Source organism: Oncorhynchus masou, chromosome 21, assembly GCF_036934945.1.
Source record: "Oncorhynchus masou masou isolate Uvic2021 chromosome 21, UVic_Omas_1.1, whole genome shotgun sequence".
Lineage (NCBI taxonomy): Eukaryota > Metazoa > Chordata > Actinopteri > Salmoniformes > Salmonidae > Oncorhynchus > Oncorhynchus masou.
In genome coordinates this window covers 6389821-6461909 of record NC_088232.1, presented here as the reverse complement: position 1 = coordinate 6461909, position 72089 = coordinate 6389821, and the positions used below count along the sequence as shown (strand labels likewise).

The 72089-nt window shown below is 41.8% G+C and overlaps 4 protein-coding genes and 1 long non-coding RNA gene across 7 annotated transcripts in view; 1 reads left to right on the top strand and 4 right to left on the bottom strand.

The window, feature by feature from the left end:
• LOC135507639 (uncharacterized) overlaps positions 1-11004 on the top strand; it is a 17694-nt gene extending 6690 nt beyond the window's left edge. Inside the window, exons 4-7 of one of the 2 annotated variants that reach the window (XR_010450687.1) lie at positions 6307-6459; positions 6843-6954; positions 7182-7831; positions 9748-9834. Coding sequence is in view for 1 of the 2 variants with exons in the window: in XM_064927216.1 (XP_064783288.1) it covers positions 6307-6459; positions 6843-6954; positions 7182-7309; positions 9748-10686 (1332 nt within the window). In the remaining variant the exon portion in view is untranslated. Of the gene's footprint in view, positions 1-6306; positions 6460-6842; positions 6955-7181; positions 7832-9747 lie in introns of both variants that reach the window. The other variant, XM_064927216.1, reaches the window with a different exon arrangement.
• On the bottom strand, positions 1890-6316 carry LOC135507707 (uncharacterized). The gene is made up of 3 exons (XR_010450696.1): positions 2691-6316; positions 2167-2306; positions 1890-2056 (listed from the first exon to the last, which is right to left on the bottom strand). It is a non-coding gene; the product is annotated as an uncharacterized LOC135507707 (long non-coding RNA).
• A 6692-nt stretch (positions 11005-17696) lies between the features above and the next one.
• On the bottom strand, positions 17697-28740 carry LOC135507690 (B-cell lymphoma/leukemia 11A-like). Its single transcript, XM_064927291.1, has 5 exons — positions 28270-28740; positions 27771-27901; positions 27502-27594; positions 23655-23766; positions 17697-23447 (listed from the first exon to the last, which is right to left on the bottom strand). The coding sequence occupies exons 1-5, from the start codon at positions 28544-28546 to the stop codon at positions 22480-22482; spliced, it is 1581 nt and encodes a 526-aa protein (XP_064783363.1). The 5' UTR covers positions 28547-28740; the 3' UTR covers positions 17697-22479.
• A 6156-nt stretch (positions 28741-34896) lies between these two features.
• On the bottom strand, positions 34897-48274 carry LOC135507674 (uncharacterized). Its single transcript, XM_064927270.1, has 6 exons — positions 47813-48274; positions 43886-44016; positions 43518-43685; positions 37273-37428; positions 36969-37080; positions 34897-36656 (listed from the first exon to the last, which is right to left on the bottom strand). Exons 1-6 carry the CDS (start codon positions 48093-48095, stop codon positions 35785-35787), a joined length of 1722 nt encoding a protein of 573 aa, XP_064783342.1. The 5' UTR covers positions 48096-48274; the 3' UTR covers positions 34897-35784.
• A 3562-nt stretch (positions 48275-51836) lies between these two features.
• Positions 51837-70669, bottom strand: LOC135507644 (zinc finger protein 181-like). Of its 2 annotated transcripts, XM_064927222.1 has the most exons (7): positions 70199-70669; positions 69588-69718; positions 69113-69181; positions 68700-68873; positions 61164-61325; positions 60700-60811; positions 51837-54710 (listed from the first exon to the last, which is right to left on the bottom strand). In XM_064927222.1, exons 1-7 carry the CDS (start codon positions 70473-70475, stop codon positions 53749-53751), a joined length of 1887 nt encoding a protein of 628 aa, XP_064783294.1. In that variant the 5' UTR covers positions 70476-70669; the 3' UTR covers positions 51837-53748. The 2 variants fall into 2 exon arrangements, with proteins under 2 accessions (XP_064783294.1, XP_064783295.1); XM_064927223.1 differs by lacking the exon at positions 69113-69181.
• Between the last annotated feature and the right edge of the window lie 1420 nt (positions 70670-72089).

Sequence of the window (72089 nt, the reverse complement as noted above, 5' to 3'; positions counted from 1 at the left end):
AGAGACAAATCAAATATTCGCCTCCAACTCCCCTTTACATGCTTTCAGGGATCGCGACCCAGTGTCCACATCAATGGCACCTTCCGATTCACATGGCTGTGTCCTTTTCGATCAGGTATTGAACTCAGAGGACCAAAGGGCCAAGGCGTGGGGAGGGGGACCAACTTCAGTCAATAGTAAAGATAAACGGTTCCTCTGCATGTTCTGCAACAAAGGCTTCAGCTGCCCCCAGAAGGTGGAGATCCACCAGAGGGTCCACACAGGGGTGAAACCCTTCAGCTGCCCCCAGTGTGAGAAGAGGTTTTCCCAGTCTGGTGACCTGAAGAGACACCAGAGAGTCCACACGGGGGAGAAACCCTTCAGCTGCCCCCAGTGTGAGAAGAGGTTCTCTCTGGCTGGCAACCTGAAGATGCACCTGAAGGTCCACAAGGGAGAGAGACCGTTTGCCTGTACACACTGCGGGAAGAGGTTCTCAGAGAGGAGCTACCTCAGGCTACACCAGCAGAAAAAACATTCTACTCTATAACATAGAAAGTAACCATTCCACTCGATAGCTTCTGACATTTAGATCAAACCCTGCATAAAGACAAAGATATTTGTTTTTAAAGATCCACAGATGCATTTGGAATAACAAGAGTAACAGATTTCAGTGTTTACTATTCCTGGGTAGAATATTGCATACAGATGTTGTGTGATGTATAAGGCATACACTGAGTGTACAAAAAATTAGGAATAGCCTCAATTCATCTTTCCCATTGACCCTCAATGGCACATATAAACAATCCATGTCTCAAGGCTTAAAAATCCTTCTTTGACCTGTCTCCTCCCCTTCATCTACACTGATTGATGTGTATTTAACAAGTAAGGAGTCATAGCTTTCACCTGGTCAGTCTGTCAAGGAAAGAATGAGTATTCCTAATGTTTTGTACATAGTATATAAGCTTAAAAAGACTGTTGCATATTTGTACTCTGTGTTTGTACTCTGCTATATGATGTTCACAAATGCCTCTTTCATTACTACTGTTCAACTACTTAATCCCCCCCCCCAGATACTTTTAATGACAAAATGAGTGGAGTGTATCAAGTTAGCTGAGACATTACATTTACGTAATTTAGCATATGCTCTTATCCAGAGCGACTTAGAATTAGTTAATTCATCTTAAGATGGCTGGGTGAGAACCACATATCAAAGTCGTAGTAAATCAGAGCTCGACATTAAGGGGGAATTGCACCCGCAGATTTCGCCTCGCTCTTTGGCTTGCTCCCCAAGAAATGCTGGCGGCCATGACAGAAGCCGAATGTAAGTTGGCTTGGGGGTGTATTTTTATGTGGGTGTTTCTTGGGTGTGTCCTTGCTACAACCACGACACATCAATCTGTCAGAACCTTGCCTGCAGGTCCCCTCCCTCTCAGTCACAACAAACAAACCAATCTCCTGCTTGTTGAGTTCAATAACTACAGGCAGATGGCAGGTGTATAGTGGGATGCCGACGGAAGCTTTGAATAGGTCAGTAGCCTACAGTGTAAAAAAAATAATAACAACACGACAATAATGTGATTGCTAAACTTATGCAAATAGTCTAAACTAAGTATCTTGATAACTTTCAAATGTAGTAACGGGTCCATGTTGAATAACCAACCCTTTACATAATACCGTAGAAGCAGTGTTCTGCTAATATAACAGTGTGAACCTTTGACCTTTTCATTGTCATTCCCAGCCAATACTGATACTCTGCCTATCTGCATTTTGTCTGGTGGTAATGGGGCTGCCTTGGAAAACATATCAGTGGTCATACCTTTCTGCGTGGTGTCCCGTATACAACAGGATTTCCCTGATCCTTGTGCAGAATACAGAGGCTCTCTCCCTCCCCATATTGACTCATACCATTTAATTCAATAATAAAAAAAGACGATACAAGTAAAAGTTGTCTAGTAACATTTTTATGCCGAGTGCCATGTTTCTCTCCATTCAGAGATGTCAGTATCAAGCCTGTCTGTAGGTCAGGACTCCAGCACATCATCTTGCAAGTCTCCAAGTGCTGGCTCCATAGATGCATCTGTGAACATATACACAGTCACTGTTCTATTACCAATGACCGTTAGGATAGGTGATATCTGACACACACAGGTACTACGTCGAAGTTTGAACAGGTCAGACTAAACATACCTAATTCTTGGCTACCCGTCAACAATCGTTGAGCAAACGAGGTGAGGCTGGAGGTGTGGTCTTTGCCAGCGTAGATCAGCTCCTGGACCCTCATCAAAATACTGGTCGGTCACATGCAAACCACAGGAGGTTGGTGGCACCTTAATTGGAGAGGACGTGTTCATGGTAACAGCTGGAGCGGAATCAGTGGAATAGTATCAAATACATCCATGCGTTTGATGCAATTCCATTTGCGCCGTTCCAGCCATTATTTTGAGTCATCCTCCACTCAACAGCCTCCACTGACACAAACACACGCAGAGCACTGATTGCATTATCAATGGAGGTTATGATTAGCGCGGTGGAACCAACCTGATCGCTGTGTTCACCTTTCTATTTCACTTCAGATATCATATGTGAAGTAAGATAGAAAGGTAAACACAGCGATCAGGCTGGTTCCACCATGATAGGTTGTGATGGTGAATTGGGGGGGGGGGGGGATCTCAAAACTGTTGACCTTTTTGACCAGGTTAAATTTGACCAACCTGACTCAAGTGTCCTCCCTGTTCCGTTTTATAGGAATGCTCACAGCGAGGGAATGTCTGCGTGATGCTGAGGGTCCCCTTGCTGGTCTTCTCTGTGTTGGATGTTCGGCTGCAAACTGGACATTTCTCAAACAACTGCAGCGGGCGATCCTTATAAACAGTTTACTTCCTCATGTTATGAGGTGGTGTTGACCGGGAGGGCCTGTGACAGGGTGATACAATAGACAGCCAAGGGGTTAATTGCATTTTGTTATAAAGAAATGAGAACGCTTTTGATAATTCACTTCACAACCAAAATTATCTACTACTTGGATCTGCTTGGCTGGGTAATTACTAGTTTATCAAACCGGGTATTTTTGGTTTACAACTTTTTATATAACACACATTACCATTTGTTGATGAAGCCATCTGTGTCACAAGGGTAGTTAACTTGGGTCAAGCTAATTCTAGGTCGTTGCCACAGTCAGAAACCCAGCCTATTTCTACAATTTATCTTATTAGAATTTTATTTTAAACCTAGCCTTTACCACAATGCTAAACTTTTGCCTAACCATAATCTTAAATTAAGAACAAACAGTGAAAAGATTTAACATTTTAAATTAATTTTTAAGATGAGGTTCCAAACTCCGTTTTAGACGAGACTGACTTTATGATCAAAATGATCCTACTTACACTGTAGTCAATTTTGACACAATAATAAATGTTTCTGACTCATATCAATACCACATAGGCTGTTTTCAAAGGGATTAGTTGCTTTTTATGGGAAGTTGCTCTTTAACGCTTGTTCTCATCTGGGAAAAGTAAAAGAAACAGTCAAAAAAACTGGGACAAGTAGAATATTGATTTAAGATGTCCAAATGGACAAGTAAAAATCACACACAAATCAAAGAATCAAACTACTCCGATCAGACTTGGATCAGTGCTGAATGTCTTGAGCAAATAAGTATTTAATTCCTTTGTTATGGCAAGCCTAAATAAGTTCATGAGTACATAATAAAGTCACATAATAAATTGCATAGACTCACTCTGTGTACAATGATAGTGTTTAACATGACTACCTCATCGCTGTACCCCACAGATAGAATTATCATCAAGGTCCCTCAGTTGAGCAGTGAATTTCAAACACCGACTCAACCACAAAGACCAGGTATGTTTACCAATACCTCGCAAAGAAGGGCATCTATTGGTAGATGGGTAAAAAATAAAAAGCAGACATTGAATATCGCTTTGAGCATGGTGAAGTTATTAATTACATTTTGGATGGTGTACACCCAGTACACCCAGTTACTACAAGGATACAGGCATCCTTCCGAACTAAGTTGCCAGAGAGGAAGGAAAACACTCAGGGATTTCACCATCAGGCCAATTACAGAGTTTAATGGCTGTGATCGATGGAAAACTGGGGATGGATCAACACCATTGTAGTTACTCCACAATACTAACCTAATTGACAGAGTGAAAAGAAGGAAGCCTGTACAGACTAAAAATATTCCAAATCTTGCATCTTGTTTGCAACAAGGCACTAAAGTAACCCTGCAAAAAAATTGCTAAAGCAATTAACTTTTTGTCCTGAATACAAAGTGTTGTGTTTGAGAAAAATCAACACATTACTGAGTATCACTGTTATGGGTATGCTTGTAATCGTGAAGGACTGGGGAGTTTCGGAATAAAAAGAAACGGAATGGAGCTAACCACAGGCACAATCCTAGAGTAAAACTTGGTTCAGTCTGCTTTCCACCAGCCCCTGGGAGAAGAATTCACCTTTCAGCAGGACAATAACCTGAAACACAAGGCCAAATCTACACTGGGGTTGCTTACCAAGAAGACTGTGAATGTTTCTCATTGGCCGAGTTACTGTAGTTTTGATTTAACAATAGGGCAAGACCTGAAAATGGTTGTCTTGCAGTGATCAACAATCAATTTGACGGAGCTTAAAGAATTTTGAAAATAATAATGGGCAAATGTTGCAAAATCCAGATGTGGAAAGCTCTTAGAGACTTACCCATAAAGACTCAGCTGTAATCGCTGCCAAAGGTGCTTCTAACATTTATTGACTCAGGGGTGTGAATAGCTATGTAAATGAGATTTCATTTTCAATAAATTTGCAAAAATGTCTAAAAACATGTTTTCACTTTTCTCTTTCGCACTCATTATGGGGTATGATGTGCGAGACAATCTATTTAATCCGTTGTAACACAACAAAATGTGGAATAAGTCAAGAGGTATGAATATTTTCTGAAAGCACTGTATCTCTTGATCTGTTTGACATACACCCAGCAGTCATACGAGACAGAACTTACTCACCAAGAAGTCACCAAGCGCTCACTCTCTCTCTCAAGACTGATTGGCGAGGTCGTGTGGAGAGCTCTGTCCTTTTTCTTTCACTTATTTCTTGTTTATATTTTAACGGTGGAGGGCTAAAACATTGTGGATCAGTGCCAGGGGATTCACTTAACATATTCTTTGAAGAGGAAGGGTTTTAGACGTTTTCGAAAGAGGAGCATGTCCTCTTCTGTCCTAGCTTCAGGGGGAAGCTTATTCCACCATTAGGGTGCCAGGACAGAGAAGAGTTTTGACTGGGCTGAATGGGACCCCCCCATCGGGGTGGGATGGCCAAGAGACCAGAGGTGGTGGAGTGCTCAGGTCGGGGTGTAGGGTTTGAGCATAGCCTGAAGGTAGGGAGGGGCAATTTGCCTTGCTGCTCCGTAGGCAAGTATCTTGGTATTTTAGTGGATGCGAGCTTCGACTGAAAGCCAGTGGAGTGTGCGGAGGAGCGGGGTGACATGGGAGAACTTGGGAAGTTGCAGCGTTCTAGATAAGTTGCAGGGGTTTGATGGCACAGGAGGGGAGCCCATCCAACAGAGATTTGCAGTCGTGTAAACAAGAGGTGGCCACAGCCTGGATTAGGACCTGCGCCGCTTCCTGTGTGAGGAAGGGTCGTACTTTACAGATGTTGTAGAGCATGAACCTGCAGGAGCGAGTCATTGCTTTGATATTCTTTGCACTCTGAGAGGGGGACACCGTGGAGTTGTCAACCGTGATACAGAGGTATTGGAGCTGGCAGGCCTTCCCCTGGAGTATAAGCAGCTCCGTCTTGTCAAGGTTGAACTTGAGGGGGTGGGCCGATATCCGAGATAAGATGTCTGCCAGGCACGCAGAGAAACGTGTATGTGGTTTTCATATGGTGTATTTAGAACTTGTTTCTGTTTAATAAACACAAAATGGGACTGTTCATTCTGACTTTCATTGAGACTCTCTTCAGTATACATCACCTCTGATCTCACCCGATTCTGCATAAACCTGACAGCGCTTTATAACCATCATACACTTACTAAATATACCCACACACTAACAAACACCTACTGTACACATCAAAATAGTTTAGTCAGGTTTGTCTGATGACTTTTGACTTAGCTGATCATAGCTGACTTGTTTTTACCCACAACATATTTATGTCCACCATAATGGGTTTAAAAAGTCATTCTCTAACTACAGTATAGGACTCAAACATAGTGGGGATGGGTAAAGACTCCATGTTGAAAATGTGTTAATTATCTGTGTGTATATACCTGAGGGAGTGTATGTCTGTGTAATCTGTATCACCTCTCTCTTCCAGGAGGAGGAGGGTCCAGAGGTGCTGCTGGTGAAGGAGGAGGGTCTGAGGAACCCTGAGGGGAACATGGTCATGGAGGACAACCAGACTACACCTCCTCCTGAACCCACAGAGGAACCAGCTGAGCAGCACAGGACCACACACAGTCTCACTGAGGTGAGCCCACTGAACTACTGTCTGAATGGTATTAGGTCAGGTCCCGTATCCACAAAGCCTCTCAGAGTAGGAGTGCTGATCTAGGATCAGTTTAAACCCTTTAGATAATAATGAGTAAGACTATAGACAGGTGGGGACCTGATCCTTGATAGGTACTCTTTCTTTGAGGCTCTTAATTTTGTATTAAGTGTGGGACCATGCCTTTGAATGACCAAACCATTAAGTGTTAAATAATCAAGTTATTAGCACATAGTATCAAATCAACTAACAAGTTTGCATAGTATTCATAGCAATACTTCAATGCCCAATCAGAAGATGCTCATAGCAGGGTGCTCATATCAGATTTCTGGATCCAACATCCTCTCACTCTGTATCTCTTATAGTCAGTAGACATGGAGGATGGGAAGCCTGATCTGCTGCTGGTCAAAGAGGAGACAATAGAAGACGAACCAGAGAGCATTGATCTGCTGAGTGGGCTAAAGATGGGGGAGCAAGGTAAGGGAGAAATACATATAGCCTCCATACAGTAATAGATCTTCAATGGAAATAGTGATGCACCTGGCTATTATTCTTGTCTTCATTCATAAAATGAAATCAATACAATTTATGTTAACATAGAAAAACACACATTATAATGTATGAACTTGACCAGGTAATTGACAGACAATTTATGTAGAGTTATTTTCCATGTTTTTAGTCTATTTTCTAACCTCTTCCTCTAGATGGTTGGCCAGAGGCTAACAGAGGGGACTGGGCAGTCATCTTGAATTCCCAGACCCAGACAGGTGCAGCCAAGGGCCCGGGGGATGACATCACTGAGCAGGGCAGAACCAGAGGTGATACAGTGGAGGTCAGTGGATGGGACAGCATCCTCAACTCTGGGCTGGGGAACAACACTGTTAACCAGAAACAGACAGTCGAACACAAAACACCAACCGAATTTAGTCTCCATGACAACAGACTGGCTGAGACCAGAGGGAGGCATAGATTTGGCCTGCAGGGGACAAGGAGGTGTTGGTACGCGGCGGGAGAGAACAGACACAGACTCAGCTAGAGATTCTCCGTCCTGCTCTTATAGTTGTGATTGAGAGACTGATGGCACGTCAGGTTAACCCCCTAACAGGTGCTGCCTTAAGTCTGCCTTCTATAGGATCTATCAACTGGAACATGGACCCTGCAACAACACAGACACTCCCTGGTTAGGCTGCCAACTATGCCAGGCCAGTTTTTCACACTCGTCCAACCTGAAGAGGCACCTGGAAGTCCACACAAGAGAAACCCTTAGGCTGCCCCAGTGTGAGGAATGGTTTTCCCATCAGCACGACCAGCTGAAAATGCACCTGAAGGTCCACACAAGAGAGGCCGTTCGCTTGTAGGTACTGCACGTTTTCAGAGGAGCCTCACTATATATACAAAAGTATGTGGACACCTATTCAAATTAGTGGATTAGGCAATTTCAGCCACATCCGTTATGACAGGTGTATAAAATCGAGCACACAGCCATGCACCCTCCATAGACAAACATTGGCAGTAGAATGGCCTTACGTAAGAGCTCAGTGACTTTCAACGTGGCACTGTCATAAGATGCCACCTTTCCAAAATGTCAATTTGTCAAATGTCTGCCCTGCTAGAGCTGCCCCAGTAAACTGTAAGCACTGTTATTGTGAAGTGTAAACGTCTAGGCTCAGCAGCGAAGTAGTAGTAGTAGGCCAAACAAGTTCACAGAACGGGGCCACCGAGTGCTGAAGCGCATAAAAATCATCTGTCCTCAGTTGCAACACTCACTACCGAGTTCCAAACTGCCTCTGGAAGCAACGTCAGCACAAGAACTGTTCCATCGAGGGCTTATTGAAATGGGTTTCCATGGCCGAGCAGCCGCACACAATTCTAAGATCACCATGCACAATGCCAAACGTCTGCTGGAGTCGTGTAAAGCTCGCCGCCATTGGACTCTGGAGCAGTGGAAACGCGTTCTCTGGAGTGATGAATCACACTTTACCATCTGGCAGTCCGATGGACGAATCTGGGTTTGGTGGATGCCAGGAGAAAGCTTCCTGTACCAATGCATAGTGGCAACAGTAAAGTTTGGTGGAGGAGGAATAATGGTCTGGAGCTGTTTTTCATGGTTCGGGCTAGGCCCCTTAGTTCCAGTGAAGGGAAATCTTAACGCTACAGCATACAATGATGATATTCTAGACTTTGCGGCAACAGTTTGGGGCCCTTTCCTGTCCCAGCAGGACAGTGCCCCCGTGCACAAAGCGAGGTCCATACAGAAATGGTTGTCGATCGGTATGGAAGAACTTGACTGGCCTGCACAGAGCCATGACCTCAACCCCAGCGAACACCTTTGGGATGAATTGGAACGGCGACTGCGAGCTAGGCCTAATCGCCCAACATCAGTGCCTGACCTCACTAATGCTCTTGTGGTTGAATGGTAGCAAGTCCTTGTAGCAATGTTCCACATCTAGTGGAAAGCCTTCCCAGAAGAGTGGAGGCTGTTATAGCAGCAAAGGGGGACCAACTCCATATTAGTGCCCTTGATTTCGGAATGAGATGTACCTCTGGATACACCAGCAAAAATGCACATGGCCCATGTATAGAGTATAGTGATATGTAAAGTAGGTGAATTGAGGAAAGAATGAGTATGATGAAGCAGAGTAGATGATGTAGTGATGGTTGGTGTGATGCTGTCTGTAAAAATTCTACACTATTGAAAAGTGACAACGCTGACCTATTGTTTGATGCTAGTGTTTTATAATGAGGGAATAATAGTGCCTTAATTTGTGTTTACTTGACATGAAGATGTGTGTAATGTTGAACCTTTCCCAAAGTATTCTAAAATTTATTTGATCAAAGTGAGGGTACCAGATTTACAGAAAAAGTCAAGCGTTACCATAGTGAGAAAAGTTATTATTTTTGTCACGTATCGTTTTTTGTGCCATAATAGTACTGTACTTCACGTTATGTGAGTGTATGACCATTTTGTTGAAATTAAATACAAAGTTGACTCTGTGCTGACTGACTTGGTTATTTTTGTATTATTACAGGGACTGAGGTTCTCTTATCAGTCAAGCCAAAACGTTAAACTTAATTATTGAATAAATGCATATAGCCAGTTTTTTTAATAAACTCCAATGGCTCCATACTGTTAGGTGCTTGTATCAGTGTCAGAGACGGATTTGACTGTGGTTAACGTTTGATAATTATCATGTCATCTTTCTGTGTGTACAGCAAAGAGTTTATTTAATAAACATTTTATATGCACTTCTGTACAATTTGTATTCACAGTCTGCAGTCCATGAAGACCTGAGGATATCTGGTGTTGCTGGCAGGAGAGACTGGGCCTCTGAGGTGGCTGGTCACAAACCTTGGCTCCTGATCAGGACCCTGAATCAGGAGCCATCGCTCTTCCTTCCCGAGTCGGAACGGGGACCGAATCGCGAGGGACTGAGACTCCACCAATACACAGAACACAATCAGTGGACAGGTGGACTGAACAACAGTCCTGGTGGTCATCAGAGAGACAGAGGCTCCAGTCAGGGATCCAGTCTGCAGCCCAGGCCCTTCTCTTCACAGTCTCAGTGCAGGGATGAAGCAGGGCCTGGGGCTGACATAGATAAACCCTCCTGTTCCTATGATACAAACACCACAGTATCCATGATGAACAGAGCAGGTCACCCTGAGCTTCATCCTTTACAGAGAGTGGTGGGAGACCCCCCTGGTGATAGTCTAGCAGCAAGTCTGTCTTCTCCTTCAGGGTCTCGTCTAATGCCTGTTGACTGGGTTCATAGAAGTCCTGGACCTGGGTCTAGCCTTCCTCAGCTACCTCATGGTTACCCCACCAATACAGACAGGGTCAGGATGGGCTTTCACCACAAGAGGTACCTAGCCTATAACACAGCACACAATCCAAACAACACCCAAACAATGGCTAGAGGTCAAGGAGGGAGCTCAAACACTAACCACCTGAGGGTGGTGGCTTCTGCTTCTACCTCCTCTGGTGTCATTGGATCACAACGTGGGAGGCCTAGCGTTAGCACGGACGAAGAAAAGCCATACACCTGCCCCACATGTGGGAAACGCTTTGCTAAGGCGACCTATGTGAAGAAGCACCAGACCATTCACATCAAGGAGAAGCCCTTCAAGTGCAAATTATGTCACAAGAGCTTCTCATTCCTGAGTTACCTTATCAGACATAGGAGTGTCCACAACAGGGAGAAATCATAGCTTTGTGTCCTGAGATGTACACAGGGGATATCTGGAAACAATTATTTAGCTGAAATATTATATTTCACAGGGGATATCTGGAAACAATTATTTAGCTGAAATATTATATTTCACATGTGAAATGTCCTGGAGTTTTAGGGGGATTACCAAGTCTCTCAGTTGAGCATCTGGGTAAACTCACATTCTCACATGATACAGACATATTGTTTGGTGTGCTGGCATAGCCAAAACACTGCCATGTTACTGAAGTGTAACACTATATTCCCCATCTGAATTTGGTTTTGCTTATGTTCTATTCATAATAAATATGTCCCTCATACACACAATCAGGTTGTACCTGTTCCTTTATTTACTAAAAATAGGTGATCAAAATACACCCTCTTTTTATAACACCTTTATAACAAGCCAGGTCTGTTGAGATGAAGAGGTCCAAAAACAACCTCTACTGTGTCCCTTTCCCCTATAGCCCTCCCATGGCACTGGGTAGTAGGTTGGACTTCTCCCTAATCAGATATTTGTCATCCTCCCCTCTATCAACTTTCATCTCCCATGTCTTTTATGTGTATTATTGTTATGCATCTTCCATGGTTGTAGCAAACATTGCCGCTCAATAATTGACTTCCTCAGCCACACAAGTCATTGCCTGACGAATCAAACTGAATTGTTCCGATGCTCTATCGTTTGCTACATGCTTCAGTCTGAGACTGCCATCATTGGAGTCGTTTGTGGTGACGTCAAAATGAGGGGTGTTTTACAAAACAAAGTGATCAGCGATTGGATCATTTCTAACCAGTCAGTGTCAAAGACAATGATGAATTTTCAAAACGCAGCCTTACCCAAAGTGTGTTCTGGCTTTGGCCCAACCCATCAGTTTCTGGGGCCAATCAGAACAATGTGTTTGCGTTTTAGGAATTGTCAAGAGGGTACTCCGATCCAGACTCATTGCGGAGCGTTTGGCATAGCGTTTTGGTAGCCAGGCAAAACAAGTCACACTCAAAGTTAGCTATATTTATACTGACGTACATCACCATGTCAATAGCCTGAAGGCTTCAGGTCTTGTGATGACTGGAGTCAAATATTAAACATGAACGAATGTGCAACTGTACTTGAGATTGCAGAGTGACTGGATGGCTCTTCAAACTGTTTAGGATGGTAATTAACCACATGCCCCTCATTAACCCTTTGTTATGTTGTAATTTGAAATGGGTTTGCGTAAACTGTTTTCAGAGACAGGAATCCCAGGCTCGAAGAAGGACAGTTGAATAGTTACCTTGCTGAGGTGATGTAGATGGAATAAAGTAATACATTTTTTGTTCTACTATGTTCTTGCTAACACACTGTTCTTTCTAAACAATTCTGCTCTGAGCTTGAAAGATACTGTGGTTATCATGAGGAGGATTTTTTAAATTGATTATTAGGTCCCCCATTAGCCAACACCAATGGCGAAAGCTAGTCTTACCGGGGTCCAACACAATGAAAAATACATTAAAGACAAAATACTTTGTGTGTGTGTGTGTGTGAGTGTGTGAATCAGTTACACACGTCAATACATCCACACAACAGGTAGGTGACATGGGGGGGAGGCGTTGTGTCGCGGTTTATTTGTTTTTTGCTAACCAGGTTTGCTGTTCACTTGGCTGTATGAAATTGAATGGAGTTCCATGCAATCCCGGCTCTGTATAATACTGTACGTTTCCTTGAATTTGTTCTGGACCTGGGGACAGTGAAAAGAACCATGGTGGTATGTCTGGTGTGGTAAGTGTGCGTGTGTCAGTACTGTGTGTAAGTTCACCATGCAAACAATGTGGAATTTTGTTACACATTGTTTGTTATAAAAACTAGAAGTGATGCAGTCATTTCTCAACTCTTAGACAAGAGAGACTGGCATACAGAGTATTGATATTAGCCCTCCAATTACAATGAAGAGCAAAAAGTGCCACTCTGTTCATGGCCAGCCGCAGCTTAACTAGGTCCTTCTTTGCAGCACTTGACCACATAACGGGACAATAATCAAGATAAGATCAAACTAGAGCCTGCAGGACTTGAACATACTTTTATTTTATTTAACCTTTATTTAACTGGGCAAGTCAGTTAAGAACAAATTCTTATTTACAATGACGGCCTACCAAAAGGCAAAAGGCCCCCTGCGGGGACGGGCTGGGATTAAAAATATATTCAATCAAATTATAGGACAAAACACATCACGGCAAGAGACAACACAACACCACCTAAGGCGACAACAAAGCATAGCAGCAAGACAACATGACAACAACATGGTAGCAACATAACATGGCAGCAGCACAACACGGTAGCAGCAAAAAACATGGTAGAAACATTATTGGGCACAGACAACAGCACAAAGGGCAAGAAGGTAGAGACAACGTTACATCACCCAAAGCAGCCACAACTGTCAGTAAGAGTGTCCAGGATTGAGTCTTTGAATGAAGAACGACTGAACAATAATCAAGATAAGATAAAACTACAGCCTGCAGGACTTGTTTTGTGGAGTGTGGTGTCAAAAAAGCAGATTATCTCTTCATCACTCACCATCTTTACAACCATTGAATCTCTATTTTTGGACCATGACAGTTTACAATCTAAGGTAACACCAAATATACTGAACAACAATATAAACGCTACATGCAACAATTAAAAATATTTTTACTGAGTTACAGTTCATGTAAGGATATCAGTCCAAAAAATAGTATAAAAGTGGATTTAACATGACTGGGAATACAGATATACATATGTGGGTCACAGATACCTTTTTAAAAAGTAAGGGAGTGGATCAGAAAACCAGTCAGTATCTGGTGTGACCACCATTTTCCTCATACAGCACAACATCTCCTTCGCATAGAGTTGATCAGGCTGTTGATTGCGGCCTGTGGAATGTTGTCCCGTTCCTCGTCAATAGTTGTGCGAAATTGCTGGATATTGGCAGGAACTGGAACACGCTGTCGTACACGTCGATCCAGAGCATCCCAAAAATGCTTAATGGGTGACATATCTGGTGAGTATGCAGGCCATGGAAGAACTGTGGAATTGTGTACAGATCCTTGCGACACAGGGCTGTGCATTATCATGCTTGAACATGAGGTGATGGCGGCGGATGAATGGCACGACAATGGGCCTCAGGATCTCGTTACAGATCCTTGTGCATTTAAATTGCCATCGATAAAATGCAATTGTGTTTGTTGTCAGTAGCTTATGCCTGCCCATTCCATAACTCCACCGCCACCACGGGGCACTCAGTTCACAACATTGACATCAGCAAACCGCTCGCCCACACAATGCCATACACACTGTCTGAATTCTGCCCGGTACAGTTGAAACCGGGATTAATCCGTGAAGAGCACACTTCTCCAGCATGCCAGTGGCCATCGAAGGTGAGCATTATCCCACTGAAGTTGGTTACGAAGCCGAACTGCAGTAAGGTCAAGACCCTGGTAAGGACGATGAGCACGCAGATGAGCTTCCATGAGATGGTTTCTGACAGTTTTTGCAAACCCACAGTTTCAGCTCTCCGGGTGGCTGGTTTTAGACAATCCCACAGGTGAAGAAGCCAGATGGAGAGGTGCTAGGCTGGCGTGGTTACACATGGTCTGCGTTTGTAAGGCCTGTTAGACGTACTGCCAAATTTTCAAAAACAACATTGAACATTCAATTCTCTGACAACAGGTCTGGTCAACATTCCTGCAGTCAGCCAGCTAATTGCACGCTCCTTCAAAACTTGAGACATTTGTGGCATTGTGTTCTGTGACAAAACTGCACATTGACAAGTGTGGCCTTTTATTGTCCCAAGCACAAGGTGCACCTGTGTAATATACAAGCTGTTTAATCAGCTTCTTCATATGCCACACTTGTCAGATGGTGGATTATCTTGGCAAAGGAGAAAAGCTCACTGACAGGGGTGTAAACAAATTTTGGCACAACATTTGAGAGAAATAATATTTTTGTGCATATGGAACATTTCTGGGATCTTTTATTGCAGCTCATGAAACATGGGACCAACACTTTATATGTTGCGTTTATATTTTTGTTCAGTATTTTTACCCCCCCAACGGTTCTGTTTTTTTTTATCCTGTTTCTATCCAACATAGTAGGTGGCTCACTAAATTATGCGCTGGTATTGCATACAGATTTTTAGCATGTGAAACATGCGCACAAGATGAAAATATGTGCACGATGCTTACATGGTTCTGCATTACTAGCACTTTGTAAATTTGATGTAATTATACTTTTAGGTGGATATATTGTTTCCAGTGGAGATTTTAGCATGTAAAACTTGGTGGGGCAAAAAAAGAGAATATAAGCTGACAATGAAAGCTTTTACAATATTTGATGATGACATTTCTCTAAAACAGGCTATAGGCTACATGTGCACCACCAAGTCAGAACAGTAGGATAAGTTATGAGGGGAAAAGGGACCAAATTATTAGGTTGAGGCACATGGGATACTAACAGCTTACTGAGCAACATAAGAAAGTAATACTCAGCCTAGGTACAGTAGGTACAGTATACATATCTCCCTGGCATATTACATAATGTATGCATCAGCATACACTACATTTTTGGACTTGTGCTGTTCTCACTTGAACAGGAAGGTGGCACAGCGGTATTTCATGGGAAACTTTTGTCATCAAACTTTGTCATTAAAGTCTGGCATTCTCTGGATTTATGGTGCTTTCAAGACAACTGGGAACTTGGAAAAAAACTATGTCGAATTATGATGAAATCAGTGATATTCGGGTTGGTGCTCTAGAAAGATGCCCGAGTTCCCGACTTGCAATTCTGAGTGAGATGACCATTCAAAATGTATTTTCCCAGTCGGAGCTCATTTTTTCCCCGAGTTCCCAGTTATCTTGAACTCTCTGAAGTCTGAGATTTCCCTGTTCTGAGTCTCCAGCAGGGCAGAAGTCATGCTGGATTGACAGAATGGCCAATGTTGAATATTTATAATTTTAAGCTTGGTAAAAAGACCCTTAAACCGAGACTTGGACCACACACCCACTCCACTAAATAGCAGGCTAATGATTACTTTGCCATGCTTGCAGTTAGCCACTGATTCCTTCCAAACCACTCATTGTTGAATTTGCGATTTTCAACTTGAGTAATGTTTATGGCCAATGAGCACCGATAAGTTTTATCTATAACCTCTTTATATGAGCCTTCTTGGATAGGCACTTATAATGTAACTCTATTGCAGCACCCAAGGGGCTTGAATTTTCCAGCTCTACCCTTAGATTTTGCGGTGACGTAGTATCCCCATGAGTGACAGAACACTGAGCCAATCATGGCGCAACTAGAGAACATTACCAACCCCTACACTCTGTATTTTCCACTGGCTGACTAACCATCACAGAAAGCACTGAGCTAGGCTTAAACACCTGCATTTTGGAGCTGCCTTACTCAAGAAAGCATGTTTGTATGCAGCTTTATTAACTCAATTATTTATTTGCAAACTGATATGTGACATGTATTAATGTCAAAGTAACATGCAAAACAGGCACAAAAAAAGAGGCCCAACTGTTTTTGCTCAACAGGTTGGGCTCTGCCCTGTTTTCTTTCCAACTTTGAGTTATTTCCAAACAAAACACTGCATAGTCGTCGTCTACGAGTTTACACATCTCTGCCACGGCCGCATTCGCCAGCACCTCCATGATGGAGGCTATTTGAGTGTGTAAAATCATACTGTTAGCAATTGTTAGCTAATGTTAGCAGACCACTGAGAAGCCAGCAAGAATAAGCATGACCTAGCAAGAATAATGCAGCGTTCAGGTGCTAGTCGGAACTTGGAAACTCTGACATTTCCGGCTTGCTAACTCATGGTCGAAAGATTATCCACACCCAACTCTCTTATCCCTTGCAGGTATCTAACAGCATGTTACAATATAATGCAAAACAGCAACAAATTATATATTCAGATAGTTGAATTTGATAAAGGTACTGCATTTCAGCAGAGCATGTGGTCATGAAAGAGAGTTTAGTTCACATTCCTCTGTTGTAGACAACAGAGCGCATGGGATTTCCCCCAATTAGACAAAGGAGATACATAGACAGTCAACGGACTGAACTGGGCTGTGAGTGTGTGTGTGAAGGGCGTACTGACGGGGCTGGAACTACGCGGTATTACAACAATAGCCTACGCTGCTATTGTGACAAACAAAGAAAAGGACAGTGTCACGCTTACACAGGTGAAAGATCTTTTAAACCAACAAAAATATTTATACAGAGAGCTGTTACAACAAAAGGAAAATAGCTTCAAAAGCTTTGTCCAAATACTGGTTAGATCCAAGAATGAACGACCTGACCAGAGGTCCACGACCTGAAAACCAGTCTGCATTTCTCCTAGGGAGAGCTTGATGAGTTGAAAAAAAAGACAGCAGCAACATAACTAACTCTGAGTCCAAGAGAAAAGACAACAACATCGTCTGTAAATAGATGTTAATAATGACGGGGAAACGGTAGTACCTAGAAGGACAATCAATCAAGGCAAAATGACATCGTTGTGGATGGAATCCCATAGTCTCCACATGAGACCTGGATGGAGTCCGAGGAGAGAGTGAGGAAAATGATTGATGGAAAGTTGCAGATGGATCAAGAAAGATTGAGGTCAAGCACGCCCACAAGACTGGAAAATATATCACTAGTAGTGATGAAGTTCCTGAGGAACAAGGACAAGGTGGCTGTTCTGGAGAGAGCCAAGAACTTGAGAGGAGCCAACATTTTCCTATCTTCCTAAACAAGGACTACTCTGAAGCTGTGTGCGAAAGCCGAAAATAACAGATCACAGCAATGAAGGCTGCCAGGTAGCATGGGGACATTGCTTACATCCGATGAAAAGGTAAAATAGGGAATGTTTATATTTGTCCTGTTTCACTGCATATACAAGTGGGTAACCTGTACGAGCGTGAGGCGTGAATTGGAAACATGTTTTTTTGTATATCCCAACTCCCCCTGAGTAACCACCCTGCATCCCACTGCTAGTTTGCCTCTGAAGCTAAGCAACTAAGCAGTTCTGGATGGGAGACCAGTTTTTGCAGGAAGTGGTGGTGAAGGGCCAATAGGAGGCACTATTTCCTCTGGTCAATTTATTTTTTATCGGGTGTCCTGACTCTGTGGTCACTAAAGATCCCAAGTGTCATGTCTCCGACTTCTTTAATGTGATGACAAGCAACTTTATCAAATCGATTACCTAACGTTTGATTGATTACGTGATTGAATTAAACCATGCAACAATTAACTCATTAATAACCTACTCATTAATAACCTGGGGCACCACAGAAGAGTTAGTTTATATAGAGCTTCCATCTCCCGAATCCACTCTTAAAGATCTGAAGATATTTTATATCAATAGCTGTCAATCAGAATTTAATTTAATCTGCACAAACCCAGCCTTTACTATGAAACATCCATACCCAAATTGGCTCAATTATTTATTTACTAACTAATTAAATAATTACAGAATATGACACATAATAAGATTATACAGTAAATACTGTCCCTAGTGGATGAAACAAAAACAGTTTGGTTATAACACGATCGATTCAGAGAGGAAAGGGGGGGGGGAAATACAATGAAACATGGGTCTCTATCGGACGTGGGAAGCTATTCTCGCATAAATATGAATACAAATGCACTTTAACAATCGCTTGTTTGATAAAGGAATATAATCCGTATTTACGATTGAGCTGGTAATGTAAAGCTCTGGTTTGCCCAGTCGAGGTCACCCTTGTCCTGTCCTTTGTAGATTCTGCCGGGTCGTTGTGGAGTGAGAAGTTGTGGTTTTCTGCGTCGGACAATGTTCTTTCTAGATTTTCTACCTTTCCAGCTGCAGTCTGTTAGGCTGTAATCTAGGACTCACTTCTTCTTGAGTGATCAATAGTTCAGAGTTCATACCATTTCACATGTGGAGCAAGCTCTCACGTTTTCTGGCCTGTAGGGTTGAAATTAGAAATAGCCCTTTTTAAACATGAGGACAAGTCCTCACATTATTTGGAACTGAGGTGACTTTTCTTCACAGGGGCTTTTATGCTAGAGTGGAAAAGGGGTTGGTTCATAATTTCCAACCAATGTCTATTCACTTGGGCGGGGCACACTGAGTGGGCACACGTTACGATAAAACAAACACTTTTCATTTTAGAAGACTAAATCACATTGTTATCTTTTCAAAAGTATTCTTATACTTTGTCAAACATTTTATTCAACATTCAGATGCAAGCCTCATAACTGTACCTGTATGATACCTGTATAAACAGAGTTAGGGTAATGTGGCTGTATTGTCTTTCATGAGGTCACAAACATGGAATCAAAACGGACCAGGTTGTAGCTGGGTTCTCCACCGACCGTTTCCACATTCTCTAAATTAGGAACAATGTTTAATTCTCCAATTCGGGGAGGTAGGAGTATTTGGCGGGAGAGTTCCTTTGCTCTACTGTGACACTCTCTCTCCCATACTGCATGGCCAGAGAGACAAGTTTTGACAATAATGTATGACATGGTTGTAAAGTCATAAATGAGGCCCCTCTTAACAGGAGAGGAGGGGGAGGGGTTGTTCACATCTCTGCTAGCCGATTCACTGAAAGGGCTAGCTTCATGACACAAGGTACTTATTGTAAGAGTAGGGGGTGTTAACCCCGGTGTCTTGGCTAAATTCCCAATCTGGCCCTCATACCATCATGGCCACCTAATCATCCCCAGCTTCCAATTGGCTCATTCATCCCCACTCCTCTCCCCTGTAACTATTGCCCAGGTCATTGCTGTAAATGAGAATGTGTTCTCAGTCAACCTGGTAAAATAAGGGATAAATTACAAATAAACACCCTCGGGAAAGTGAAGTCACAGCCGGGGTTCAGACATTATTGACAGCGATCCTGGAGCCTTGCTCAAGGGTAGATTGAAAGATTTTTCAGGTTCAGGGATTCGAACTCGCAACCTTTCGGTTACTGATCCAACACTCTAACCACTAGTCTACCTTTCACCCAGGCGCATTAACTCTCCCACCCAAATAGCCAATATTAATATACAATATATAGCCTCAGAAATAAGGATAATGAACTCAATAACTTGCTAACTTTGTTGGCCATCAATGAGGCTTACTTAGATAATTCCTTTGACAGTACAGTAGTAGTAAAAAACAGGAATAATTACACTGAGTATACCAAACATTAGAAACACCATTCCTAATAATAATACCTCCCCCCACTTTGAAGAGTCTCAAATATAAAATATATTTTGATTTGTTTAACACTTTTTTGGTTACTACATGATTCCATATGTGTTATTTCATAGTTTTGATGTCTCCACTATTATTCTACAATGTAGAAAGTAGTAGAAATAAAGAAAACCCTGGAATGAGTAGGTGTGTCCAAACTTTTGACTGGTGCTATATATATCATGTGTACAAGACACCTGATCCATTGTGGAGGCCGTGGGGGAGGCACAGTCCATCAGTCTAAGGTGTGTTACTGAAATTGTATGTGGTTATATAACATATACAATGGTGCAACAATAATAAAAGTAATAACAAATGAGCTTTCTCCTTTGTTGGATAGCGGTTGCTATCCATGGTTCTGAAACACCTCAGTGCACTGTTGAATTGGCTTCTTTTCCTAGACCATGTTGCTATGTGCATAATAGCAAAGTTAACCAGCATATTGGTGTTGAGAACAATGCAGGAGGCAGCAGCAGAACGAGGAAATGAGAAAACAGCCCTTGCCTTATTGTCTTAAGGAAAGTGAGGAGGAAACCCGAACTTAATTAGGTTTATAATCAATAGCCTAACTGTTAAATGTGCCTAGCTTTAAAAATCATCAATATACCTACAGAAATGAGACAGAGCCTGCTTCTGTTTTCGGTATGAATGTTTGTTTAACAGCCTACTGATTCCGTGAGGCTACGCAACGAGATGCCTGTTTTTAATCTTTGCGTTGCTGTAATAAAGGCTTTACACTTTGTTTGTTAGAACAGCCTCTGGTATTATTTATAATTGAGTGTTTACACTGTACCAAATTGTATTTTTTTTATAAGAACACTCATTTTTCTTGATCTCATTATTACTATTATTATAATAATAACTCATGTCATTATCATTAGTAGGCTTAGCATAGCAGCCTTGTATAACCAACGTCAAGCTGTAGGCCTATTTAGTCTTAATATCATAACTTACTTAGGACTGCATTTCAACACTTCTATAGGCTACTGTATCAGTCAATCCTTCACTCGTTCATGTGATCACACAGCATACGAGTCATTCATGATTTGAAATGCTTTAAAGCGTTTCAATTTTAAAATAAAGCGAGCCTTGAATAATTAGCTTAAACAATAAACCATTCCATTTCGGAAATTGCATTCACGAATGAATTAAAATGTTTTTAGTCTTTTCTGTAATAAAAAAACAAAAAACAAACATGTTACAGACTCTCTGGTACGCTTATACTTTACTGCACATAATATGCACGCAGTGCTGGCTCCTTACCTCTGTTTTCTTGATCTCCAGTATTTTCCACAACTAGTCACATTTAATCCACTTTCCCTTTACCTCCTGAGCAACCTGTAAATATTCCCCCCTTTTGAGTTTGTCATGTCCTCTGCATCCATTTTGGTGTTACGGTGTTCAGAGTTTGTTATAACCAATTTATTGATGCAATTATGATATGGTATAGGCATGGTCTGCCCACTCATTAGGCAGGATTAGGGGGCCACCTATGGCGGGAGATTGATGAGGGCGGCATTTTCTGAGCTGAACAGACCAAGACACACCTCCAAAACCAACACATAAAACCTCACATAATTCTGCCACAAAACAATGATAATTTCTCTCAACCAGTGGCATATGGGCTTTTTAGGTGAGCGGTGATGCCGCCCTTTGATAAGCAGTGCCCACTTTATCAAAGGCAGGGGCGTAAAATATTTTGCTTGTTCATTCCCAGCGCGCCTCTCCAGGGTGCTGTTGGAAAGATGCACCTCTGCAGCGCTCAACCAACATTCTGTAAAAAATGATCTAACATAAATCATGCAGCAGATCTATGATATGGTAGAAAGTGTGCGTGGCCTTTTCTGTAATCTACAGGCTGGAGATAAAATGTATGACAATGTAATGAGACTCTTTTTACATAATGCAGGTTTCTCCGATCAAATAGCCTAACCTAAATGGCACTCAATTAAAAGAAAAGAAGTTGCTGTCATGTAAACAAAGATACATAACCTAAAAACAGGACAGGACAAAGTAAAATAAACAATCACAACTGTTGTCCTGGAGTTTCACCCCATTGTTATGATCAGTATAAGTAAACATGAATTAAGGCATTATCATTTCCTCATAAAAACACCAGCATCAAAACAACAGGACAAGATTGTCCAAATCATCAATGAAGCATTTTAGAATACCCCAACCATGACAATATCATCTACTCCAGGGGTAGGCAACTAGACTCAGCTGCGGGCTGAATCTTTCTCGGAGCGAATGGTCAGGGGGATGGAAAAGAATTATAATTTGTACGCTGCAAAATGACCACAACTAAGCCCAAAGAGATTGTATTGAAAATAACAAGAATTTCATACCTTGATAACACTGAGATACTTTTTTATTTATTTATTTGTGGGAATACTTTCAGCTGAATTCCTGGTCTGTTTTTAACCAAAAACAAATCCCCCAAATCCTGTTGCTAACCCCTGATCTTCTATGTCTCATCATACTCATTATTTCTTCAGTTCAGTTCACCTCATCCACTTCCCTACAATATCCAAAACCAACAGAATTAGTACTAAGTAGTAGTACAACATTACATATTACTATACATGGGCCGTGTGCATTTTCTGTTGGTGTACCCTGAGGTAGCTCCTCTCTGAGAACCTCTTCCCACAGTGAGTACAGGCAAACGGCCTCTCTCCTGTATGGACCTTCAGGTGCATCTTCATATGATGCTGGCGGGAGAACCTCTTCTCACACTGGGGGCAGCTGTAGGGTTTCTCCCCTGTGTGGACTCTCTGGTGCCTCTTCAGGTTGGACGAGTCTGAAAAACTGGCCCGGCACAGGTGGCAGCCAAAAGGTTTCTCCCCTGTGTGCATCCTCTGGTGGATCTCCACCTGTTTGGGCAAACGGAAGGCTTTCCCACAAAATGAACACGGAAAGCGCTTCTCTTTGGCGCTGCCACCTTTACTGATTCCATCTCTAATACTGTCATTTGTCAATGGGCTTGTGCAGCCATTTAAGGTTGAGGCACTGGCATTGTCTGAGGTCTGGTTTAACATAAGGAGAGTGTGAGGAGGATGAAGGCCAGGGAGTGTCTGTGTTGTCTCAGGATCCATGTTCCAGTTGATAGATCCTATAGAAGGCAGGCTGAAGGCAGCACCTGTTAGAGGGTTAACCTGAGGTGCCATCAGTCTCTCTGAATCACAACTATAGGAGCAAGACGGAGCATCGCTAGCCGAGTCAGAGTCTGTTCTCTCCAGCTGCATACCAACACCTCCCTGTCCCCGCAGACAAAATCTACTACTCGTCCTGGTCTCAGCCAGTCTGTTGTCACGGAGACTAAATTCGGTTGTTGTTTTGTGTTCAACAGTCTGTTTCTGGTTGTGGTTAACACTGTTGTTCCCCAGCCCAGTGTTGAAGACACTGTCCCATCCACTGACCTCCACATTGTCGCCTCTAGTCCTGGCCTGCTCAGTGATGTCGTCCCCCGGGCCATTGACTGCACTTGTCTGGGTCTGGGAATCCAAGATGTCCGCCCAGTCTCCTCTGTTAGCCTCCAGCCAACCACCTCAGGAAAAGGTTAGAAAATAGATCTTAAAAACATGGCAGAGTCAAACATACATAGGGAGTTTGACTTAATTACTTTGGTCAAGTTCATACATTGTGTTTTTGTATGTAAACATATGGTTTATTGATTTCATTTTATGAATGAAGAAAATAAATTCATAATAATAGCCAGGTGAATCACAGATGCATATATGTATTTCTTCCTTACCTTGCTCCCCCATCTTTAGTCCACTCAACAGGTTAATGCCCTCTTGTTCATCTTCTATCGTCTCCTCTTTGACCAGTAGCAGATCAGGCTTCCCATCCTCCACGTCTACTGACTGTAAGACATAAAGAGTGAGAGGATGTTGGATCAAGAAATATGATATGAGCACCTTGCTATGGAGCATCTTCTGATTGGGCAATGAGGGATTGCTATGAGTACTATGCAAATGTTAGTTGATTTGATACTATGCAATCGTGCTAGTTGTTTTGATCACTTGACACTCTATTGGTTTGCTAATTCAAAGGCATGGTCCCACTATTAAGACAACATTAATCAAGATTAGGGTTTGTATCCACAAAGCATCTTAGACTAGAAAATTGGTTGTGCTGAGAATAGACACATTTTACTCCTACTCTTATGGGTAAAAATAAAAGCTCTGCATGAAGCCTCTTCTAGTCGACAGATATTTAGGACCCCTCATGAATTGTCCTAACCAGTTAAGAGTTATCAGCAGGTTTCTTGATTATACGAAAAGGCAGAGAGTCAGTGGCTCCTCCACCACATGCAATTGCTTTGGAGTTGATAGAATATTTTGATATTTCTACATGATCAACCCATAAATAATCTACTCTGAACAAAAACAAATTATTATTTTTTTGACTGAGTTACAGTTCATATAAAGACATCAGTCAATTGAAATAAATGTATTAGGCCCTAATCTATGGATTTCACATGACTGGGAATACAGATATGCATCGGTTGGTCACAGATACCTTAAAAAAAAAGTAGGGCCGTGGATCAGAAAGCCAGTCAGTATCTGATGTGACAATGTGCCTCATGCAGCGCGACACATCTCCTTCACATAGAGTTGATCAGGCTGTTGAGTGTGGCCTGTGGAATGTTGTCCCACTTCTCTTCAATAACTGTGCGAAGTTGCTGGACTTTGGCGGGAACTGGAATATGCTGTCGTATACGTCGATCCTGAGCATCCCAAACATGCTCAATGGGTGGGTGACATGTCTGGTGAGGATGCAAGCCATGAAAAAAATGGGACATTTCCAGCTTCCAGGATTGTGTACAGATCCTTGTGACATGGGGCTGTGCATTATCATACTGAAACATGAGGTAATGGTGGCAGAAAAACAGTACGACAATAAGCCTCAGGATCTCGTTGCGGTATCTCTGTGCATTCAAATTGACGAAGACAAAATGTAATTGTGTTAATTATCCATAGCTTATGCGTGCCCATGCCATAACCCCACCACCACCACGGGGCACTCTGTTCACAACGTTGACATCAGCAAACAGCTTGCCCACATGACACACGGTCTGTGAATGTGACGACGGTTGGACGTACTGCCAAAATCTCTAAAGCAACTTTTGAGACGGATTATGGTAGTGAAATTAGCATTCAGTTCTCTGGCAACAGCTCTGGTGGACATTCCTGTAGTCAGCATGTCAATTGCACACTCTCTGTGGCATTGTGTTGTTTGACAATGCTGCGCATTTTAGAGAAGGGCCTTATATTGTCCCCAGAATAAGGTGCACCTGTGTAATGATCATGCTGTTTAATCAGCTTCTTGATATGCCATACCTGTCAGGTCCAAATTCTACTTTTAACAACCATACTGTATGATTCAGTACAATATGCCTATCACTTTATAAAAAATATCAGAATTTGGGAAAAAAAAAAATAATAATAATAAAAAAATTTAAAGGGGAAAAAAAAGAAGATTATGGATGCCAACATTGGGAAAGAATTAAGAAGGCAAAGTTATCGTGTCAGGTGAAAGTTATAAAACGGTTTCCCACTGCAACATTTGACGGACAGTTACAGTCACCATTGTAGTCTGAAGCGTGCTATAGCATTCAAAGCTGGCAATGTCTCATTACGATAGTTTATACCTTATCATTTGCAACAATGTTAATGAGCGTCATCACCATCTTTCCTTTGCAGTAACTCCAACTGTCGTGATTACCAACAGAGAAACTTTTATGAGTTCATTTTAATCCTGGCTCAGATTTTGTTTGGGCAGTGTCAAGAACATCATCCTAAAAACCTACTCTGAGCTTGGATTTTTTTAGGGTCTGAAAACAGCTTTAAAAATTAATCCTACGACCTTTTCTGAGATGGTTTGTGGATATGGGCTCTGTGCTAGCTTCACACAACCACGGTGAATGTGACTGTACATTACATGTTGCAATGGTAAAACGTTTGATCTCATTTTTGTCTGATAAAATCTATTTCCCTACTCTTAATTCTTGGCAAATATGTTGGCATGCATAAGCTGATGGCTGAAGCAGAATTTTTAAAATTATACTGTTATATCAACACACTCTGCTGTCACTGCTGTTGAACAACTCGCTTTGGCACAGTTGGCATAAAATCACTTGCCGAAGGTGTTGCATAAAACATTTGAAAGATCTAATTTTCCTCGAACACAATCAAATTGAACATAGGCCCTAGATGCCTTCAATTTCACAACTTAAAAGGCATTCCCCATTTAGCTATATTTTTTTATTGTGCTCCAAAGGGATATCTTAAAATAACATGATGTAGGTTACTTAAATAATAAATTTTAAAAAATGATTCTTTATTAGCCTATGTGGTTATAAGAATTTAGGCATATATCATGTGAAATAGGTCTCATGTGAAATCATTTTAAAATAACAAAAATGTATTGTTGCATGTAGGTCTAGATCATTTATGTATGTATCAATATTAACATTCTTTCAACAACTCCAAAGCAATTACATGTGGCACAGGAACCACTGATTGCATTTTTCTATTATCAATGCACCTGCTGGTAACTCTTAACTGGTTAGGACAGCTCAAGGTGTCATTAATACACTACAGCGCCTTTGGAAAGTATTCAGACCCCTTGACATTTTCCACATTTTGTTATAGCCTTATTATAATATGAATTACATTTTTTTTTAACTATTCCTCAGCTATCTACACACAATACCCCATAATGATAAAGTGAAATTATTTTGGTCTAAGAACCTCTTCCCACAGGCAAACGGCCTCTTCCCCATGTGGACCTTCAGGTGCATCTTCAGAAGGTGCTGGTGGAAGAGCCTCTTCTCACACAGGCGGCAGCTGTAGGATCTCTCCAGTGTGCACCCTCTTCAGGTTGCCAGCCTGGGCTAAGTGCATGTGACACTGGGTACAGCTGAAAGAATTCTCCTGTGTGGAACTACTGGTGGAACCACCTTCTGGGAGCAGCTGAAGCCTTTTTTACAGAACATGCAGAGGAACCGTTTATCTTTACTACCACCCGATGTGGCTTCCTCTCCTGGAACCTGGGCTCTAGCCCTGTCGTTTGAGTTCAATACCTGATCGAAAAGGCCATGTGAAGCTAAGCTTTTCATGTAGTCTAAGAAGTCTCTGTCCTGTGAGTGTCCATCTCCTAGGTGGCTATCTCCATTCCATGTGTAAGGAATGTCGCCCTCCACTTTCTCAGTCACTTCATCTACGACCAGACCCTCCCCTTTCTTATCTAGGCACCCTTCAGAGCATACACTACTACTGTACTAGTTCCAGTCCCCTCTAGACAGATCAGTCTGTCTTTAAACCCAAGGACATATTGCCAGGTCCATCTATTTAGTGTAAAAACAAGACAGATCATCAACACCAGTGTATAATGCATCACCATCTACACAGGAATTAACAGCCCTGTGGCTCTGGTGAAATACCAGTAGATACTCTGAGCCGAGAGCAGGAGGACAGCCCAGTCTCCCCAGCCCCTCTGGGTCTGAACTGTGGACAGATCCGGTGCGCAAGAGAGAACCTGTGTGTTACAGTTAAAGTCTCTGACATTAGGATGGCGTTCAGTGTGCCACTGACCTCCATGATGTTGTGTTGTGTGTCCTCTTCTTCAGTCCTCTCCTGCTTGACCAGGGACGATCCTCTAGGACCTGCAGCCTCTGCATCTGTATCCTGACACAAGAGAGGAGGTTATTACCGGTACATGCGTAGAATTGGATAACAATGTCATAGGGAAGTCTCACAAGCTCTGCCATGGCAGATAAATGAGGATGTACATGTAAGCAAGTGAAAAGGTGAGCTGCCTTTCTGAAATAAATTGGCCACATTTGATGCACTGTTACACAAACCTCTATCATGATAACGTGCTGGGTTGAGGTTCCACTCCCATCATCAACAGTGATTGGTTGGTCATCTCTCCATGTATTGTGTCCCGCTGGCTTCACAAAGCTCCTGTGGCCTCCAGTGATATGTCCTCCACCTGAGAGAGTGTGTGGGGGGGGGGGGGGGACATGATTAAGTTAGTTACTGCCAATGCTATATTGTACAATATTGAGTTTTGACAGGGTCTAGAATTGGCCAGGATGTAAGGTTACACTTTGCATAACTTCTTGATATATTATTTCTAGATTGATTAATTATGTTCCATTTATCATATTGTTTTCAATTAGTAAATGCAGTAAATCAAGAATATGGTTAGAATATGATCGTGTCTTTGTGCAAGATAGCTAAGTAGTCAGGGGAATTATTGCATACTATCCAAAAACTGACCAAGACCCAATTATGGTTAACATCTAGTCACACATGTGCAGAGGGGGCTCCGCTGCCTCGGCCTTGTGCAAAATGTACCTCTTTCCATTCCTCTGTATCCGTCGATCATCTTGACACTACTGGGACGTTTGGAGAGTGCGCGCTCTCGCGTTGTCCTCTCTGCGCGCTCCCGTGCCACCTTCAGTTCCAGTAGCTGTAGTTTCCTCCGCAATGCCCTGTTTTCTTTCTGGCTTTGAGTTATTTCCAAACGAAACACTGCATAGTCGTCGTCTACGAGTTTACAGACTTCTGCCACGGCTGCATTCGCTAGCACCTCCATGATGGAGGCTATTTCAGTGTGAAAAACCATGGCCATTGTTTGCTAACGTTTAGATGTTATCCATGTAACGCCAGCTTTTATCAACCAAGTCCTGTCTCCAATGCGAATGAAATACTAACTGGCGTAAGTGTGTGATGCTGAGCAGTTAAATTAGTAATATTTTGAATTCCATCGTGTTAATGTCTAAATAAAAATCCTAACGACAAAATGGTTCTTGGTCATGTTTACATCCGTACTTATCTGGGTGTTAAATGGCGGTTGGCAACCAAAACGTTGCATTACCGCCACCAATTGGACTGGAGTGTGAGTCCATTACACGTTATAAAAGAAAAGGTCCCAACCCACTAACCCCCACAGTGGAGACCAATATTTCTATACTATATACTAACCCAAGATAGACCAGAGCCTGTCGTTTCCGATGGAGGAAAATTAATCATAGTGGGCAGAACATTGAAAATAAGAATTTGTTCTTAACTGACTTGCCTGGTTAAATAAAGGTTAAAAAAAAGAACAAGCAAGGAGGCAGGCAGAGCCAAGCACAAGCCAGTGAGATCCTATTGGTGCGTTCTAGCACTTATTTGCCTATTTCCGTTAGGGGACGCCTCGTCTGAAGTGCGCTCGAGCAATAACTAAATTCATGGGGGGAAACTTTGGCAAAGAGTAAAGTCTACAAAACACAATCCACTCTGTTTGTTACAGATTCTAGTTCAGGAAACAGAAAACTGTATGGAGATCAAATGTTTAATAGATGAGGAAATTTGCTGGAAAATCCATATTGCTCCATCTTCTCCCACTTCTGGCCACTGGGCTTCCTCTCATAACCATATTTGGAAGTGAGTGGAAATGCCAACCGGATGCTTCACATTAATAGATCTGGTGAAATATCTGGCTCATTGTTCCATTTGTGGTGGCAGTGTCATTATACCCCTAAAACCTAGCGGTCAAACAGGGAAATGGTTCCAATCATTCATTTTTCCCATTGGGGACTTCAGAAACATTTATAATGAGGGCTGTGTTTCGTGTAGCGTTACTCTGGTGTGATGTTTTGATAACCATGTAAATCTCTCTCGGACAAGGTGAATTTGATCAATATTCAGCTCTATTCAGCTCACGCCAATCGGTGCTTCCCGCTTGCTTAACCCTGAAGCCAGCTGCACTAATGTGTAGGAGGAAACACTGTTCAACTGACGCCTGAAGACAGCCTGCAGGCGCCCGGCCCGCCACAAGGAGTCACTAGAGCGCCCGGCCAAACCCTTCACTAACCCGGGTGACACTGGGCCGATTGTGTGCTGCCCTATTGGACTCCCAGGCACAGCATTGGATCGAACCCAGGTTTTTTGTACACATGACAGGAGTTTACACGTTTTTGTTCCAGCCTTTCACTAATACCTCATTCAACTAATTGTTGTCTAAATTGTAGACAATGAAGAGTTGAACATGGTGTTTGTGCTGGGTAGAAAATAAAAACTGTAAATACCAACCATATACAATGCATTCGGAAAGTATTCAGACCCCTTTTTCCACATGTTACGTTGCAACCTTATTCTAAAATGTATTAAATTGTTGTTGTTGTTTTTTTATCTATGGCAAGACCTGAAAATTATCAACAACAAATTTGATAGAGCTTAAATAATTTTGAAAAGAATAATGGGCAAATGTTGCACAATCCAGGTGTGGAAAGCTCTTATAGACTTACCGAGAAAGACTCACAGCTGTAATCACTGCCAACAGTGCTTATACAAAGTATTGACTCAGGAGTGTGAATAATTGAGATATTTCTGTATTTAATTTTCAATAACTGCACACAGGTTTAAAAAAAACAAACATGTTTTCACTTTGTCATTATGGGGTATTGTGTGTAGATGGGTGAGAAAACAATTATTTAATCCCTTTTGAATTCAGGCTGTAACACAACAAAATGTGGAATAAGTAAAGGGGCATGAATAATACTTTCTGAGGGCACTGTACCTCTCGTGGTGAATGCCAATCCTGACCCTGTCTGTATTTGTGGGGTAACCATGAAGTAACTTTTTTGTTGACAAGATAAAGTTAGGGATGACATGCAAACAACAAACGCTGAGCCTTCATATTCATGCTTAACGGACCAAATAATGAAAGACAAGCACTGTAGTTTTGAGTTCAGTAAAGTGGGTGTGGAAGAGGTGAGTGTTGGTATCTATATGTAAAGACAAGCTGGATGGGAAATTGCTGAGATTGGTAGTGGAATACATTGAGACTCCTGTTTGCCACATCTTCAATTTAAGCCTAGAAGACGGTGTGCGCCCTTAGGCCCGGAGGAAGGTTAAGGTCATTCCACTGCCCAGAAATGGCAAAGCACCCTTTAATGGCTTAAACAGCCAACCAATCATCTTTTTTACCAGTGCTTCCCCTGCTTTTAGATACAAAAAACAAATAAAGTTATTTTACAGAAAACAAATTAACAACAGACATTCAGCATGCTTACAAGGAAGGGCACTCAAAATGCTCTGCACTGATGATTGGCTGAAAGAAATTGATAGAGCGGTTTTGTTAGACTTCAGTGCAGCTTTTGATATCATTGATCATAACCTATTTCTTACGGCACAACAAAATATATCAAAATGGCTGTGTATTGTAATTTAAACTGTATTGTGTTATGTAAATGATGGGCCTTGCAGGAGCTGGAAGGGTTCATAGGGCAGGAGCCATCTCCTGTTTCTGAAGCGTGGGGCAGAAACAGGAGATTGTGGGAATGATTGCTCTTTCCATGGCATAGACTGACCAGGTGAATCCAGGTGAAGCTATGATCCCTTATTGAAGTCACCTGTTAAATACACTTCAATCAGTGTAGATGAAGGGGAGGAGACAGGTTAAATAATTATTTTTAAGCCTTGAGACAATTGATACATGGATTGTGTATGTGTGCCATTCAGAGGGTGAATGGGCAAGAAAAAAGATATACCATACCTTTTGAATGGGGTACGTGGTGCCAGGCACACCGGTTTGTGTCAAGAACTGCAATCCGGGGCCAGAGGTCCAGTCTCTACCGCCATCAACACCACAGGTCCTACTGGATTGCTGACTGTAAACACAAATTGTACATTAGAGCATATTAAGGTTTACAGTACACAGTTGAAGTCGGAATGTTACATGCACCTTAGCCAAATACATTTAAACTCAGTTTTTCACAATTCCTGACATTTAATCCAAGTAACAATTCCCTGTTTTAGGTCAGTTAGGATCACCACTTTATTTTAAGAATGTGAAATGTCAGAATAATAGTAGAGAATGATTCATTTCAGCTTTTATTTCTTTCATCACATTCCCAGTGGGTCAGAAGTTTACATACACTCAATTAGTATTTGGTAGCATTGCCTTTAAATTGTTTATCTTGGGTCAAACGTTTTGGGTAGCCTTCCACAAGCTTCCCATAATAATTTGAGTGAATTTTGGTCCAGTCCTCCTGACCAAGCTGGTGTAACTGAGTCAGGTTTGTGGGCCTCCTTGCTCGCACACGCTTTTTCAGTTCTGCCCACACATTTTCTATGGGATTGAGGTCAGGGCTTTGTGATGGCCACTCCAATACCTTGACTTTGTTGTCCTTAAGCCATTTTGCCACAACTTTGGAAGTATGCTTGGGGTCATTGTCCATTTGGAAGACCCATTTGCAACCAAGCTTTAACTTCCTGACTGATGTCTTGAGAAAGTGGTGATCCTAACTGACCTAAAACAGGGCATTTTTACTAGGATTAAATATCAGGAATTGTGAAAAAAGTTTAAATGTTTTTGGCTAAGGTGTATGTAAACTTCTGACTTCAACTGTAGGTATAGATATTAAAATGACTATGCATAGATAATAACAGAGTAGCAGCAGCATGGAGGGGGGGGAGGGCAATGCAATGCTCGGTCCAACTTTTCCTGTAGTCCACAATCATCTCCTTTGTCTTGATCACTTTGAGGGAGAGGTTGTTGTCCTTGCACCACACGGTCAGGTCTCTGACCTCCTCCCTATAGGTGGTCTCATTGTTGTCGTTGATCAGGCCTACCACTGTTGTGTCATCAGCAAACTTAATGATGGTGTTGGAGTCGTGCCTGGCCGTGCAGTTATGAGTGAACAGGGAGTACAGGAGGGGACTGAGCACACACCCCTTGTTAACTACCCTTACCACCTGGGAGCGGCACATCAGGAAGTCCAGGATCCAGTTACAGAGGGAGGTGTTTAGTCCCAGGTTCCTTAGCTTAGTGATGAGTTTGAGGGCACTATGGTGTTGAACGCTGAGCTGAAGTCAATAATTAGCATTCTGACATAAACTCAGCAACATCCTCTCACTGTCAACTGTGCAAACTTAACATGTGTAAATATTTGTATTAACATAAGATTCAACAACTGAGACATAAACTGAACAAGTTCCAAAAACGTGACTAACAGAAATTGAATAATGTGTCCCTGAACAAACCTGCAAGTTCCCAGAATATTCTGGGGGGGAATGGCCCGAGCCCTCACGCTTCGATCCAACAGGTCCCAGACGTGCTCAATGGGATTGAGATCCGGGCTCTTCTCTGGCCATGGCAGAACACTACATTTCTGTCTTGCAGGAAATCACACACAGAACGAGCAGTATGGCTGGTGGCATTGTCATGCTGGAGGGTCATGTCAGGATGAGCCTGCAGGAAGGGTACCACATGAGGGAGGAGGATGTCTTCCCTGTAACGCACAGCATTGAGATTGCCTGCAATGACAACAAGCTCAGTCCGATGATGCTGTGACACACCGCCCCAGACTATGACAGACAATCCACCTCCAAATCGATCCCGCTCCAGAGTACAGGCCTTGGCGGAACGCTCATTCCTTCGACGATAAACACAAATCCGACCATCACCCCTGGTGAGACAAAACTGTGACTCGTCAGTGAAGAGCACTTTTTGCCAGTCCTGTCTGGTCCAGCAACGGTGGGTTTGTGCCCATAGGCGACTTTGTTGCCGGTGATGTCTGGTGAGGACCTGCCTAACAACAGGCCTACAATCCCTCAGTCCAGCCTCTCTCTCAGCCTATTGCAGACAGTCTGAGCACTGATGGAGGGATTGTGCGTTCTTGGTGTAACACGGGCAGTTGTTATTGCCATCCTGTACCTGTCCCGCAGGTGTGATGTTCGGATGTACCGATCCTGTGCAGGTGTACACATGGTCTGCCACTGCGAGGACGATCAGCTGTCCATCCTGTCTCCCTGTAATGCTGTCTTAGACGTCTCACAGTATGGACATTGCAATTTATTGTCCTGGCCACATCTGCAGTCTTGATGCCTCCTTGCAGCATGCTTAAGGCACGTTCACGCAGATGAGCAGGGACCCTGGGCATCTTTCTTTTGGTGTTTTTCAGAGTCCGTAGAAAGGCCTCTTTAGTGTCCTAAGTTTTCATAACTGTGACCTTAATTGCCTACCGTCTGTAAGCTGTTAGTGTCTTAATGACTGTTCCACAGGTGCATGTTCATTAATTGTTTATGGTTCATTGAACAAGCATGGGAAACAGTGTTTAAACCCTTTACAATGAAGATCTGTGAAATTATTTGGATTTTTACAAATTATCTTTGAAAGACAGGGTCCTGAAAAAGGGACGTTTCTTTTTTTGCTGAGTTTAGATGTTCCTTTTGTCCAGGTGTGAAAGGGCAGTGTGGAGTGCAACAGAGATTGCATCATCTGTGGACCTGTTGGAGCAGTATGCAAATTAGAGTGGATCTAGGGTTTCTGGGATAATCTTGTTGATGTGAGCCATGATCAACTTTTCAAAGCATTTCATGGCTCCAGACGTGAGTGCTATGCGTCAGTAGTCATTTAGGGAGGTTACCTTAGTTCTTGGGCACAGGGATTATGGTGGTTTGCTTGAAACATGTAGGTATTACAGACTCAGACAGGGAGAGGTTGAAAATGTCAGTGAAGACACTTGACAGTTGGTCAGTGCATGCTCGGAGTACACGTCCTGGTAATCCTTTTGGCCCTGCGGCCTTGTGAATGTTGACCTGTTTAATGGTCTTACTCACATCGGCTGCGGAGAGCGGGATCACACAATCGCCTGGAACAGCTGATGCTCTCAGTTGGGAGACGGCATACGAGGATTGGGCCAAACTGCCAGTACAGAGGTACAGGAAGCTCATCGATGGCTATAGGAAGCGCTTGATTGCAATTATATTGACCAAAGGCTGTGCTAGCAAATATTACGTCTAGGCTGTCAATAATTTAGTTAATGCCAAGTTTATTTTCTGATTTAAATGGATATATTAAGTTCTGAATCATAAACATAGGTTACATAATTGTGGAGACCAAATACATTGGTGAATTTCAACTTATTTTTAGGGAAAATGGTCAGTTAGTTGATAAAAGTGCAAGGGCCACGACTGTGTGTGTTGATTAAATAATGAAGTATAATGTTTTGGTTAGATTGACAAGGGAAACTCAGTCCCTTCAAGGATACAAAAATAACCAAGACAGTCAGAACAGAGTCAATTTTGTATATAATTTCAACAAATCTACTTGCATAATGAAGTACAGTACTTTTATTGCACAAAACGATACAAGTAAATTAACTTTTCTCACTATGGTAACTTTTCTGTAAATCTGGAACCCTTACTTTGAGAAAAATTAATTTTAGAATACTTCAGAAAAGGTTTAACATTATAAGGCACCATCCTGATCTCACTATAACACTAATGTCAACCTAAAGGGACTAAGTTTGGCATTCTTCATTAGTGAAGTATTTTTACAGATAGCATCACACCAACCATTACCATATCATCTACTCTGCCTCATCATACTCATTCTTTCCTCAGTTCAATCACATTTCTATCAAATGTATTAAAAAAGCCCTTTTTACATCAGCAGATGTCACAAAGTGCTATACAGAAACACAGCCTAAAACCCCAAACAGCAAGGAATGCATGATGTAAAAGCACGGTGGCTATGAAAAACTCCCTAGAAAGGCAGGAACCTAGGAAGAAAGCTAGAGAGGAACCAGGTTCTGAGGGGTGGCCAGTCCTCTTCTAGCTGTGCTGGGTGGAGTTCATCTCATCCAGTTCCCTACTACATCCAAAAGCAACAGAATTAACTACAAACACACTAACCAGTACTACATATCACTATACTCTATACATGGGCCATGTTTTCTGCTGGTGTATCGTGAGGTTTCTCCTCTGAGAACCTCTTCCCGCGGTGCGTACAAGCGAACAGCCTCTCTCCCTTGTGGACCTTCAGGTGCATCTTCAGCTGGTGCTGGTGGGAGAACCTCTTCTCACACTGGGGCAGCTTCAGGATTTCTCCCCTGTGTGGACACTCTGGTGCCTCTTCAGGTTGAACAAGTGTGAAAAACTGGCCCGGCACAGGTGGCAATTGAATGGCTTCTCCCCTGTATGGACCCTCTGGTGCCTCTTCAGGCTGAACGAGTGTGAAAAACTGGCCCAGCACAGGTGGCAGCCGTATGGTTTCTCCCCCGTGTGAATCCTCTGGTGGATCTCTACTTGTTTGGGGAAACTGAAGGTTTTCCCACAGAACGAACATGGGAAGCGCTTCTCTTTGGCGATGCCACCTTTACTGATTCTGTCTCTACTACTGTCATTGGTCAATGGGCTTGTGTAGCCATTTAGTGTTGAGGTACTTGCATTGTCTGAGGTCTGGTTTAACATTAGGAGAGTGTGAGGAGGATGAAGGCCAGGGAGTGTCTGTGTTGTTGCAGGTTCCATGTTCCAATTGATAGATCCTATAGAAGGCAGGCTGAAGGCAGCACCTGTTAGGGGGTTAACCTGAGGCGCCATCAGTCTCTCTGAATCACAACTATAGGAGCAGGATGGAGCATCGCTAGCTGAGTCTGTGTCTGTTCTCATACAGACGCCTCCCCGTCCCCGCAGACCAAATCTACGCCTTACCCTGGTCTCAGCCAGTCTGTTGTCATGAAGACTAAGCTCAGCTGTTGTTTTGTTTTCGACAGTCTGTTTCTGGTTGTGGTTAACAGTGTTGTTCCCCAGCCCAGAGTTGAGGACACTGTCCCATCCACTGACCACTACGTCGCCTCTGGTCCTGGCTTGCTCAGTGATGTCATCCCCCAGGCCGTTGACTGCACCCGTCTGGCTCTGGGAATCCAAGATGGCCACCCAGTCTCCTCTGTTGGCCTCCATCCAACCACCTGCAGGAAGAGGTTACAAAATAAACTTTGGCAGAGAAAACTCTACATATGGAGTATTTTTGAGTCAATTAAAGTGTTTTTGAGTCAATTACTTTGTTGTATGTAAACACAAGTTGTAATGATTTAATTTTATGAATGAAGAAAAAACAACAGCCAGGAGTATCACTATTACCACTGAAGATCTATTACTGTATGGAGGCTATATGTATTACTATTCCCATTGAATATCTATTACTGTATGGAGGCTATATGTATTACTATTCCCATTGAAGATCTATTACTGTATGGAGGCTATATGTAGTTCTCCCTTACCTTGCTCCCCCATCTTTAGTCCACTCAGCAGGTCAATGCTCTCTGGTCCGTCTTCTATTGTCTCCTCTTTGACTAGCAGCATATCAGGCTTCCCATCCTCCATGTCTACTGACTGTAAGAGATACAGAGTGAGAGGATGTTGGATCAAGACATCTGATATGAGCACCCTGCTATGGAGCATCTTCTGATTGGCCAATGAGGGATTGCTAGTACTATGCTTACATGTTAGTTGATTTGATACTATACTAATGGTTGGAGAATTCAATTCAATGGAGAATTCAACAGTAGTTCACAGTGGGCTCACCTCAGTGAGACTGTGTGTGGTCCTGTGCTGCTCAGCTGGTTCCACTGGGGGTTCAGGAGAAGGTGTAGTCTGGTTGTTCTCCATGACCATGGTCCTCTCAGGTTTCCCCAGACCCTCCTCACACCCCTCCTCCTTCACCAGCAGCACCTCCTCCTCCTGGAAGAGACAGGGAATACAGATCACACAGACATACACTCCCTCAGGTACGTACACACATAATAAACACACTTTCAACATGGAGTGTTTACCCATCCCTACTACATTTGAGTCCTATACTGTAGTTACAGAACGACTTCATTGTTGTTAAACCCATCATGGTGAACGTAAATATGAGTAATCATCAGGCAAGCCTGACTCAACTATTTTGATGTGCACAGTAGGTGTTTGTTAGTGTGTGGGTATGTGTAGGTACAGTGCAGTGAAGGCTGCTGAGGGGAGAACAGCTCATAATAATGGCTGGAATGGAGTAAATGGAATGGTATAAAAACACAGTTTTCATACCATTCCATTCACTCTATTCCATCCCTTAAACTCCATTCCAGCCTCTATTATGAGCCATGTTCCCCTTAGCAGCCGCCACTGTTACAGTGCCTTCAGAAAGTATTCATATACCCCTTGACTTTTTCCAAATTTTGTTGTGTTACAGCCTAAATGTAAAATGGGTTAAATTGAGATTTTTATGGGTTACTGGCCTACACACAATACCCGATAATGTCAACGTGGAATTGTTTTTTCAAAAATGTTACAAATTAATTAAATATGAAAAGCTGAAATGTCTTGAGTCAATGAGTATTCAACCCCTGACTTTAAGACAGAGTTTAATGGCTGTGATAGGAGAATGGATCAAGTATTGTAGTTACTCCACAATACTAACCTATTTGACAGAGTGAAAAGAAGGAAGCCTGTACAGAATAAAAAATATTCCAAAACATGCATCCTGTTTGCAACAAGGCACTAAAGTAATAATACAAAAATGTGACAAAGAATTAACTTTTTCCAGAATACAGTATGCAAATCCAGTACAACACATTACTAAGTACCACTCTCCACATTTTCAAGCATAGTGGTAGCTACATCATGTTATGAGTATGCTTGTAATCATTAAGGACTGGGGAGTTTTTCAGGATAGAAAATAAACAGAATGGAGCTAAGCACAGGAAAAATTCTAGAGGAAAACCTGGTTCAGTTTGCTTTCCACCAAATACTAGGAGGAATTCATCTTTCAGCAGGACAATAACCTAAAACACAAGGCCAAATCTACACAGTTGCTTACCAAGAAGACCGCAAATGTTCCTGAGTGGCCAAGCTAGTTTAGCCTTAAATCTACTTGAACATCTATGCCAAGACCTGAAAATGGTTGTCTAGCAATGATCAACAACCAATTTGACAAAGATGGAAGATGTTTAATAATAAATGGGCAAATGTTGCACAATTCAGGTGTGGAAAGCTCTTACAGACTTACTCAAAAGATTCACAGTTGTAATTACTGCCAAAGTTGATTCTAATCTGTATAGACTCAGGGGATTGAATACTTATCTAATCAAGATAGTGTTTTATTTTTCATGATAAAATAACTATTTTTTATAGATCGTTGACAAGAAAATTACAATTAAAATATTTGAATCCCACTTTGTAACAAAACAAAAATGGAAAAGTCAAAGGCTGTGAATACTTTCTCTAGGTACTGTATGTAGGCCCTAAGTGTTTATTGGTTATAAAGCACTGTTGGGTGTATGTAGAATAGGGTGAGATCAGATGTGATTCATACTAAAAAGAGAGTCCCAATGAAAGTTAATGAAAAGTCCATTTTGTTTTTATTAAACAAAGTTTTATATATGCCATATGAAAACCACACATGCCTTCACAAAACATGTCCATAGACTTGATAAACTGCATTCATTTTCTCATTAAAAATGTGTCTTAGGAAAAAAAAGAAGGTAGTTGAATAGAAGTAATGAAACAGGCATTTGTGAACATTAATATAGCCTACACAGTACAAACACAATATGTAACAGATGTTTTATGTCTGACTGCAATATTCTACCTAGGAATATTTAACACTGAAATAATTTACTCTCGTTATTCCAAATGCATCTGTGGATCTTTTCTGCTGACAACAATGAAAATTAATCTTTGTCTTTAATGCAGGGTTTGATCTAAACATCAGAAGATATCGAGTGGAATGGTTTCTATGTTATAGATTGGAATGTTTTTTCTGCTGGTGTATCCTGAGGTAGCTCCTCTCAGAACTTCTTCCTGGAGTGTGTACACTTCGGGCTGTGGCGGTCATGAAAATGGGTCAGCCGTTAACTGCAAAATGACCACCGATCTCAAGGTTATTGACCTTGTATTAACATAAACACGGTTGGCATCTCCGGGTTTCCACACATACAAGCTGCTGATGCGCGCCTTTGGACCATCTACAATTCAAATAAGTATTATAAATCCATTTAATATACACCATCACAATAGCTGGTGTTAAGAAACATTATGATATGAAGAACATTTATTTCAGAAGAACAGAATTTCATGTTGAGTCGGCCTAATGTATGTTACCGATCTGGGTCTGCCATGCCAATAGCAGAAAAGATATGCTTAATTCTTGTACAATTATTTTACATCATATGATTTTATAGTTACAAGAATATAAGTGAACACTGATTGATAAAATGGAAAGGGTATTTTCCTCTTAACGATTGCTGAGCGAGTGCGCAATGGAGCAGCTATTTTGTGTCGAGTGTAAAAAGTGAGCATTTGAAACGTTATGTGGCTACTTTAGTTGTGAGACAAACCTTAGAATGTCTTAGAAATCAAAACATATGGGCTGCATGATGCAACTATTGATGATTTGAAAAGGTTGCAAAACAGGCATGTGCTCTATTTCATGCCTAGACTGCACACGCTGTTCATTAATATTCCCACCCATCAGACTATTCTCAATTTAATAAGGTCTTTATACTAAATAATATACAGTGGGGCAAAAAAGTATTTAGTCAGCCACCAATTGTGCAAGTTCTCCCACTTAAATAGATGAGAGGCCTGTAATTTTCATCATAGGTACACTTCAACTATGACAGACAAAATGAGAAGAAAAAAAATCCAGAAAATCACATTGTAGGATTTTTAATGAATTTATTTGCAAATTATGTTGGAAAATAAGTATTTGGTCAATAACAAAAGTTTCTCAATACTTTGTTATATACCCTTTGTTGGCAATGACAGAGGTCAAACGTTTTCTGTAAGTCTTCACAAGGTTTTCACACACTGTTGCTGGTATTTTGGCCCATTCCTCCATGCAGATCTCCTCTAGAGCAGTGATGTTTTGGGGCTGTTGCTGGGCAACACGGACTTTCAACTCCCTCCAAAGATTTTCTATGGGGTTGAGATCTGGAGACTGGCTAGGCCACTCCAGGACCTTGAAATGCTTCTTACTAAGCCACTCCTTCATTGCCCGGGCGGTGTGTTTGTGATCATTGTCATGCTGAAAGACCCAACCACGTTTCATCGTCAATGCCCTTGCTGATGGAAGGAGGTTTTCTCACGATCTCACGATACATGGCCCCATTCATTCTTTCCTTTACACAGATCAGTCGTCCTGGTCCCTTTGTAGAAAACAGCCCATGATGGTTCCACCCCCATGCTTCACAGTAGGTATGGTGTTCTTTGGATGCAACTCAGCATTCTTTGTCCTCCAAACACGACGAGTTGAGTTTTTACCAAAAAGTTATATTTTGGTTTCATCTGACCATCTGACCACTTATTTTCCACCATAATTTGCTAATAAATTCATTAAAAATCCTACAATGTGATTTTCTGGATTTTTTTTCTCATTTTGTCTGTCATAGTAGAAGTGTACCTATAATGAAAATTACAGGCCTCTCATCTTTTTAAGTGGGAAAACTTGCACAATTGGTGGCTGACTAAATACTTTTTTGCCCCACTGTATGAGTGAAATTAGTTTAGATTTAAAATGGGCCATTATCAGCTGCATGTGCATGCCATCCGTATGCACTCGACAGTGTCGATGAAACACGAACGCTATAATAGGTGTGTTGGAAAAATTACCAGCTCCTGACACGCATCAGTAATTCATTATGAATAAGATTTATTTGATTTCATTCTTCATTAAAATGGAACCACAATGTTCAGTTGAAATGACTCGCATTTGCACGCACCAACAGTAGGGATATATATGTATATATAGAATGTGGATTTGGGCTAATTCTGAGGAAGTGGAAACTCAAAATGCATTAGCTAGAAAACTAAATATAATATGCTGATAGTTAGCTGTCTAATTTACTAATCTAACAGTTCATGTAGTTAGTTAACAGTTAATGTAATGTCCTGAAAACTTTTCAGCATACCCAATGATATCTATAGGCCTATGCAATTACTTTGCCCCGTATAAACTATATCTCAAAGCCATAGCCTACCAGACTCTCGACCTTTGCCTCATCCAAGTCTGTACGGGAGTTGCAGCTATGGGACAAGACTGTAACTACCAATTAGGTCTCACGAAATTGGGGAGAAAAAGGGGTAACAAGTGCAAAAGAAAAAAAAAGAGAGCTGAGACCCTACTCTCTCCAACAGTCACAACAGTAGACCTATTTGCTTTCAAAACTGTGATTTTCCTACAATTGCAACTTGGAGCGCAGAGAGAGAGCGTGGTTTTGAGGAGACATTTCGGATAATAACAGCAAGTCTATGTCAATATAAAAATGTGGAACTTGAAATTGAATGACTGTCGTCAAATTCCACGTGACTGTTGAGTTATGGTAATTGGGCTACTCAAACTGCGCTCTGTAAATGAATGGTGCTGATGGGCGTTAGTAGCCTACCAAACTTTGCCAATGGCCATCAAGACGCTAATGGCCTGGTACTCAACACTCTATTGTCCCTCAAATCACTCTGAGCAGAGAGAGAGAGAGCGTGATTTGGAGGATGGATGAGATGTTTCGGGTAATAGCAGCAAGTCGATTTCAATATAAAAATGTGGAACTCAAAATTGAATGTCATGGTCAATGGACACGTATTCCTGCTATTTCAACCCCTGCAGATTATTCAAATTCAATCATGAAGTGTTTGATAAGATTTTCAAATGCATTGATGTCAGAGTAATTTGAGGGACAATAGAGTTTTGAGTACCAGGCCATTAGAGTCTTGATGGCCGTTAGCAAGTTTGGCAGGCTACTAACACCCATCAGCACCATTCATTTACAGAGTACAGTTTGAGTAGCCCTGTTACTGTGACTCAACGGTCACGTGGAATTTGACTACAGTCATGACTCGTGACCACCAGTCTGGCGGTATTACTGGTCACCGTAACAGCCCTACACACAGGGGAACGGCCTCTCTCCCGTGTGGGCCTTCAGGTGCATCTTCAGCTGGTGCTGGTGGGAGAAACTCTTTTCACACTGGGGGCAGCTATAGGATTTCTCCCCTGTGTGGACCCTCTGATGTCTCTTCAGGTTGCAAGCCTGGGCGAAGCGCATATGACACTGGGTACAGCTGTAGGGTTTCTCCCCTGTGTGGACCCTCTGGTGGATCTCTACCTTCTGGGGGCGGCTGAAGCCTTTGTTACAGAACATGCAGAGGAACCGTTTCTCTTTACTATTGGCTGATGTGGCTCCTCTTCCCCGAGCCTGAGCTCTAGCCCTGTCATTTGAGTTCAATACCTGATCGAAAAGGACGCGGCCGTGTGAATCGGAAGGTACCATCGACGTGGACACTGGGTTGCGATCCCTGAGCGGGTGTAAAGGGGAGTGGGTTGTGACATTTGGATTTGTCTGTAAGCTTTCCCTGTAGACTAAGAAGTCACTGGTGTTGCCCTGCGAGTGTCTTTCTCCTAAATGAGTCTCGTCTGCATTCCATGTCAGAGGAGTGTCGCTCTCCACTTTCACAGTCACCTCATCTACGACCAGACCCTCCCCTTTCTTATCTAGGGACCCTTCAGAGTATACACTACTACTGTACCGGTTCCAGTCCCCTCTCAATGGATTAGTCTGTGTATCTAAGCCGGCAGGCATGTCACTAGGTGTCATCTCTGTAGAGTATGAACAGGACGGATCATTGCCAGTCTGTAATGTGTCACCTGAGTCCTGATGGGACAGAACCGTCCTCGGGCTCGTGTTGCCGTAAAGTAAATACTCTGAGCGGGGAGCAGGAGGACAGCCCAGTCGGTCCAGCCCTGTTAAAGTCTCTGTATCTGTCTCGGACTTGAGGACGGCGTTCAGCGTTCCACTGACCTCCGTGATGTTTCGTTGGGTAATTGGTGGCGCTGGGGCGGTGGTGGGGTCCTCCGTGGCTACAGGGGGAGCTCCAGCCGTTCCAGTATGGATGTCTCTGCTGTGCTGTGGGTCCTCCACTTCTTGAGACCTTTCCAGCTTGACCCCAGGACCTGCAGCCTCTGCATCCTGACACAAGAATAGAGGAGATTATTACCGGTACATGAGATGAATTGGATAACAATGTCATAGGGAAGTCTAAGAAGCTCCCCTATGGCAGATACATTAGGATGTACTTGTAAGCAAGTGAACAGCTGAGGGGAGTCTTTCTGAAATATACTGGCCACATTTTATCTACTGTAATTTGTATGTAATACTATTACACTAACCTCTATCATGATAAAGTGCTGGTTAGAGGTTCCACTCCCCTCATCAACAGTGATTGGTTGGTCATCTCTCCATGTGTTGTGTTCCGCTGACTTCACAAAGCTCCTGTGGCCTCCAGTGAGATGTCCTTCACCTGAGAGAGTGATTGGTGGAAAAGAGGTGATTAGGTACTGTCAATGCTCAAAGCGATATTGTACACTATTGACAGTTTTGACTGTCTACAATTGGCAAGTATGTAAGGTAACAATTCAAATAACTTCTTGATACACTATTTATAGATCAGTAGATTATGTCCCATGCATCACATTGTTTTCAATTAGTAAATAATAGTAAATGCAGTAAATCAAGAACCTGGCTAGAATATGACAGTGTCTTTGTGCAAGATTGCCAAATAACCAGGGGAATTATTGCATACAATCCCAAAACTGACCAAGATGCAATTCTGGTTAAAACATTTAAAGTCACATATGCGCAGAGGGGAAAGGACAACCTTCTGCAAAATGTACCATTAGCTTTTTTTCTTAAAAAATGATCTTCATTGAAGTGAACATTTTACAAATCATAAATAGTTCACATAAAATCAATTCTAGTTTCACATCACATCATAATTACATAACGTGATTTACAGATTTAATAGTGTCCGTGGCAGAGTCCATCTTATTTCTTCCTTTTAGTTCAGTTTTGATTTGTATTTTTTTTATTGAACAAAACGTTATTTCAGTCATAATGCACCTTGCCTTCCAAATTTTACTGTATATCACAATGTATATTATTGTCCACCATAAATCTTTAGTAATGTCATCCACGTGAATATCGAAGACACCGTGAAAGACAGACTTGGGATTTATACATACAGTACCAGTCAAAAGATTGAGTAGGTGTGTCCATTCTCATTCTTATTTTTACTATTTTCTACATTGTAGAATAATAGTGAAGACATTAAAACTATGATATAACACATATGGAATCATGTAGTAAACCAAAAAGTGTTAAATAAAACAAAATATTTTGTATTTTATATTCTTTTGAAGTAGCCACCCTTTGCCTTGATGACAGCTTTGCACACTCTTGGCATTCTCTCAACCAGCTTCACCTGGAATGCTTTTCCAACAGTCTTGAAGGAGTTCCCACATATGCTGAGCATTTGTTGGCTGCTTTTCCTTCACTCTGCGGTCCTACTCATTCCAAACCATCTCAATTGAGTTGAGGTCGGGAAATTGTGGAGGCCAGGTCATCTGATGCAGCACGCCATCACTCTCCTTCGTGGTCAAATAGCGCTTACACAGGCTGTTTTGGATCATTGTTCTGTTGAAAAACAAAATGATAGTCCCACTAAGCGCAAACCAGATGGGATGGCGTATCGCTGCAGAATGCTGTGGTAGCCATGCTGGTTAAGTGTGCCTTGAATTGTAAATAAATCACAGACATTGTCACCATGCTTCACGGTGGGAACCACACATGGAGATCATCCGTTCACCTACTCTGCGTCTCACAAAGACACGGTGGTTGGAACCAAAAAACTCAAATTTGGACTTCAGACCAAAGAACAGATTTCAACCGGTCTAATGTCCATTGCTTGCGTTTCTTGGCCCAAGCAAGTCTCTTCTTCTTATGGGTGTCTTTTAGTAGTAGTTTCTTTGCAGCAATTCGACCATGAAAGCCTGATTCACAGTCTCCTCTGAGCAGTTGATGTTGAGATGTGTCTGTTACTTGAGCTTTGTGAAGCATTTATTTGGGCTGCAATCTGAGGTGAAGTTAACACTAATGAACGTATCCTCTGCAGTAGAGGTAACTGGGTTTTCTTTTCCTGTGGCGGTTCTCATGAGAGCCAGTTTCATCATAGCGCTTGATGGATTTTGCGATTGCACTTGAAGAAACTTTCAAAGTTCTTGAAATTTTCCAGACTTACTGACATTCATGTCTTAAAGTAATGATGAACTGTCATTTCTCTTTGCTTATTTGATCGGTTCTTGCCATTATATGGACTTGGTCTTTTACCAAATTGGGCTATCTTTTGTATACCACCCCTACCTTGTCACAACACAACTGATTGGCTCAAACGCATTAAGAAGGAAAGAAATTCCACAAATTAACTTTTAACAAGGCACACCTGTTACTTGAAATGTATTCCAGGTGACTATCTCATGAAGCTGGTTGAGAGAATGCAAAGAGTGTGCAAAGCTTGGTAGCAAGAGCCTCTCGGGGGATGCTGCAGTGTACCCAAGAGGCATTGGGACCAACTGCTTGCACGAGGGTTACCACTCCACTATGTCTCCCTGTCATGGCTTTCACGCCATCCGTACAGATAAATCAAAGAGGAGGATGTCTTCCTTAATTGACCCCCATAAACGTAACAGACATTTAACAGGAGCTGTGCCAGGCCCGCCACGTCTGTTGACTCATCCAGCTGTAACGCATATAATTAACTGGCTTGTATCCAAAGCAGTAATTGTTTCAAAACATCTCCTGCTATGTCACTGATGTGTCGTGAAACAGTGTTGTTTGATGAAGGCATTGTCTGTATAGTTTTTTGGGCCTTTTCCCCAAGCCATATCCACGGCAGCAGGAATAATTAAGTCCTCCACAATAGTATGGGGCTTGCCTGTCCTAGACACTCAGTAGCTCACTACATAAGATGCTTCTAGCACCTTCTTGTTAATGGTATCTGTTGCTTTTATGCATGTCTTACTACTCGAAAGTCATCTTTATTCTTGCTCCAAAAACTCCCATGGCTTTTTTTTCAAATTGTCATGATTTGTTTCTAAATGTCTGCACAAGAGTGAATGGTTTCCCGAAGGAGAGTAACGGTTAATGTGATTGGATGTTAATTTATTTGACTAGGCTACCTGTATTTGACATTATGTTATTTCGCTGAACACTAGATTTAATTTTATTTTTGGCAGTGAAACGAGGCTACTCAGGTGAGAATAGATCCTCACCCAAATGTATAGCCCCGTTGGAAAATATAAATGTACTGTTTGAAAATTAGAAGAAAAAAATATATATTTTATTTTTCATTTTAAATGCACGTACTCCAGTTTGGGAATACCTGCTCTACAGGATCGGTGTCCCCCCACACGGGATGGTTAAGCTAATGTAGGCTAATGTGATTAGCATGAGGTTGTAGGTAACATGAACATTTCCCAGGACATAGACATATCTGATATGGGCAGAAAGCTTAAATTCTTGTTGATCTAACTACACTGTCCAATTTACAGTAGCTATGGGTTGAGGAGAGTGCACAATTATGAACTTGAAAATGTATTAATAAACCAATTAAGCACATTTGGGCAGTCTTGAAACAACATTTTGAACAGATATGCAATGGTTCATTGGATCAGACTAAAACCTTTTCACATACACTGCTGACATCTAGTGGCCAAAATCTAAATTGCGCCTGGGCTGGAATAATACATTATGGCCTTTCTCTTGCATTTCAAAGATGATGGTACATGTATTATTATATTTTACCATATCTAATGTGTTGCTACATTAATTTCAAATTTCCACAAACTTCAAAGTGTTTACTTTCAAATGGGATCAAGAATATGCATATCCTTGCTTCAGGTCCTGAGCTTCTGGCAGTTAGATTTGGGTATGTCATTTTAGGAGAAATTTAAATTAAAAAAAATAGTAAAAAAACCCTTGATTCAGTATGTCCAAACTTTTGACTGGTAATGTACATTTTCTGTGCACTGAGTATATATATATTTTTGAAACATCCTTGTTTCTGCAGGATTCAGGTTGCGGTATGCGTCTTCACCACCATATTTAATCAGATATCACTTTATAGTTTTTGTTCAAATTTCAATATTTCTATTTAAATGTATGAATTTGATTGAGATACCAGCTCATTTGGTTCCCTAGTCGTATTAAAATCCCCACATATAATTACGGAATTTCCCACACATAAATAGCCCCTAATGTACCTCTTGCGGTTCCTCTGTATCGGTCGAGGATCTTGACACTTCTGGGACGACTGGCGAGAATGCGCTCTCGCATCATCTTGTCTGCGCGGTCCCGTGATACCTTCAGTTCAAGTAGCTGTAGTTTCCTCTGCAATGCCCTGTTTTCTTTATGTCTTTGAGTTATTTCCAAACGAAACACTGCATAGTCATCGTCTACGAGTTTACAGACCTCTGCCACGGCTGCATTCGCTAACACCTCCATGATGGAGGCTATTTGAGTGTGAAAAACCATACAGTTAGCCATTGTTAGAACCTAGCTTTACCTAGATAACATCAACCTGTCCTGTCTCCAACGCGAATATAAGACTACCTGGGGTAAGTATGTGATGCTGTGCAGTATGTTAATAAACGTCTGAATAACAACAACAACAACATAAACGCTAATGTAAAAATTGTACTTGATCACTGTTCACTTCCGTTTAATTGCTCTTCTTCGTGTAGTTTTCCGGAAGACTAGACGTTTTGCTGCCTTTCCCAGGTCGGAGAGCGAATTGCACATTTTGGTCACACAAATGGGGGAAAAAGAAATTGCACCACCATCTAACCCTAGATATATCCCACTACAGGCTGTTGGCCTGGGAGGCTGGAACCCCTTCTCTCAAAACACTCTGACACCCAAAAACATTTCTGCTGCTGCTACTACTTAACCTATCTTCTTGGATTTCTTCTCCATCTGTGTGGTACAGTTAATGACCATAGCAATAAACGACAAGAAGCCAACCTTACTAAAGCTAAAATTGTCCGGGTCACTCTGTACTGACCTACTAGTCACAGGGATCCTCTCAGGCTCCCTTTCCCGGCCTCACTTTTTCCCCCATCAACATCTACTTTCCTCACTGCCTCAGCATGAGATACTTTCTGCACTGTAACCATGGCAACCTCAAATTATCTCACTTGCACATGACATTTCTGGTCTACACACAACTTTGTCCCATTCCCTCCTGTACACTTCTCACACCTAATAATGTCCCTCCTACATACTGCTGCGACATGAGCATACACGTGGCACCTGAAACACTGTAGTTGGTTCTGAACAAAAGCTCTTATGGGATACCTGACATGTCCTAGCATGGCTTTATCAGGTAAACACTCAATATCAAAACTCAAAAGGATAAACAGGGTCTCCTCAATCTCGCACTCGCCCCCGGGTTTGCATTGCACCAAACAGCGTGCATCACAGACACGTGGATCCTCAACTTCAGTTGTTCCACCTCAACACTTAAATCCACCCCAATTATCACTTCTTTCACCGGTGCTCTGCTCCAGATAGCAAAGCAAGACACAGCTCTTGTCCCGAGGCTCGAGATGTGGAGTGCCCGCTCCTTCTGATACCACAAATTGGTTGGCCAAAAGGCACGAATCCACTTTCTCCATAAATCCTACTCCCACTGGGCCAGAGCCATCTCAGGCATTTCCCTGATTATTGGGGTGAGGCTCAGAAGTCTTCAGGTTCTTTTTCTTCACTTTTGTCAGGTTTGATTTCTAAGCTTTCACTATTCAACTCCATCTCGTGGTTTTCAGGAGAGGAACATGTAATTATGTCTCCTGTATTTGACTCATAAGAGAAAGTACTTTGCACGTATTTTGCAGACATAGATTATCGCCCTAATTTCTGCCTGACGTCATCTTGCCATCCGCCATTCTTCTTCCCAGTGCTGGCTGGTCAAGCTAGCTAGCTCCACTTCTGACACTGAAGAGAAGGGATCGTATTGGTTGGCGTCATAGCTCAAAGGGTGTGGTTAAATGAAAAAGATATGCGCGCTGTTCTTTAAATTACAGTACTGCTTACTTTAATCTCCTAATATCAGTCTCTTTCAAGCTGAGAACAGACTTGTTTAGAAAGAAGCAAGAATGGAGTAGAACATAATGACTTTATTCCATCTGCATCACCTTAAGGTAAATATTCAACTGTCCTGGTTCTTGTCTAGATTTACTGTCCCTTCAAAAACAGGTATTTACACAAGCCTGTTTCAAATCAAGTTAACAAAGGGTTAATAAGGGGACTGGGGTTAATTATCCTCTTACCAAGACACTTCACATGATAATTATAATACGTCTAAAGAATGGTTCCCAGATATCACCTGTGTATATCTCTAATCACACTGCTATGATTTCTCCTCGTTGTGGACAACTCCTGTGTCTGATAAGGTTAGTCAGCAAAGAGAAGCTCTTGTAACAGTTTCCACTTGAAGTGCTTGTCCTTGGTATGAACTGTCTGGTGCTTCTTCACATAGTTCGCCTCAGCAAAGCGCTTCTGACACGTGGCACAGGTGTATGACTTGTCTGCATCTGTCCAAATGCTCAGCCTCCCATGTTGTGACCCAATGACACCAGAGGAGGTAGAAGCAGGAGCCACCACCCTCAGGTGGTTAGTGTTTGAGCTCCCTCCTTGAACTCTAGCCATTGTTTGGGTGTTGTTGGGTTTGTGTGCTGTGTTATAGGTACCTCTCGTGGTGAACGCCCATCCTGACCCTGTCTGTATTGGTGAGGTAATCCTGAGGAAGGCTAGACCCAGGCCCAGGCTTTCCATGAACCCAGTCACCAGACGAGACCCTGAAGGAGAAGACAGATTTGCTGATGGACTACCGCCAGGGGGGTCTCCCACCACTCTCTGAAGGCTGAAGCCCAGAGGGTGACCTGCTCTGTTCATCATGGATACTGTGGTGTTTGTATCATAGGAACAGGAGGGTCTGTCTCTATCATCCCCAGGCCCTGCTCCATCCCTGCACTGAGACTGTAAAGAGAAGGGTCTAGGCTGCAGACTGGATCCCTGACTGGAGCCTCTGTCTCTCTGATGACCACCAGGACTGTTGTTCAGTCCACCTGTCCACTGGTTGTGTTCTGTGTGGTGGTGGAGTCTCTGTCCCTCATGGTTCGGTCTCGGTTCCAACTCTTCAGAGGTCCACTCTCTCCCACCAGTAACGCTGGATATCAGGAGGCCTTCATGGACTGCAGACTGTAAACAAGTTGTACAGAAGAGCATAAAAAAGGTTTATATAACAAACTGCTGTACACACAAACATGACCCCTCTGTAGTCCGCTTTAGCTCAGTTAGTAGAGCATGTTAACCACAGTCAAGCCCATCGAACAGTGTGGTTCAAGTAGGGAGGCGTAGGGTAAATGATTTACATACAGCATCAGCATTCAGCAAGTAAAATATAGTATATTCTTTCTATCAAATATATCTTCATATATTTCAGGATGTTGTGTATCCCTGGAAATAATCAGAATTCATCTCAACATTACTTTTGAAAACATAACTTGTCCAAAAAAAGAAAGTTGTCTTTTGGCACAATTTACCGCGGGTATGTGGTAAGTTGAGTCGCAGGACAGGGTAAGTTAAGCCTCCTACACATTTTTTTACTGAATTAAATATTACCACTACCTTTTTAAAACCATGTCTATCGTTATGTCCCAAATACAATAACACAATTGCTTTTTTGTTTAAAGAAAATAATTTTAAGCATTGTTTAACACAGGCTTATCACCTAACAAACACTTGGAACTTTTTTTAAACACTTTTACCCTAGGCCCTGTTGTAACCTCATATCAGTGATAATGCCTTGCATTACACTGGGGAATAAATCAATTCCATTGGATCAACTTCCCCAAGGCAAACATTTTGACTATATTAGCCTATACAGCTGCATGGATGCACTTTTATTCTATGTTTAGGACCTCAATCTTATAGAGACCCCAAATTATGTATAGAACTATCTTAAAATGATACATTTTGAAACCTCTAACACTCATTTGACAATGTGTTTTTGGACTTAACCATGTGGTTTCTTCCCTCAGACTCCATGAAATTATGACCTATTTGGTCAAATGATTGTATGGTTACCTAGAAACGAGAGTTGTTGAACCTACCCCTTTGGCTCAACTTACTTAATTAATGATTCAAGAATGAAGTATAATGTTTTGGTTCCACTGAGATAAGGGAAACTCAGTCCCTGCAATGATACAAAAAAAACAAGCCAGTCAGCACAGATTAAATGTATTTAATTTCAACAAAATGGTCATACACTCACAACGTAAAGTACAGAACCTTTATTGCACAAGATAATGTGACAAGTAGAATAACTTTTCTCAATATGGTAAAACAACATTTTCTGTAAAACTGGTACCCTCGCTTTGATAAAATTAATTTTAGAATACTTTGGAAAATGTTCATCACATTACACACATCTTTACTACTTCATCTCAAGTAAACATTCATTAAGGGCCTATCATTTCCTCATAAAACCCCAGCATCAAACAACAGGACAAGGTTGAATCATTTTTACAGACACCGTCACATTCATCCCCCTTGGTGTTTTTCCAATTTTGTTGCATTACAACCTGTAATTTAAATAGATTTTTAGTTCGACTTCATGTAATGGACATACACAAAATAGTCCAAATTGGTTGAGTGAAAAAAAATATGCACACCACTTTGCTATAAAGCCTATAATTTGATAGATTGCACACAGGTGGACTTTACTTAAGTATCACATGATCAGTATATACACACACACACACACACACACACACACACACACACCTGTTCTGAAAGGCCCCAGAGTCTGGGGCACCACCAAGCAAGCGGCACCATGAAGACCAAGGAGCTCACCAAACAGATCAGGGGCAAAATTGTGGAGAAGTACAGATCAGGGTTGGGTTATAAAAAAATTCTGAAACTTTGAAAAATGGAAAGAATAAGTCACCACAACAAACCTGCCAAGAGAGGGCCGCCCACCAAAACTGACAGACCAGGCAAGGAGGGCATTAATCAGAGAAGCAACAAAGAGACCAAAGATAACCCTGAAGGAACTACAAAGCCCCACAGCGAAGATTGGAGTATCTGTCCATAGGACCACTTTAAGCCGTACACTCCACAGAACTGGGCTTTACGGAAGAGTGGCCAGAAAAAAGCCATTGCTTATTTTTTTCTTTAAGCAAACACGTTTGGTGTTCGGCAAAAGGCATGTGGGAGACTCCCCAAACATATGGAAGAAGGTACACTGGTCAGATGAGACAAATTGAGCTTTTTGGCCATCAAGGAAAATGCTATGTCTGACACAAACCCAACACCTCTCATCACCTCGAACACCATCCCCACAGTGATGCATGGTGGTGGCAGCATCATGCTACGGGGATGTTTTTCATCGGTAGGGACTGGGAAACTGGTCAGAATTGAAGGAATGATGGATGGCGATAAATACAGGGAAATTCTTGTAGGAAACCTGTTTGTCTTCCAGAGATTTGAGACTGGGAAGGAGGTTCACCTTCCAGTAGGTCAATGACCCTAAGCATACTGCTAAAGCAACACTCGAGTGTTTTAAGGATAAACATTTAAATGTCTTGGAATGGCTTAGTCAAAGCCCAGACCTCAATCCAATTGAGAATCTGTGGTATGACTTAAAGATTGCTGTACAACAGAGGAACCCATTCAACTTGAAGGAGCTGGAGCAGTTTTGCCTTGAAGAATGGGAATCCCAGTGGCTAGATGTGCCAAGCTTATAGAGACATACCCCAAGAGACTTGCAGCTGTTATTGTTACAGAAGGTAGCTCTACAAAGTATCGACTTTTGGGGGAGGGGTGGGGTGAATAGTTATGCACGCTCAAGTTCAGTTTTTTTGTCTTGTTTGTTTCACAAGAAAACATATTTTGCATCTTCAAAGTGGTAGGCATATTGTGTAAATCAAATGATACAAACCCCCAGAAAAATACATTAATTCCAGGTTGTAAGGTAACAAAATAGTAAAAATGACAAGGGTGTGAACACTTTCACAAGCCATTGTACTCATTCTCATTCTTTCCTCAGTTCACCTCATCCAGTTCCCAATTAAATCCAAAAACAACAATTGACTACAAACATACTAACTAGTACTACATTACATGTCACCACTATACTCTATACATGGGCCATGTGCATTTTCTTCTGGTGTATCCTGAGGTAGCTCCTCTCTGAGAACCTCTTCCCACAGTGCGTACAGGCAAACGGCCTCTCTCCCGTGTGGACCTTCAGGTGCATCTTTAGTTGGTGCTGGTGGGAGAACCTCTTCTCACACTGAGGGCAGCTGTAGGGCTTCTCCCCTGTGTGGACCCTCTGGTGCCTCTTCAGGTTTGATGAGTCCGAGAAACTGGCCCGGCACAGGTGGCAGCTAAACGGTTTCTCCCCCGTGTGCATCCTCTGGTGGATCTCCACCTGTTTGGGGAAACTGAAGGCTTTCCCACAGAATGAACACGGGAAGCGCTTCTCTTTGGCCCTGCCACCTTTGCTGATTCCGTCTCTGCTACTCTCATTTGTCAATGGGCTTGTGTAGCCATTTAGTGTTGAGGCGCTGGCATTGTCTGAGGTCTGGTTTAACATTAGGAGAGTGTGAGGCCGAAGGCCAGGGAGTGTCTGTGTTGTCGCAGGGTCCATGTTCCAGTTGATAGATCCTATAGAAGGCAGGCTGAAGGCAGCACCTGTTTGGGAGTTAACCTGAGGCCCCATCAGTCTCTCTGAATCACAACTATAGGAGCAGGATGGACCATCGCTAGCCGGGTCTGTGTCTGATCTCTCCCACCGCATACCAACACCTCCCCATCCCCGTAGACCAAATCGACGCCTCGCTCTGGTCTCCGCCAGTCTGTTGTCTTGGAGACTAAGTTTGGTTGTTTTGCATTCAATTGTCTGTTTCTGGTTGTGGTTAACAGTGTTGTTCCCCAGCCCAGAGTTGAGGATGCTGTTCCATCCCCTGGCCTCCACTAAGTCGCCTTTGGTCCTGGCCTGCTCGGTGGTGATGTCCCCTGGGCACTTGGCTGCACCCATCTGGATCTGGGAGTCCAAGATGGCCACCCAGTCTCCTCTGTTAGCATCCAGCCAACTTCCTTAAGGAAGAAGTAAGAAAATTAACTTTACAAACATGGCAGAGAACTTTACATATGGATTTTTTTGTCAATTTCATACAGTGTGTTTTTGTATGTAAACATAAGTTGTATTGATTTAATTTCACTATATCCAGGTGCATCACTATTCCCATTTTAAATCTATTACTGGTTATTACAGTGCATTTGGAAAGTTTTCAGACCACTTCCCTTTTTCCACATTTTTTACGTTACAACCTTATTCTAAAATTGTTTAAATAAATGTTTTAACTCGTCAATCTACACACAAGACCCCATAATGACAAAGCCAAAACTGTTGTTTAAAAAAAATAAAAAGACACCTTATTTACCTAAGTATTCAGACCCTTTGCTATGACACTCAAAATTGAGCTCCGGTGCATCCTGTTTCCATTGATCATCCTTGATGTTTCTACAACTAGATTGGATTCCACCTGTGGTTAAAAACTACCAAAAACCTCTTAGAGCTGGCCGTCCAGTCAAACTGAACAATCCGGGGAGAAGGGCCTTGGTCAGGGAGGTGACCAAGAACCTGATGGTCACTGACAGAGCTCCAGAGTTCCTCTGTGGAGATGGGAGAACCTTCCAGAAGGACAACCATCTCTGCAGCACTCCACCAATCAGGCCTTTATGGTAGAGTGGCCAGATGGAAGACACTCCTCAGTAAAAGGCACAAGACGGCCCGCTTGAAGTTTGCCAAAAGGCACCTAAAGGACTCTGACCATAAGAAACAAGATTCTCTGGTCTGATGAAACCAAGGACAACGACCCTAAGCACACAGGAGTGGCTTCGGGACAAGTCTCTGAATGTCCTTGAGTGGCCCAGCCAGAGCCCGGACTTGAACCTAATCTAACATCTCAGAGACCTGTAAATAGCTGTGCAGCGACGCTCCCCATCCAACCTGACAGAGTTTGAGGATCTGCAGAGAAGAATGGGAGAAACTACCCAAATACAGGTGTGCCAAGCTTGTAGTGTCATACAGAAGAATACTTGAGGCTGTAATCACTGCCAAAGGTCCATCACCTAAGTACTGAATACTTACAGTACCAATCAAACGTTTGGACACACCTACTCATTCCAGGGTTTTTCTTTATTTTTACATTGTAGAATAATAGTGAAGACAAACTATGAAATAACACATATGGAATCATAGTAACCAAAAAACTGTTAGAAGAATCAAAAATATTTTGATTTGTTTAAGTAGCCACCCTTTGCCTTGATGACAGCTTTGTATATTCTTGGCATTCTCTCAACCAGCTTCACCTGGAATGCTTTTCCAACGGTCTTGAAGGAGTTTCCACATATGCTGAGCACCTGTTGGCTGCTTTTCCTTCACTCTGCGGTCCAACTCATCTCAAACCTTCTTAAAGATAAACTTCTCCTTAATGCAACCGCTGTGTCAGATTTCAAAAAAGCTTTACGGCAAAAGCACACCATGCGATAATCTGAGTACAGTGCTCAGCCACCAAAACAAGCCATACAGATACCCGCCATGTTGTGGAGTCAACAAAAGCCAGAAATAGCGTTATAAATATTCACTTACCTTTGATCTTCATCGGAATGCACTCCCAGGAATCCCAGTTCCACAATAAATGTTTGTTTTGTTCGATAAAGTTAATCTTTATGTCCAAATACCTCCTTTTTGTTTGTGCGTATAGTTCACTAATCCAAATGAAAAGGCTAAGTCCAGACAAAGTAAAAAAAGTTCCATTAACGTTCGTAGAAACATGTCAAACGATATATATAATAAATCTTTAGGATGTTTTTATCATAAATCTAGAATAATATTCCAACCGGACAATTCCTTTGTCATTAGAATGTAAAGGGAATGGAGCTAACGTTCGCGCGCGATCAACAACCTTCAGCCAGACCCCTGGTTGAAACAGCTCTTATTCGCTCATTCTAAAGACTTGACTTCGAGTGGAAGCCTTCGGAAGTGCAATCTGACCCCATTTACACTGTATATTGGATAGGTAATCACTTGAAAAACTACAAACCTCAGATTTCCCACTTCCTGGTTGGATTCTTCTCAGGTTTTCGCCTGCCATATGAGTTCTGTTATACTCACAGACATCATTCAAACAGTTTTAGAAACTTCAGAGTGTTTTCTATCCAGGTCTACTAATAATATGTATATCCTAGCTTCTGGGCCTGATTGGCAGGCAGTTTACTCTGGGCATGCTTTTCATCCGGAAGTGAAAATATTGCCCCCTACCCCAAAGAAGTTTTAATTGGGTTAAGGTCGGGTCATCTGATGCAGCACTCCATCTTGGTCAAATAGCCCTTACACAGCCTGGAGGTGTGTTGAGTCATTGTCCTGTTGAAAAATAAATGAGTCCCACTAAGCTCAAACCAGATTGGATTGTGTATCACTGCAGAATGCTGTGGTAGCCATGCTGGTTAAGTGTGCCTTGAATTCTAAATAAATCACTGACAGTATCACCAGCAAAGCACCCCCACACCATCACACCACCTCCTCCATGCTTCACGGTGGGAACCACACATGCAGAGAACATCCGTTCACCTACTCTGCGTCACAAAGAATTTGGACTCAGCAGACCAAAGGACAGATTTCCACTGGTCTAATGTCCATTTCTTGTGTTTCTTGGCCCAAACAAGTCTGTTCTTCTTATTGGTGTCCTTTAGTAGTGTTTTCTTTGCAGAAATTTGACAAAGGCCTAATTCAAGCAATTGATGTTGTTTGTTTTTAGTTTGGCTGCAATCTGAAGTGCAGTTAATTGCCGATATCTGAGGCTAGTAACTAATGAACTTGTCTGCAGTAGAGGTAACTCTGGGTCTTCCTTTCCTGTGGCGGTCCTCATGAGAGCCAGTTTCATCATAGCGCTTGATGGATTTTGCGACTGCACTCGAAGAACCTTTCAAAATTCTTTCATTTTCTGTATTGACTGACCTTCATGTCTTAAAGTAATGATGGACTGTCGTTTCTCTTTGCTTATTTGAGCTGTTCTTGCCAAATTATGGAGTTGGCCTTTTACCAAATACGGCTATCTTCTGTATACCACCCCATACCTTGTCACAAAACAACTGATTGGCTAGAATGCATTAAGGAAAGAAATTCCACAAATGAACTTTTAACAAGGCCTGTTAATTGAAATGTGTTCCATTCCACCTCATGAAGCTGGTTGAGAGAATGCCAAGAGTGTGCAAAGCTGTCATCAAGGCAAAAGCTACTTTGAAGAAACTCAAATTATAAAATATTTTGATTTGTTTAACACAATGTTATTTAATTGATTTGATGTCTTCACTATTTTTCTACAATGTAGAAAATAATACAAGTTATACCTTGGAATTAGTAGGTGTGTTCAAACTTTTGACCGATACTGTATGTAAATGTAATATTTCCAGGAGTTTTTTGTCAATACATGTGCAAAAATTTCTAAACCTGTTTTTGCTTTGTCATTATTGGGTATTGTGTGTAGATTGAATTTTTAATTAAAACTTAAGGCTAACGTAACAATGTGGCGAAAGTCGAGGGGTCTGAATACTTTCCGGATGCACTGTATATACAAGGTTATTAAAGTAAACTAAAACAAACAAATCAAACTATTTAGTAAACTGACTATAATTAAGAAACCCATTTGAAAAACAAACTTATTTTTGACTCCAAAACAAACTAAAATCTATTATGAATCATGTTCAGTTGTAGTTTTTTCAACAAAACAATTGTGCGAAAATCTAAGAGTTTAGGCTTTTTCCTAATGGACTTTAAGCTTCTGAATCTGGTGGGTCACATTAAGATTTACTTTAATTTAAAGGTAGACTCAGCAAGATGACGTTGCCATGAGCAGCTCCGCAGATATTGTTTGCGTTCCCTTGCTCAGATGTTACATGCATCAACCAATGGTTGCGTACCACGTCAGACTGTGCAGTCGTGCACTAGATTGCTGTAACATGTTGGTAATGTTCCTCTGCTCAGACGGGCACTAGATATCTGTAGTGTTCCTCTGCTCAGACGTTGCTGACACGTGTCATGACGTTGCCCTCTTTGGGTACAGCAAGCCCCATCCCCCTCTCCCTGCCTCCTACACACAGGCTGATGTGGTCAGAGAGTGGTCGTAAATTCCTGAGGAGATGATCTCCTCATGGCCACAGTATAGAGACCGAGTGAATTTTCATAGAGAACAAAGGAATTTCTTCCACCTCACAGAACTTGAGGTCCGAACAACATTTATGTTCCGGAGAAGGTATAAAAGATTGGTGAAGAATCCAGCTACGAACTGGTCCATTTGTTACAACTTGGAAGCTCATGGGAGACGGTGCGGCAACGTTACCATAACGCTGTTTATATAATAGCCTCAGATATGAGGTTTACATCTAATTGTTGAATGAGTGAGGATGATAGTGTTTGTAAAATTGTGTAATGTGACTTTGGGCTGTTTAATGAAGGAAACTCTAATTCCCTTTGAGTTTAACTAAATCAGAGGACCGCCCATGAGCCCAGTTAGGGTCGAGCATCCTGGGACAGGCCCTTTTCTGCAACTCCCGAATAAAACCCCAACTTTGAGAATTTCTCTCAATCACAAGAGGACAAAGGTTGCAGACCAGCTTACCTCGATAAAGAGAGGGCCAAGGTTTGAGACTATTGCTGAATCTTTTAACCATACCACGTGGTTAAACTCTTAGACTATCGATATCGACAGAATAAAAACAAGTCTTTGATATTAATTACTAGTCTGCAGCTAGGAATTCGGTATCATTGAACACGAAGAACGACAACCGCCGAAACATCCATGCTATAACGACATGAGAGAGAGCAAACTCTCCAACAGAAACTAACTTTTCAACAGATCCCAACGACACACTGAGCGTAAATCTATATATTGATTGCAATGGTTCCTGAATGAGTGAGCTTTCATGTGCAAAGTATTAGCATTTCAAAATGTATAAATTATCAACTGTTGTCTTCTCAGTCGACCCACACTTCCCTTTTGTACACCAAGCCGGTTTAGCCCACTAGGGAAACTCCGTTATCATTTCCTTGTAACTATCAACTGTTTGTTTATGCATTTCTGTGAATTACTTAGTTAATAAATACATCAATTGTCTTAAATCATTTATGGATGACTCATAGTGAAGACTGGGTTCGTGTAGATATCCAACAATTTACGATGTTTGGAATGAGACTGATGTGAGGTAAAGTAAATAATTCACTAATTCGAAGACTAATTGATCAGATATAAAATATCTGAAAAGTTATTAGGAAAATTATAACTTTCATCTGAATATTTTCCTTGGTGCCCCGACTTCCTAGTTAATTACAGTTACATGATTAATCAGTTTAATCACATAAAACTAATTACAGAGAATCTTTGATTAAAAACTAAGTCTTCATTTAATGATAGTAAAGACACAACACATGCCAGATCTTAAAACACCTAGATGAATATTATACATATCAGCTAACCACATCATATGGTATAGCAGTATACCAAAAGCTGGTATGCAAAAAAGCCTATACAGGTGTTGCAAGATTTTGCTCTCACAGTCACACAGACCATCTGCGCATGGATGCGCTTCATGCTGCTACAACTTGGTAGCTACGGGATGAAAACAGCGTTGAAGTTTAGACTCCCTCTCCAAAGCTCCTCATCATTGAGGGAATTGACCGACTACTACTGTTTACTTGGTGCATCTGTCATCTCACTGAGTCTACCTTTAAACCTAACCTAATGACCTGACCCATCACCATATGCATTACTGCCCCACAGTGGCAAGAAGTGACATCCCCAAAAACAGAAATTATAAATGGCTCCGAGCCTCCCACACACAGGCTACTTTCTGTCCCTAAAACAAAAAAATATAAAAACGAAATAAATGTTTTTATAAAACTTCAAAGTGAGTAAATCAGTTCTGAAAACTAACAAACTAAACTGAATTTCAAATCAATCTTAAAACTAATAAATAAAAACACAAAACTATAACAAACTTTATGTAGGCTATATGTACTTCTTACCTTGCTCCCCCATCTTTAGTCCACTCAGCAGATCAATGCTCTCTGGTTCATCTTCTGTTGTCTCCTCTTTGACCAGCAGCAGATCCGACTTCCCATCTTCCATGTCTACTGACTGTAAGAGATGAGAAGATGTTGGATCAAGAAATCTGATATGAGCACCCTGCTATGGAACATCTTCTGATTGGGCAATGAGTAATATGCAAATATGTCAGTTGATTTGATTATTCATATTCTTTCAGGTTTTATCATTGCCATCATGTCTTTGAATGACAAAATTACTCAAGCCCAGGGCCAGTATCCACAGAGTCTCAGAGTAGGAGTGCTGTTCTAGGATCTCTTCATATAATCTTATTCATTATGATCTAAAAGGCTAAACTGATCCTAGATCAGCACTCATGTTCTATAAGGCTTTGTGGATACGGGCCCAGACCTAATACCATTCAGACAGTTTACAGTGGGCTCACCTCAGTGAGACTGTGTGTGGTCCTGTGCTGCTCAGCTGGTTCCTCTGTGGGTTCAGGAAGAGGTGTAGTCTTGTTGTCCTCTATGACCATGGTCCCCTCAGGGTTCTCCAGACCCTCCTCACAACCCTCCTCCTTCACCAGCAGCACCTCTTGACCCTCCTCCTGGATGAGAGGTGAGATACAGATTACACAGACATACACTCCCTCAGGTACATACACACAAATAATAAACACACTTTCAATATGTGGGGGCCATACTTGCAAACATTAGAACAAGTTAAATGTAGCTCTTTACACTCGTACCCATATGCAGGGTTAAAAATAGCAGATTTTGACTGACAAGTGCCTAAACTGGAATCCTATACAGTAACACGCAATACATGACGTCAGAGATCAGGGCCTCCCCTTCACAGAGCAGTAATGGTTTTGACTGACAACGGTTCTGAACTTGAACACCATGTGCGGCAAGAAGTTGACCCCTCCCGCGAATTGCGCAATTTTAGCCATTTTTTTGTTGTCTGAGTGAGGGAAATGCTGTACATAAAGAGGACTTCATGTATTTTGCAAGATGCTATGTTGAGGATTATCATAAATACCCCTTTGATGTCATACAAGCAAGCCAAACACCCATTTGTCCAAATGTGCACTTCACATTTGCATATCATAAAACTAATGTAATATATACATCGTCAACATTTCTGATCACTCACTATGCTTGATGTACTGTTACAAGATGACATGGCATCATACCCTGGTTCTTCTGACCAGCAATAACATCTGCTAAATGTTTATGCGACCAATGTGATTTTGAACAGAATAAATTTAGCGGAGAACACACATCTGAATGCACTTGTGACTATTCTGTGCGCACCAAATGTATGATCTGCTTCTCTGAATTGCCTTGTGCAAGCCAAAAACTGTAAGATTGGTAATAGAACATGCTTTCAAATTATGCCCACCTGAGCAGATTGTGATTTAAATGAACCGTTTCTGGAATTTTAATTTTTTTAAATTTTACCTTTATTTAACTAGGCAAGTCAGTTAAGAACAAATTCTTATTTTCAATGACGGCCTAGGAACAGTGGGTTAACTGCCTGTTCAGGGGCAGAACGACAGAATGCGTGAACAATAGTAATTGTGTGATGGCAGGGATGCAGGGCTGTGTTCCAAAGAAAACAACTTGGTCTAGTTGCTCAACAGCACAGCTAGTAGAGCACAAAATAGCTCCTAATATAGTTTATTATTCTTTGAGTCATAAAAGTGCATTGAAATAACGTAGGAACTGCACACATTTTGGAGAGGTGGGTGTGGCCACTTGGAGATACCAGTTAGACCTCCCACTCAAACCTAATTGTTTTGTTTCATGTTACTCTTTCTCAACCTTTTCCGGGAATATTCTTCGTTACTGAATGTATTCAGAGTATTTTCAGATTTCGTTATTAACAAATGCGGCAAAAATGACAGTAAATGTAAAAATAAAACACTAATCAACAGTTAATGTTTGGATTCAGTCTTGTCAGATTAACTGCTTTATCCTCACCTTTAGTCAAATTTTCCCATAATCTCCAAATGGATCCTTACTAATTAGTGACCTTAATTCATCAATCGAGTACAAACCCTGCAGACACTCGGCCCCCCATGGAATGAGTTTGACAAGTTTAATATAGGCCAATTCCCACGAGTGTAAGGGGTTAAGCCTCGCCCTATTAACATGGTTGACGTAGTGGCACGTGATCAAAGGCTACACGTTAGCTGTTCCCATTACACACACTTGCACATTTAGCCCTATGCAAACCTCACCAGGTGGCCGTGATTATTTCCGGTAACACGTTCTGTATTAGCTTATCAACGATCTTAAACTTTTTCTCCACAAACCAATGGCATTTCTTAAAATAGGTCAACTTGGCCACCAGAGGGATACATTTCAAACTCCAAGGTTTACTTTTGTTCCTCTTCACTTGGCCGGTGTCAATATTGTATGATCATCGCACCCTTGACTAGGATACTTACGTTTTCGTATATATGACAAAATCCCACGTTTTTGCTTAATACCTTTCTCATACATCCATGTGCTCTTACGGGAAAAATATGTAGGTCTATACAACATTTAAGTTTGTCGTGCATAGTAAAAAAAAAAAGAACGTTGTAGGGAGCCTTACGACAAATAGCTGTCATGTACTGTAGCCATCATTGCTCTTCAGGTGACAGAGCTAAAGCGGTTTACTCGTAAACGACTGTTCATTATCCGCGGGTTCGAGAACCCCTTGCTTCAAACATTTTTGTTACGGGCAAATATTGTTCACTGCTGGTCCACACACGTGACGGAGTGGATGATTATAATCATGCATATATAACATTCTATATGTAAGTGTAGACCTACACGTCTATATAATTAAGCAATAAGGCCTGAGGGTGTGTGGTATATGGCCAATATACCACGGCTAAGGGCTGTTCTATAGCATGACACAACGCGGAGTGTAACCTGTAATCCTACTCTTTTATACTTGGTAATGCTCATTCAAGTAAAATAACACATGTGACGAAGTAGCTGATTATAAAAATGCATATAAAACGTTGTAGGGCTACATTTAGGTGTACATGTCTATGTAATATAGCCTATGCAATATGATTATTAGGCAGTGGCAGTGTTTGTCTGCAAGGCTAAAGAAAGATGGTCATTCTTAATTGTCAAGCTGTTGGCTACATCCCTTCAACACACTAACACAAATATAATTCTACATTTCAAGGGGGGGGGGGGAACTAATGTGAGATTCGAACCCTTGCAGATTGTGGAGCTAGGCACTCTACACAGAGGGCAATTTGACCAGTCAGTTAAATACACGTGTAGTTTTTGATTATCAGTACAGGATTTTATACTTCTGTTAAGGACTGTTCCATGACACGTCGAACTACATTGACGATTTTTATTTGGCTAATACCGAATTTGATACAGGAAATAATCACAGCCATCTGGTGAGGTTATCATAGGGCTACATGTGCATGTAATGGGAACAGCGAACATGTAGCCTTTGATTACATGCTACTACTTCAAGGATTTGAATTTGCTGATACTTAAACTTCACCTTTAACGTCAACTTTTAATGTTCGCAAGTACGGCCCCAACGTGTTTACCCATCCCCAATACGTTTTGAGTCCTATACTGTAGTTACAGAATGACTTCATTGCTCAACTCATCATGGACATAAATATGATGTTGTGGGTAAAGAGAAGGCAGTTATGATAAGTCAAAAGTCAGACAAATGTGACTAAACTATTTTGACGTGTACAGTAGGTGTTTGTTAGTGTGTGGGTATGTGTAGGTATATTTAGTAAGTGTATATTGGTAATAAAGTCCTGTTGGTTGCTGTTGCATAACAGGGTGAGATGTATACTAAAGAGTGAATGAAAGTCTCAGTATGAAAAGTCCCATTTTGTGTTTTATTGAACATAAGTTTTAAATAAACCATATGAAAACCACACACACATGATAAACGACAAATTCTCATTAAAGGTGTCTTGGGGGGGGGGGGGGGGGGATTAAGTAGTTCAATGAAAGTAACGAAATAGGCATTTGAACATCATATAGCCTACACATTAGAAACAACATGTAACAGACTTTAGGCATGTGGCTTATACACAGTGTACAAACCATTAGCAACACCTGCTCTGTCCATGGCATAGACTGACCAGGTGAAAGCCATGATCCCCCTACTGAAGTCACCTGTTAAAATCACTTCAGATCAGTGTAGATGAAGGGGAGGTGACAGTTTAAGGAAGGATTTTAAGCCTGGAGGTAATTGCGACATAGATTGTGTGTGTGTGTGCCATTCAGAGGGTGAATATGCAAGACAAAATATTTAAGGGCCTTTGAACAAACGGGGTATGTTAAGACATATGCAGCCAAATTGAGTCAGCATCCCTGTTGAACGCTTTCGACACCTTGTCGTGTCCGTGCCTCGACAAATTGAAGCGGTTCTGAGAGGAAAAGGGGGTGTAACTCGATAGTAGGAAGGTGTTCCTAATGTTTTGTACACTGAATGTATATCACAATGTATGTGTATTTATTGGTGATCCCGATTAGCTGCTGCCAAGTGAATGGTTTGTCCTAAATACATTGCTTTTAGTTTTTTAATATTTAGTACTAGCTTATTACTTGCCGCCCATTCTAAAACTGACTGTAGTTCTTTAAGTGTTGCAGTGATTTCACTTGCTGTGGTAGCTGACGTGTATAATGTTCAGTTATCAGCATGCATGTATCTTTTATTCGCCATACAGCCAACTTTTTTCCCTCCTTTCTCTTAATATCTCAAAAGGTATTGCCAGTATCAAATCCTAAATTTGTATTTCTACCTAACTACCTAGTAATCAATTTGGTAAAGCTGTGCCTACCGTGTAGTTTGATTGACATGCATTACGCTCTTCAATTCTTGATGGTTGCTTTGCACAGTCCTGTAACCATCATCCCACCAGTTTCTAAACTTTGAGGCACGTCACTTCGCATAGCCCACCACTAAGTGTGCACTGTTTTCTTAACCACAACTTGGTGGATCCATAAAGAATTGCTGTGAGAATAAATATCACTGAATGACAAAAAAATAATGGAATAAAGTAGGCTAATGCAATTGTGGGCATGTATCAAATTGTTGCTTGATGAAACTCCCAAAGTCATCCAATCGGTGGTAATAAATTTGAAGCAATAGCCTACCTACGTGGTCGACTAAATCATCATTTCAGCACCATTTTGATTGGGACTGCACCCTCGTGCTGCTTTGAGACAAGCGTTGGGACTCGTCTTGATAAATCAATGTCAGATTTTTGTTTCCCTTGAACCTCTGTTTGGATATTGGTTAGGCTACAATTAGACTGGGGAAATGTTAGCTCTGTTGAGGTGAGAGCTGCTCATGATTATGGTAGCTAAGTTGAGGTGTGTGCTGCTCATGATCATGTTGTATAGTTGGCTCATTTATTTGAAAATGGCAGCATGTAATATAGGCCTATGCAGTGTAACAAGTGGATTATTTTGCTCTTCACTTGCAGTTGCTTAGTAGCCTACGCCTACTCTCGACCAAAACTCTGACTTCACAGACTTAGCTGAGCAAATCAGAAGCATTCAATAATGTAGTCTAATTCAAGTGTAGACCTATTATTTTGCTCGATCGCGTATAGGCAACTCCAAAAGCCTGCGGAAATTGTGAAATATATAGTCAACTTTTATTTTCTATCAGTATCATGATGAAGATAAGACCCTGCTCCCTAACAAAGTGGAGCGAGAGTAGGAAATAGATGAAAGGTGGATCAAAAAAGCATGGGCTTGGGCTCTGTTTCAGAATATCACAACAGCGGTTGTGTAGGAAATATATTATTTGTATTTTATTCTTACTATAAAAAGTGTGTTGACTGAATGGGGTGAGTTTGATGAACTATTGACTTCATTTATACATAACATAATTAAACTCTGCTAAGCCTATTTTATTCCTTTGAAAATACATTTGATTAGTCTAATGTATTTATTTTTTGATCGTGTATATTCAATGGATTTATTCAAATAAACGGCCACCAGCATGCGCACAGGAGGTATAAAAGGCGATTGCAGGCAAGAATGTGGTAAAAATGTGCCTGTTTGTAAGGGGGTCATACCATAAATCTGTGAAAGCAGTAAAACAGGCTTTACTCAGCGCCAGCTCATTAGTAAAGACAAAAAAAAGGGGCATAGACAACTGCCTTGAGAAATGCCCGACTACCTGGATTATGTTGGAGGCTTCCATTCAAGAACACCCTCTGTGTTCTGTTAGACATGTAACTCTCAATCCACGAATTAGCAGAGCATGTAAAGGCATAACATGCATTTTTCCAGCATCAAATTATGATCGATAATGCCAAAATCTGCACTGAAGTCTAACAAAATATCTCCCACAAGCTTCTTATTATCAATTTCTTCCAGCCAATCATCATTGCGTAAGTGCAGTACATGGTGAGTGCTCTTCCCTATAAGCATGCTGAAAGTCAGTTGTTAATTTGCTTATTGTGAAATAGCATTGTATCTGGTAAAACAATTTTTTTCCAAAAGTTTACTAAGGGTTGGTAGCTGGTTGATTGGTCGGCTGTTTGAGTTTGTAAAGGGTGCTTTGCTATTCTTGGGTAGCAGAATTACTTTGCTTCCCTCCAGGCCTGAGGGCACTTACTTTCCTGTAAGCTTAGATTGAAGAGATAGCAAATAGGAGTGGCAATATAGTCCGTTACCATTCTCATTCAAGTTGTCAGATGCAATATTCAAACCAGGAATATTCAACAATGAAATGTGTTACTTTCGCTACTCCAAATTAATCTGTGGACATTTTCCGCTGACAACAATGAAAAGTAATCTTTGTCATTAATGCAGGGTTTGATCTAAACGTAATAAGCTATAACATGGAATGGTTTCTAGTTTATAGTGGAATGGTTTTTCTGCTGGTGTATCCTAAGGTATCTCCTCTCTGAGAACCTCTTCCCACAGTGCGGACAGGCGAAAGGCCTTTCTCCCGTGTGGACCTTCAGGTGCCTCTTCAGGCTGCCAGCCTGGGTGAAGCGCATGTTACACTGGGGGCAGCTGTAGGGTTTCTCCCCTGTATGGACCCTCTGATGCCTCTTCAGGTCACTAGACTGGGTGAAGCGCATATGACACTGGGTACAGCTGAAGGGTTTCACCCCTCTGTGGACCCTCTGGTGCCTCTTCAGGTCACTAGACTGGGTGAAGCGCATGTGACACTGGGTACAGTTAAATGGTTTAACCCCTTTGTGGACCCTCTGATGGATATCCACACTATGAGGGCTGCTGAAACCTTTGTTACAGAACATGCAGAGGAACCGTTTCTCTTTACTATTGCCTGATGTTGCTCCCCCTCCCGGAGCCTGGACTCTAGCCCTGTCGTTTGAGTGCAATACCTGATCGAAAAGGACGCGGCCGTGTGAATCGGAAGGACCCATCATCGTGGACACTGTGTCACAGTCTCCGAACGTGTATAAAGGCGAGTGGGTCGCAACATTTGAATTTGTCCCTAAGCTTTCCCTGTAATCTAAGCAATATCTTCCTTGTGAGTGTCTGTTTCCCAGGTGACTATCTGCATTCCACGTGGGAGAAATGTCGCCCTCCACTTTCACAGTCACATCATTTACGACCAGACCCTCCACCTTCTTATCTTGGCACCCTTCAGAGTATACACTACTACTGTACTGGTTCCAGTCCCCTCTCGACAGATCAGTCTGTGTCTTTAAACCCAAGGGCATGTTGCCAGGGTCCATCTCTGTAGAGTAAGAAGAAAGCGTATCCTCACCGCCAGTGTCTAATACATCACCATCCTCACGGGAATGAACCATCCTCTCGTTCTGGTGAAATACCGGTACATAGTCTGAGCCGGGAGCAGGAAAGCCCAGTCTCCACAGCCCAAGTCTCTCTGGGTCTGATCTGTGGTCAGATCCTGTGTGTAAGAGCCTGTGTGTTACAGTTAAAGTCTTGGTGTCTGTCTCGGAATTGAGGACGGAGTTCAGTGTTCCACTGACCTCCATGATGCTGCATCGAGTCCTGGGTTGTGCTGGGGTGGTGGTGGGGTCCTCTGTGGCTACATGGGTTGCTACAGTTGCTCCAGTCTGGATGTCTCTGCTGTGCTGCGGGTTCTCCTCTCCTTCAGACCTCTCCTGCTTGACCTCAGGACCTGCAGTCTCTGCATCTGTAGACTGACATAAGAGAGGTTATCGGTACATGAGTTAAACTGGATAACAAAGAGTATGTTTACATGCACAGTAAAAATGATATATTAAACTGATTATGGCAGTAGGCAGATTATGCAATAGTTATGGAAACACTTTACTCTGCTTATCTTAATCGCCTTAAGGTCAAAATCGAAGTAAGCATACGCCGATTAAAAGACCTGGTTTTCTGAGCAATCTTTTCAATTATTAGGACATGTAAACACCTTAAAATCGGTGTTCCAGCGGTGTATTTGATCTGCGCATATACTAACACTAGCCGAACGAGCCTCCCTCTGTGGATAGTCAGATTAATAAAAAAGTTAAATCAAAACGTTGACATGCTTTGCAAGAAAAACAATTTCCATAATGTAGAAAATCACCAATCAAAATAAACATTCTATCATGTTATTTTTGGGAAGCATATTTGATTCTGAATTGGGACTTGTAATGTTTGTAAAAACTACTTCTAAGATGCATACATTCAGTTGATCCAAACTCACTTCACTAGAGTTAATCAATCACATTATTGTGTGCATGTAACTGTACACAATGTCGTAGGGAAGTCTCACAAGGTCCCCAATGGCAGATAAATAAGGATGTACATGTAAGCAAGTGAATAGCTGAGGGGAGCCTTTCTGAAATAAAAGGGCCACATTTGATTTACAAATAGCACATTTTATGTAACACTATTACACTAACCTCTATCACGATAACGTTCTGGGTTGAGGTTTTACTCTCCTCATCAACAGTGATTGGTTGTTCATCTTTCCATGTATCGTGTCCCAATGGCTTCACAATGCTCCTGTGGCCTCCAGTGAGATGTCCTTCACCTGAGTGTGTGATTGGGGGAAAAGATGTGGTTAGGTTAGGGGGGGGGGGGGGGTAATATCTTCTGTATATCAGGGGGAGTTGCAGCACCCCTACTTCCCATGGTTATGTTGACACCATCTACAATTGGCAAGGATGTAAGGTAACACTTAGAACTTCTTGATATACTATTTATTGATTTCATGGATCACATTGTTTTCATTGAGTAAATAATTGGAAATGCAGTAAATCAAGATTTTGGTTAGAATATGATAGCCATATTGCACAAAGACACTAAGTAATCATACTATCCAAAAACTGACTAAGACCCAATTCTGGGTAACACATCTGAACACGTGCAGAGGGGAACAGGGCGACATACAATGAGCTATATGCAAGCATTTCGCTGCACCCGCAATAACATTTAAACACGTGTATGTGACTAATACAATTTTATGTTAACTGCGACAAGCCGCGCAGCCTCAGACTTCTGCAAAATGTACCTCTTGCCATTCCTCTGTATCGGTCAAGGATCTTGACACTACTGGGACGACTGGCGAGAACGCGCTCTCGTATTGTCCTCTCTGCGCGCTCCCGTGACACCTTCAGTTCTAGTAGTTTCCTCCGCAATGCCCTGTTTTCTTTCTGGCTTTGAGTTATTTCTAAACGAAACACCGCATAGTCGTCGTCTACGAGTTTACATATCTCTGCCACTGCTGCATTCGCTAGCACCTCCAAGATGGAGGCTATTTGAGTGTGAAAACCTATACAGTTAGCCATTGTTAGCAGCTAATTAGCGTCACCTAGCTACATCTATCAACCAAGTCCCGTCTCCAATGCGAATTAAATACTGCCTGGTGTAAGTACCTGATGCTGTGCTGTTAAATTAGTCATATGTTTCAGTTCCATGGTGTTAATAAATGTCAAACTTGGTACCGTTGTGACTCGATGGAGCTGCGGACGAGATTAACAATTGATTTACCGCGAGAGTTTGGACTGATGATGATGATGATGGAGTCGGATATCGCTGAGATTTGCTCAAATTAAAAATCAAGAGCACGCCAGCGTGTAGTCCTAAAACCCGGAAATAAGTTAACTCTGGTTCTTTCGGCCAGCCTTGTGGGAAAACTGAATGGGGAAAGGATAGGGGCCGAAAATAAGGTATGAGGAAATAAACTATAATGAATCAAATTAATCGTCAGCGCACAGATACAGTATAACCAAGCCAATTTGCCAATGCAGCCTAAATGTGGTATTTCAAATAAACACCCTATTGACCAACAGTTATCTGCACACAGTGGCCGTTCTAGATTGTATGGCTCCCTGGGCGAACCCCCCTCCCCCCCACCATTCTGCACTAACTGTCATTTTTATTCAGACAGTTGGAGCAACACAAATAAATAATCATAACATTTAAAACTATATCAATATAGTTTTATAGACTCATATCAAAAAGTAACAAAGACAAATAGAAACAAATGTGTTGAATTTGTCACTGGAGTGTCAATACATTACCCATCCCCCAACACGGTCAACCAAGAGTTACAACTAAACCAATTCACCTTGGGTGTGCAGACTGGCTTTACATGAATGATTTCACACAAACCTGGAAAAATTTCAACAATATGTCTGTGACTTATATCTCCCTCACTAACATTAAACATCAGCTATCTGAGCAGCTAACCGATCGCTGCAGCTGTACACAGCCCATCTGTAAATAGCCCATCCAATCTACCTACCTCATTCCCATATTGTTTTTATTTACTTTTTTGATCTTTTGCACACCAGTATTTCTACTTGTACATCATCATCTGCACATCTATAACTCCAGTGTTAATTTGCTAAATTGTAATTACTTCGCTACTATGGCCTATTCATTGCATTACCTACTCATGCCATTTGCACACACTGTATATAGACTTTTTTTCTATTGTGTTATTGACTGTACGTTTGTTTATTCCATGTGTAACTCTGTTGTTTGTGTCGCACTGCTTTGCTTTATCTTGGCCAGGTCGCAGTTGTAAATGAGAACTTGTTTATAACTGGCCTACTTGGTTAAATAAAGGTGAATTAAAAAAATACAAAAAATAATTAAAATAAAACTATATATTCACAGTATTATGAATTAATTGTGGAATTATTTGGTAGCATTTCATAGTGTGACTGATTTTATTAATTGATTTAGTACTGTACAAAGTTAGAGGTGCGCTATTTGATAGATTTCCCTGCTCCCCCTACCTCGGGCTTCCAGTGGGGAGACCTGAGGTCAACCTTCCCCAACCCAATCCCCATTTCGTACTTCTGAATGGGAGACCTTCCCAGGCAGTAGCCTGCCTAGCTCACAAACTAGAATCAGGGCGCCCACTCCGACAAGGTTAATTGACCCATAGTCCC

Coding starts and splice junctions, on each gene's coding strand:
- LOC135507674 (XM_064927270.1), bottom strand. CDS start 48,095: ATGGCTAACTGTATGGTTTTTCACACTCAAATAGCCTCCATCATGGAG. Junction 44,017..47,812: donor ATACAGAGGAACCGCAAGAG/GTACATTAGGGG, acceptor TCACTCTCTCAG/GTGAAGGACATCTCACTGGA. Junction 36,657..36,968: donor ACTAAAGATGGGGGAGCAAG/GTAAGGGAGAAC, acceptor CTCTTCCTGCAG/GTGGTTGGATGGAGGCCAAC.
- LOC135507690 (XM_064927291.1), bottom strand. CDS start 28,546: ATGGCCATGGTTTTTCACACTGAAATAGCCTCCATCATGGAGGTGCTA. Junction 27,595..27,770: donor AGCACGTTATCATGATAGAG/GTTTGTGTAACA, acceptor CTCTTGTGTCAG/GATACAGATGCAGAGGCTGC. Junction 23,767..27,501: donor CACAACACAACATCATGGAG/GTCAGTGGCACA, acceptor TATGTCTTACAG/TCAGTAGACGTGGAGGATGG.
- LOC135507644 (XM_064927222.1), bottom strand. CDS start 70,475: ATGGCTAACTGTATAGGTTTTCACACTCAAATAGCCTCCATCTTGGAG. Junction 61,326..68,699: donor CTCGATGCAGCATCATGGAG/GTCAGTGGAACA, acceptor CCTCTCATCCAG/GAGGAGGGTCAAGAGGTGCT. Junction 60,812..61,163: donor CCACACACAGTCTCACTGAG/GTGAGCCCACTG, acceptor CATCTCTTACAG/TCAGTAGACATGGAAGATGG.